This window comes from Salvelinus namaycush, chromosome 2 (assembly GCF_016432855.1).
Source record: "Salvelinus namaycush isolate Seneca chromosome 2, SaNama_1.0, whole genome shotgun sequence".
In the NCBI taxonomy this organism is placed as follows: Eukaryota; Metazoa; Chordata; class Actinopteri; order Salmoniformes; family Salmonidae; genus Salvelinus; species Salvelinus namaycush.
Window position 1 is genome coordinate 72,759,131 of NC_052308.1, and position 60,948 is coordinate 72,820,078.

A 60,948-nucleotide genomic window follows, 5' to 3' on the forward strand; every position below is an offset into this window, starting at 1 on the left:
ATTCCATCTAGGTCATCCGTTCACCCTCTCCCTCTACTGTCGCTGCCTCCCTACCTCCATCCTTCCATCGTGGTCATCCTTCACCCCTCCATCTACCTGTGCCGCTGCTCACCTTACTCTACATCCTTCCATTGGTCATCCTTCACCCCTCCGTCTACCTGTCCGCTGCCTCCTTAACCTCATCATTCCATGGGTCATCCTTCACCCCTCCGTCTACCTGTCCGCTGACCCCTTCCTCCATCCTGTCCATCTGGTATCCTTCACCCCGCCGTCTACCTGTCTCTGCCTCCATTACCTCCATCATTCCATCTGAGTCATCCTTCACCCCTCCGTCTACCTGTCCGCTGCCTCCCTTACCTCATCCTTCCATCTGGTCATCCTCACCCCTCCCTACCTGTCTGCTGCCTCCTTACCTCCATTCCTTCCATCCTGGTCATCTTCACCCCCCGTCTACCTGTCCGCTGCCCCCCTTACCTCCATCATTCCATCTGTCATCCTTCACCCCTCCGTCTACCGTCCCGCTGCCTCCCATGAAATAACTGTAGACCTATTCCCATGTTACCACTGTGCACCTACCATGTAATAACAGTATACCTATTCCCATGTTACCACTGTGCACCTACCATGTAATAACTGTAGACCTATTCCCATGTAATAACTGTAGACCTATTCCCATGTTACCACTGTGCACCTACCATGTAATAACTGTGGTCCTATTCCCATGTTACCACTGTGCACCTGTAACAGTATAACTTTAAACCGTCCCCTCGCCCCGACACGGGCGCGAACCAGGGACCTTCTGCACACATCAACAACGGTCGCCCACGAAGCATCGTTACCCATCGCGCCACAAAGGCCGCGGCCCTTGCAGAGCAAGGGGCAACACTACTAATAGGTTTCAGAGCAAGTGACGTAACTGATTGAAACGCTACTAGCGCGTACCCGCTAACTAGCTAGCCATTTCACATCCGTTACACTCACCCCCCTTTCAACCTCCTCCTTTTCCGCAGCAACCAGTGATCCGGGTCAACAGCATCAATGTAACAGTATAACTTTAAACCGTCCCCTCGCCCCGACACGGGCGCGAACCAGGGACCCTCTGCACACATCAACAACGGTCGCCCACGAAGCATCGTTACCCATCGCTCCACAAAGGCCACGGCCCTTGCAGAGCAAGGGGCAACACTACTAATAGGTTTCAGAGCAAGTGACGTAACTGATTGAAACGCTACTAGCGCGTACCCGCTAACTAGCTAGCCATTTCACATCCGTTACACACCTGCCATGTAATAACTGTAGACCTATTCCCATGTTACCACTGTGCACCTGCCATGTAATAACTGTAGACCTATTCCCATGTTACCACTGTGCACCTACCATGTAATAACTGTAGACCTATTCCCATGTTACCACTGTGCACCTGCAATGTAATAACTGTAGACCTATTCCCATGTTACCACTGTGCACCTGCCATGTAATAACTGTAGACCTATTCCCATGTTACCACTGTGCACCTACAATGTAATAACTGTAGACCTATTCCCATGTTACCACTGTGCACCTACCATGTAATAACTGTGGTCCTATTCCCATGTTACCACTGTGCACCTACCATGTAATAACTGTAGACCTATTCCCATGTTACCACTGTGCACCTGCCATGTAATAACTGTAGACCTATTCCCATGTTACCACTGTGCACCTACCATGTAATAACTGTAGACCTATTCCCATGTTACCACTGTGCACCTACCATGTAATAACTGTAGACCTATTCCCATGTTACCACTGTGCACCTGCCATGTAATAACTGTAGACCTATTCCCATGTTACCACTGTGCACCTACCATGTAATAACTGTAGACCTATTCCCATGTTACCACTGTGCACCTACCATGTAATAACTGTAAACCTATTCCCATGTTACCACTGTGCACCTACCATGTAATAACTGTAGACCTATTCCCATGTTACCACTGTGCACCTACCATGTAATAACTGTAGACCTATTCCCATGTTACCACTGTGCACCTACCATGTAATAACTGTAGACCTATTCCCATGTTACCACTGTTCACCTACCATGTAATAACTGTAGACCTATTCCCATGTTACCACTGTGCACCTACCATGTAATAACTGTAGACCTATTCCCATGTTACCACTGTGCACCTACCATGTAATAACTGTGAATAAGGGGACTGTTGAGGCTCTTGGTTATCCCATGTCACTAATCAGTGATATCTGGGTTATTGCAATAAAATGACTCTAAACTAGGCCTACTGTCAAAGTACCCTATAACATTAGGTAACATTTAAAAAACTTTGACGAATACGTTTCCTGACAATCAATCACACTCACGTGCTCCTTGGTCTTGGAGATCCACGTCTCGAGGAGAAGAGAGAGGCGCGTGCCGTGGAACCTCCCGGTGCTCTTCACCGCGAGGAAGATGTCCGTTAACCTCAACAGGGATGGAGTGACGACAACCCTTCTCTGTTCCAAAGCCCTCAACTTGTCTCTCCTTCTCTGTATCTCAGCTTGTAAGCCACCAACAGTCTGGTTCATAGTAGAGACAGCGGCGGGTTGTCGAGGAAACTTGGCCGGCTTTGGTGGCTCCGTTGCCGGGGAGAGAGGCGCCTCTTGAATCGAGCGCAGTAAATCTCCCCCGAACGGATTGTGAATATAATTGAGTTTGTGGAGATTCCGCGTCCTTAGTTGAAAGTCCACGATTAAAACGATGAAGAACATAAATATAAAAACAGGGAGTGCCCGAAGCATCCTCCTTCTGTGCATGATGAACTGAGATTGTAGGCTATTTCATTTGAAGAGGATAGAAAGTGTCTGTGATTAGGGGATTATTATGTCTCGACCCGTTGAACACATCCTCAACTTCCTTCTGTGATGTATTCTGATCTAATTTAGTGATCATCCTCCAATGACAAGCGCCTTCCGTTGACAAATCGTTCTGACACTGCCCCACGTATTTTATATGTGCTAGAAATTCCTTTTTGTTATGACAATTTTAAGTTTTAAAAAGTTTGCTGTCCACTCATTGTGACCTTAAATATGAAATGATCCACATCGAAGTTGTAAAGTGTATTCTCAAACTAATATGCATTTCTCTGGCAACTTCCCATCAAAACTTTTATAACTGTCTCTCTCACAAACTGTCGACTTTACTATGAACCATTTTCTTTCATGAGTTTGACATTTTTGTCTATCTGAGTCTGTCTGGTCTGGTAGCTACACAACGGTCTTCCTACCTGTCACTTCTCTCTCGAGTTTCAGCGCCAGCGGAAGGGAGGAGATATGTGTCATTCGTTCACTCAGCACTGCAATCACTCCGCCTCTTCCCTTCGGTAAAGGCACCGTGCGTAATTTGAATGACAAATTAACAGTAGAGAGAACAATTAAAAGCCCGTTGGGATTAATTAAAGTTTTTATTTTTTTAATCCAGTTACCAATTTTAACATTGTATTTGTAACAGAAAGTAACATAACGTTTGATGAATAATAACGTTTTAGTGACACTTCCACTAGTCAGTGCACATCTGCCAGAGCCTCCATCCATAGGCTAGGACTCACCATATTAAAGAATTCCCCCCAAAACGACATTGTAAAATAGAAAAGACAATTCCCGACAGCTTTTGAAACTGATGAGACACTACCGGTCAGACAAGCAATAAGGGTGGGCTATTTTTTGAATGAGAACATTCATTGTAAAAACCCATCTAATCTTCCCTCTCTCTCCCTATCTCTCTCACTCTCTTTCTCTCCAGGGAGAGAATCTCTCACCAGAGATGAGTTCTTGCATGTGGCACAAAAGCCCAGACTGTTTACGGGTTAATCCTCAACAGGTTCTGTCCATTTCTGACATGACTAGGAGCTTAACTGTTATTGGCAATGCCCAAATAATTCTCCCGCCGCCTCCCAAATGGCACCCTATTCCCTAGTGCGCTATTTTTGGCCAGGGCCATTGGGCTCTGGGCAAATGTAGTGCACCATGTAGGGGAAAGGATTCTATTTGTGATGGAGCCTTCATCTGTAGATGTGGGGGAAGGAAGCTGCAAGACAACTGCATAGCGTGCAGGGGCTTGATCTGAAGTATGACTAAATGAATAGTCGAGACTGATAAGGACTTGACAGAGGCTAGAGGGGTTCATTTATGCAGAGAGAGAAGCACATAGGCTAGTAGAGGTTAATGAATGTCATCACACCAGAGATGGATTTTATGAATTATCAATCATCATGCATGCCCATTGCCCACATCATGTTCCCCAAGCGTTGCCAATTAGAGCCTTAATTATGGCATGCAGTAGGGCCTAATCACTGTATAGGCCACCGTCAATCAGAAAAGGCCTGTCACAGATCAAGCTCATCCTAATTGCGGTGGGAGAGAAGTGGGGGTTCTCAGAAGTGTTCATAGGGTGGGGAGTTGTGACTTGCCCCAGGCAAAACTCTGGACCTTTGGCTCCAAATCAGATTCCGCTTTAGGCTAATATTCAGTTTTACAGTCTTGTATGCAATATTTTTGCTTGTAGAGTATTCACACAACACTGTCTGTATCCCAGTAAGCACTACTTTAGGCTCGTTCTTGTCTTTGCATACAGTATATAGGCTATCGTTCCCTTTCAGGGACAGCGTTTGATAAAAGAGAGAAAGAGAGGTTGATAAATGAAAGAGAAAGAGGCTGATACAATTAATTCACCAGAGAATCAACAAGAGGGGACAACCGTGCAACCCTCATCCGCACCTTTGTTTTTGTCTTTTCTCAGCCTTCTCTTCTTACCATCCATCCCTCGCTTCACTCCTACTGACCAGCTGCCGTCCTTTCTCTCTCTCTCTCTCTTTCTCCTCCATCCCCTCCCCTCCACCCAATCCCACAGCCACTCGCTCGGTCCCCCAGGTAAACCCTAGACGTCCTGGGCACACCCCAGCTAGGCAAGGCCCAGGATCGGTTTACGGCCTAACTGAAAAGGCCCTTTTAAAACTGCAAGTACATTGCTCTCCACTTTGAACAAAGACCCAGAGAGTCAAGGGAGCCTTTTAGCAGGCTCCCTTGATACAGCTTTGTATCTCGGCCCCAATCTATACAGAGGACCAAGGATGCATCCCAAATGGCACCCTATTACCTATAGGACCCCTGGTAAAAAGTAGTGCACTAAATAGAGAATAGGGTGCCATTTGGGATGCAGACGGACTGTGTTCAAGTGTGGCTTTTTATTGGAGATACATAAAAGAGGTTTATCCTACAAGTCCTTTACCATAGAAATGAATAAAGAACTCTTTATACACTCTTAAAAATTTGGCAAAGATGTCATTTTTATGAATTAGACAATGCACTTACTGCACTGTAGGCTACAGAGTCACATTCACCTCCCATACACTACAAATGGTCGGATACCCATGACGCCAATTTACAGTAATGTGTAAATGTATAAGACTAAGCTATGGATGGGCTCCCATCCTATATAGCCATTTAGGTCAAGCCAGGCAATTCAAAGATCTGCACAAATTAACTGATTAATTACACAACCATTCAAATAACGAAAAGCTTCATTTCTTGTTTAAGTGCAGTGCACCTTCGGGGCTAGTAGGGCCATCAAATACCTCCATCACTCAAGGGAGACATGGTCATCTGACCCTGAATACAGAGCAATGAGGCTGGGCTGAAGTCGAGCGCTAAGCCCCTGTAGCATGGAGGGAACCACTCAGCAGGGGGGTACTTAGAGGGTAGATAGAGTGAAAGAGAGAGCTAAGCGAGAGGGGGGTTAGGTCAAATCTTTAGTACCTGACAATCCACCTCTTCACCTCCAACCCTCCACCTGAACGCACACACACACACACACACACACACACACACACACACACACACACACACACACACACACACACACACACACACACACACACACACACACACACACACACACACACACACACACACACACTATCTTGTCCGTCACATGATCCTCCAACGTTATGTGTGTATGTAGGTGTGTGTATCACATTACATTAAGGTAAGACCACATGCCTGAACAGGTGACCTATATGACTGGGTACCTGAACAGGTGACCTATATGACTGGATACCTGAACAGGTGACCTATATGATTGGATACCTGAACAGGGGACCTATATGACTGGATACCTGAACAGGTGACCTATATGATTGGATACCTGAACAGGTGACCTATATGACTGGATATCTGAACAGGTGACCTATATGGCTGGATAACTGAACAGGTGACCAATATGATTGGATACCTGAACAAGTGACCTATATGACTGGATACCTGAACTATATGACTGGATACCTGAACAGGTGACCTATATGACTGGATACCTGAACAGGTGACCTATATGACTGGATACCTGAACAGGTGACCTATATGACTGGATACCTGAACAGGTGACCTATATGACTGGATACCTGAACAGGTGACCTATATGACTGGATACCTGAACAGGTGACCTATATGACTGGATACCTGAACAGGTGACCTATATGACTGGATACCTGAACAGGTGACCTATATGACTGGGTACCTGAACAAGTGACCTATATGACTGGATACCTGAACAGGTGACCTATATGACTGGGTACCTGAACAGGTGACCTATATGACTGGATACCTGAACAGGTGACCTATATGACTGGGTACCTGAACAGGTGACCTATATGACTGGGTACCTGAACAGGTGACCTATATGACTGGGTACCTGAACAAGTGACCTATATGACTGGGTACCTGAACAGGTGACCTATATGACTGGGTACCTGAACAGGTGACCTATATGACTGGATACCTGAACAAGTGACCTATATGACTGGGTACCTGAACAGGTGACCTATATGACTGGGTACCTGAACAGGTGACCTATATGACTGGGTACCTGAACAGGTGACCTATATGACTGGGTACCTGAACAAGTGACCTATATGACTGGATACCTGAACAAGTGACCTATATGACTGGATACCTGAACTATATGACTGGGTACCTGAACAGGTGACCTATATGACTGGGTACCTGAACAAGTGACCTATGTGACTGGATACCTGAACTATATGACTGGGTACCTGAACAAGTGACCTATATGACTGGGTACCTGAACAGGTGACCTATATGACTGGGTTAGAGTCCAGTGGATTTTCAGTTCAAAGTAGCTGCTCCTTGATAGCTGGGGGTAAAATAAGTTCACATTATTCTAGACACTGGAGCATTCAGATGATTAAGTACAGGCCTTCACCCATGGTCAGACTGCAAATCAATTATATTAAGGCTTGTTTTTCATCCTCTTCACTGCTACCCATCATATATCATCATTAAGAACACCAAGAGATTGTCTATGGACAGTAACACACACACACACACACACACACACACACACACACACACACACACACACACACACACACACACACACACACACACACACACACACACACACACACACACACACACACACACTAATAAGTGACTGGGTGTTGATAACAAGTCTCTTCTCTTACAGTAATCTGAATTGACAGCACTTGGTTCACGTGAATTTAATTATAATCCAAGTTAAATTGCCTAATGGTAATTGACAAGTTAATTTGTAATTCTGTGTCTTTCCGAGATCTTACAGAAGATGGCAGTATAGTACAATAATTTAGAAAAAAAAGAGAGTCAGCGAGAAAGAGAGAGTGTGTGCATGTGTGTGTGCATGTTTGTTTGAGAGAGCGAGAGAGAGAGAAAATGCTTTGCGAGGCACTCTCCGGAACCAAGATACACTAAGGCTCAATACAGTCCTTAATTCTACTGTAAATGAGACACTCACTTACTCACACACACATACAGTACAAGACACATGTTTATCTAGTGTGAGCATGTCTGTTCCTAAACCAATCGAATTGACCGATCCTGCTAGTTGACAGCCTATCCCCTGGGGTGTCTTTGACACGTCCACTTGATGACATGGTTCTTAGATCAATAACCAATAACATGCCAATCACCAATCAACCCTCCGGTTAGAAAAACACTCCACAGTGACTAAAACCACATGAATGGATGGATCTACAATCATCCCTTCATCCTTCCATCCTTCCATCCCTCCGTTCCTGATGAGAAGTGAATTGAAAGAGGAGAGATGTGGAATGACTTGAATAATTTACAGTGCTTGGCCAACTCTGTTCGAGGTTTAGAATTCCCATGTCCACTGGAAGTTCAAAAGGTCATAGCCACAATTACATAATACATGTAGTCTATTGCTCAACCAGCAACAGCTACAAAATGACTAGCCTATTTGGGCAAACAGACTGCTATTTATTGTTTCATTCAACCCCCTTACATAAAAGGGCAGACCAGACAAGCTTTATTTAAAAAAGTGTTTTACAAGAGAGATAAGATCAGTGAATGTATTATCTTTGTAAACAATAAAAGTGAGGCCTGTGCGTGATTGTTTAAGGATCTGGGTGTAGCTGGTGAAGAGGAGTCAGGCGCAGGACAGCAGAGATGAGTAACACAAGAAACCAAATACATGAAGTAATACCAAGCCCACAAACATCGGACCGAACTTACAATAAAACAATCACGCACAAAAACCATGGGGAAAACAGAGGGTTAAATAATGAACATGTAATTGGGGAATTGAAACCAGGTGTGTAAAACAAAGACAAAACAAATGGAAAATGAAAAGTGAATTGGCGATGGCTAGAAGGCCGGTGACGTTGACCGCCGAATGCCGCCCGAACAAGAAGAGGGGCCGACTTCAGCGGAAGTCGTGACAACCGTAGAGTTACAACAGGACAATGCAACTGTACAAAGGTTAACTGAAGAAGCCTACTCTCATTAACTCGTAAACTAAAACTTGACACGGTTTACGTGACTTCACTTATAAAATCTAATCTAATTCTTAGAAAACGTCCTCAGTCACCTTCCCTCACTCTCCTTTTCCTATTGACCACAATTCGTTTCAGCTGTTTTTCCCCTTATCATCCGTTTTCCGTTACCGTTTTTTTTGTTTTGTTAAATGGCTCAACAAGAGTATAAGCGTCTCGGTGAGCAGTTGTTTACGTATAAAGGCCAGGTGTTTCCCGTGGCTGACACGCAGGAATTAACCACGGAATATATCGACAGCTTGGAACACTTTGAGATCAAGGACAGTGATGTTTTCCTTGTCACTTTCCCCAAATAAGGTAAGTAAATGATTGAAAAGTATTACTTTCACACTGACAGTAGCTACAGAGGTATAATAAACATGACTGGTGCTTGAACATCTATGACAAATTGAGTAGGTTGTAATTAAAGCATGAATAAGCCAACGTTCGCAGTAAACACATTAACAACTGACTTTCAGCATTCTGATAGGGAAGATATATGGCGCTTACACAAATGATGATTGGCTGAAAGAAATTGACAATAAGAAGATTGTGGGAGCTGTTTTGATTGACTTCAGTGCAGCTTTTGACATGATCAATCATAGTCGGCTGCTGAAAAACATGTGTTATGGCTTTACATCCCCTGCTTTATAGTGGTTCGAGAGTTACCTGTCTAACAGAACAGAGAGGGTGTTCTTTAATGGAAGCCTCTCCAACATGATCCAGGTAGAGTCGGGCATTCCCCACAAGACATGCCACCAGGGGTCTCTTCACAGTCTCTAAGTCCAGAACAGACTCTGGGAAAGGCACAGTACTATATAGAGCCATGAATACATGAACTACACCTTATGGGACAATGCGGAATGTGAAGAGACACACACAGGCACACACAAGCTAACACGCACTCTACACACAAGTACATTGTGATGTGGATATATTGTGGTATTATAAATGTTGCAGTGTAGATATGTAGTGGTAGAGTAGTGGTGTAATAATGTGTTTGTTGTATTATGTAGTTTTATTTGTTTTAAATTGGGATCTAAATGCCTTAATCTTGTTTGGACCCCTGGAAGAGTAGCTGCTGCCAAGACAGCAGCTAATGGGGATCCTTAATACATACAACAAAAATTATAATAATATAACTATTTGTGGTAGGCTATTTCATCTCAAACATATTGGTTAAAGTTTGCCTTGCTTTGACAACACCCTTTTCTCTCTCTCTCTCTTTCTCTCTCTCTCTCATTCTCGCTCTCTCCTCTCTTTCTCTCGCTCTCTCCTCTCTTTCTCTCTATCTCTCTCTCTCTCTCTCTTAATCTCCCTCCTTCTCTATCTCTCTCTCTCTCTCTCTTTCTTCCTCTCTCATTCTCGCTCTCTCCTCTCTTTCTCTCTATATCTCAATCTCTCCTTCTCTCTCCCCCCTCTCCTTCTCACTCTCTTTCTCTTGCTCTCTTTCTTCCTCTCTCTCAGCTCTATATTGCCCATTGTCTTTAGACCAGCAGGTCTGCTCTCTCACTCTGAAGGATTGAGGAGCCCATATGTTCCTCCAGCATGGCATCTGAGGTTTGAGTTAGGAACAAGAGGTTACCTCTGAGCCACAGGGAATAGCAGGAACACTGTATAATCAAGTGCAGCGCTGGTTCATACAGGGAACCCTTGTATTGGCTTCATACAGGGAACCCTTGTATTGGCTTCATACAGGGAACCCTTGTATTGGCTTCATACAGGGAACCCTTGTATTGGGTTCATACAGGGAACCCTTGTACTGGCTTCAGCGGTGCATCAGCGACGTCGCATCAATCATATTCTACAAACACGTCCTACCTTAATATGGCAGTCTACTTAGCTGATCAGTTTTACTCACTCATGCTCTGCTGCCTCTACTGCTGTTGGGTGCTGGATAGCATTTGCTAGCACCGACCACCACCCCACCACCACCTGTTAGGTTCTGGGTTTCCTTCCTTCCTGTAACCTATCTACTAAATGGTTCAACAAATACGTGGCGTTTCCTGTCTGAACTATGACTACTCTTAAGAGATATATGGCCTATATTTATCTGTGCTATAACCTGTTGTGATTATAATGTACAGTTCTTGCCCTTAGGCCACATAGCTCTTGAGAGTAGCCATGTACCTGTCTAGTTATTGGTCTGATAACCTAATTATAAACTGGTTGATTCCAGCCCTGAATGCTGATTGGCTGACAGCCGTGGTATATCAGACAATATGACAAAACATGTATTTTTATAATAACATTGGTAACCAGTTTATAATAGCAATAGGGCATCTCAGGGGTTTGTGATATATGGCCAATATACCACGGCTAAGTATTGCATTGTGCCTAAGAACAGTCCTTAGCCGTGGTATATTGGCCAGCAGATAGCCTAGTGGTTAGAGCGCTGGGCCAGTCACCGGAAGGTTGCTAGATCAAATCCCCGAGCTGACAAGGTAAAACTCTGTTGTTCTGCCCCTGAACACGGCAGTTAACACTCTGTTCCTAAGCTGTCATTGTAAATAATAATATGTTCTTAAGTTACATAGAAAATAAATATGCCACATTATCTTAACTATAATATACTGTACATGGCTACAGTATATAGCCTAGTTAACTGTGTTACCTGTAAGGTCAGTGTACTATTGGACAAAGGGATGGTACCTTGGACAGCAGCCTTATTGACAGAACCTGGGATTCTTTTCTCCCTCTCTTTATTTTTTTGGGGACAAACTATATTCACCTTCACTGCCACCTTTCTCTCTCACTCTCTTGCTCTCTCTCTCTCCCTCTCCCTCCCCTTCCTCTCCCAGGTACAGTATGGACCCAGCGTATCATCACCCTGATGTTTGAGGATGATTTCCCAGAGGAGGCTAACCAGATCACCTTTGTGAAGATGCCATGGCTGGAGATCCTGGAGAAGGGGAAGACCTACACCCAGAGGCCCTCTCCACGCCTCTTCTGCTCCCATCTACACCAGCATCTTATGCCCAAGGGCCTGCAGAAGAAGAAGGCCAAAGTGAGTGGGGTTAGATGGTTACACATACAGCATTATGCCTTCAGTGAGTGGGTTTAAATGGTAGTGAGTGGGGTTAGATGGTAGTGAGTGGGGTTAGATGGTAGTGAGTGGGGTTAGATGGTAGTGAGTGGGGTTAGATGGTAGTGAGTGGGGTTAGATGGTTACACATACAGCATTATGCCTTCAGTGAATGGGTTTAAATGGTAGTGAGTGGGGTTAGATGGTAGTGAGTGGGGTTAGATGGTAGTGAGTGGGGTTAGATGGCAGTGAGTGGGGTTAGATGGTAGTGAGTGGGGTTAGGTGGTAGTGAGTGGGGTTAGATGGTAGTGAGTGGGGTTAGATGGTAGTGAGTGGTAGTGAGTGGGGTTAGATGGTAGTGAGTGGGGTTAGGTGGTAGTGAGTGGGGTTAGATGGTAGTGAGTGGGGTTAGATGGTAGTGAGTGGTAGTGAGTGGGGTTAGGTGGTAGTGAGTGGGGTTAGGTGGTAGTGAGTGGGGTCAGATGGTAGTGAGTGGGGTTAGATGGTAGTGAGTGCGGTTAGATGGTAGTGAGTGGGGTTAGATGGTAGTGTGTGGGGTTAGATGGTAGTGAGTGACGTTAGACGGTAGTGAGTGGGGTTAGATGGTAGTGAGTGGGGTTAGATGGTAGTGGGTGGGGTTAGATGGCAGTGAGTGGGGTTAGATGGTAGTGAGTGGGGTTAGATGGTAGTGAGTGGGGTTAGATGGCAGTGAGTGGGGTTAGATGGTAGTGAGTGGGGTTAGATGGTAGTGAGTGGGGTTAGATGGTAGTGAGTGACGTTAGACGGTAGTGGGTGGGGGTAGATGGTAGTGGGTGGGGTTAGATGGTAGTGAGTGGGGTTAGATGGCAGTGAGTGGGGTTAGATGGTTACACATACAGTACTATGCCTTCAGTCAGACAGGCACAGCAGTGAGGGGGAAATCTAGAGAAATACACATACTTACAATGTACAAACATCTGCAGGGACGTACTCTCTTAACACACTACACTGTTAACCCTATATCACCCCTATCTCCTTCATACACACTACACACTGTTAATCCTATATCACCCCTATCTCCTTCATACACACTACACACTGTTAACCCTATATCACACCTGTTTCCTCCATACACACTGTTAACTCTATATCACTCCTGTCTCTCCATACACACTGTTAACCCTATATCACCCTGTCTCTCCATATACACTGTTAACCCTATATCACCCTGTCTCTCCATACACACTGTTAACCCTATATCACCCTGTCTCTCCATACACACTGTTAACGCTATATCACCCTGTCTCTCCATACACACTGTTAACCCTATAGCACCCTGTCTCTCCATACACACTGTTAACCCTATATCACCCTGTCTCTCCATTCACACTGTTAACCCTATATCACCCTGTCTCTCCATATACACTGTTAACCCTATATCACCCTGTCTCTCCATACACACTGTTAACCCTATATCACCCTGTCTCTCCATACACACTGTTAACGCTATATCACCCTGTCTCTCCATACACACTGTTAACCCTATAGCACCCTGTCTCTCCATACACACTGTTAACCCTATATCACCCTGTCTCTCCATTCACACTGTTAACCCTATATCACCCTGTCTCTCCATACACACTGTTAACCCTATATCACCCTGTCTCTCCATACACACTGCTAACCCTATATCACCCCTCTCTCTCCATACACACTGTTAACCCTATATCACCCCTGTCTTCTCCATACACACTGTTAACCCTATATCACCCCTGTCTTCTCCATACACACTGTTAACCCTATATCACCCCTCTCTCTCCATACACACTGTTAACCCTATATCACCCCTCTCTCTCCATACACACTGTTGACCCTGTATCACCTCTGTTTCCTCCATACACACTGTTAACTCTATATCACCCCTGTCTTCTCCATACAGACTGTTAACCCTATATTACCCCTGTCTCCTCCATACACACTGTTAACCCTATATCACCCTGTCTTCTCCATACACACTGTTAACCCTGTATCACCTCTGTTTCCTCCATACACACTGTTAACCCTATATCACCCTGTCTCTCCATACACACTGTTAACCCTATATCAACTCTGTTTCCTCCATACACACTGTTAACTCTATATCACTCCTGTCTCTCCATACACACTGTTAACCCTGTCTCTCCATACACAATGTTAACCCTATATCACCCTGTCTCTCCATACACACTGTTAACTCTATATCACCCTGTCTCTCCATACACACTGTTAACCCTGTCTCTCCATACACAATGTTAACCCTATATCACCCTGTCTCTCCATACACACTGTTAACCCTGTCTCTCCATACACAATGTTAACCCTATATCACCCTGTCTCTCCATACACAATGTTAACCCTATATCACCCTGTCTCTCCATACACACTGTTAACCCTGTCTTTCCATACACAATGTTAACCCTATATCACCCTGTCTCTCCATACACACTGTTAACCCTGTCTCTCCATACACACTGTTAACCCTATATCACCCTGTCTCTCCATACACAATGTTAACCTTATATCACCCTGTCTCTCCATACACACTGTTAACCCTATATCACCCCTGTCTCTCCATACACACTGTTAACTCTATATCACTCCTGTCTCTCCATACACAATGTTAACCCTATATCACCCTGTCTCTCCATACACAATGTTAACCCTATATCCCCCTGTCTCTCCATACACACTGTTAACCCTATATCACCCTGTCTCTTCATACACACTGTTAACCCTATATCACCCTGTCTCTCCATACACACTGTTAACCCTATATCACCCTATCTCTCCATACACACTGTTAACCCTATATCGCCCTGTCTCTCCATACACTGTTAACCCTATATCACCCTGTCTCTCCATACACACTGTTAACCCTATATCACCCTGTCTCTCCATACACACTGCTAACCCTATATCACCCCTGTCTTCTCCATACACACTGTTAACCCTATATCACCCCGTCTCTCCATACACACTGCTAACCCTATATCACCCCGGTCTCCTCCATACACACTGTTAACCCTATATCACCCCTGTCTCCTCCATACACACTGTTAACCCTATATCACCCTGTCTCTCCATACACACTGCTAACTCTATATCACCCTCTCTCTCCATACACACTGTTAACTCTATATCACCCCTGTCTCCTCCATACACACTGTTAACCCTATATCACCCTGTCTCTCCATACACACTGTTAACCCTATATCACCCTGTCTCTCCATACACACTACACACTGTTAACCCTATATCACCCCTGTCTCTCCATACACACTGTTAACCCTATATCACCCTGTCTTCTCCATACACACTGTTAACCCTATATCACCCCTGTCTTCTCCATACACACTGTTAACCCTATATCACCCCTCTCTCTCCATACACACTGTTAACCCTATATCACCCCTCTCTCTCCATACACACTGTTAACCCTATATCACCCCTGTCTTCTCCATACACACTGTTAAGCCTATATCACCCCTGTCTCCTCCATACACACTGTTAACCCTAAAGCACCCTGTCTCTCCATACACACTGTTAATCCTATATCACCCCTGTCTCTCCATACACACTGTTAACCCTATATCACTACTGTCTCTCCATACACACTGTTAACCCTATATCACTAATGTCTCTCCATACACACTGTTAACCCTATATCACCCTGTCTCTCCATACACACTGTTAACCCTATATCACCCTGTCTCTCCATACACACTGCTAACCCTATATCACCCTGTCTCTCCATACACACTGCTAACCCTATATCACCCTGTCTCTCCATACACACTGCTAACCCTATATCACTAATGTCTCTCCATACACACTGTTAACCCTATATCACCCTGTCTCTCTATACACACTGTTAACCCTATATCACCCTGTCTCTCCATACACACTGCTAACCCTATATCACCCTGTCTCTCCATACACACTGCTAACCCTATATCACTACTGTCTCTCCATACACACTGTTAACCCTATATCACTACTGTCTCTCCATACACACTGTTAACCCTATATCACTACTGTCTCTCCATACACACTGTTAACCCTATATCACTACTGTCTCTCCATACACACTGTTAACCCTATATCACCCCTGTTTCCTCCATACACACTGTTAACCCTATATCACCCTGTCTCCTCCATACACACTGTTAACCCTATATCACCCCTGTCTCCTCCATACACACTGTTAACCCTATATCACCCCTGTCACCTCCATACACACTTTTAACCCTGTATCACCTCTGTTTCCTCCATACACACTGTTAACCCTATATCACCTCTGTTTCCTCCATACACACTGTTAACTCTATATCACTCCTGTCTCTCCATACACACTGTTAACCCTATATCACCCTGTCTCTCCATACACACTGTTAACCCTATATCACCCTGTCTCTCCATACACACTGTTAACCCTATAGCACCCTGTCTCTCCATACACACTGTTAACCCTATATCACCCTGTCTCTCCATTCACACTGTTAACCCTATATCACCCTGTCTCTCCATACACACTGTTAACCCTATATCACCCTGTCTCTCCATACACACTGTTAACCCTATATCACCCTGTCTCTCCATACACACTGCTAACCCTATATCACCCTGTCTCTCCATACACACTGTTAACCCTATATCACCCTGTCTCTCCATACACACTGTTAACCCTATATCACCCCTGTCACCTCCATACACACTTTTAACCCTGTATCACCTCTGTTTCCTCCATACACACTGTTAACCCTATATCACCTCTGTTTCCTCCATACACACTGTTAACCCTATATCACTCCTGTCTCTCCATACACACTGTTAACCCTATATCACCCTGTCTCTCCATACACACTGTTAACCCTATATCACCCTGTCTCTCCATACACACTGTTAACCCTATAGCACCCTGTCTCTCCATACACACTGCTAACCCTATATCACTACTGTCTCTCCATACACACTGTTAACCCTATATCACCCCTGTCTCTCCATACACACTGTTAACCCTATATCACCCCTGTCTCTCCATACACACTGTTAACCCTATATCACCCCTGTTTCCTCCATACACACTGTGTGGTGGAATCATTGTAATCAAAGGGAGAAACTTTTAGATTTCTTCAAAACAATCAAGCTGTATTATTTAATTAGTGCAGTGATGGAGCTGGTCAGGAGCTGGTCAGTAATCAACCCTGGAGGTGATCACTGAACTCAACCAGCTGGTTTGAGCCACAGCATTTTATAGCAAAGTCCATCCTCCAGTCTACATGACAAACAAAACACATACTCTCTCTCCAACACACACACATTGTCTCTCTCAAACACACATACACACATTCTCTCTCTCTCTCTCACACACACACACTCTCTCTCTCTCTCTCTCTCTCTCTCTCTCTCTCTCTCTCTCTCTCTCTCTCTCTCTCTCTCTCTCTCTCTCTCTCTCTCACACACACGCACGCACACACACACACACACACATTCTCTCTCTCTCTCTCACGCACACGCACACGGACGCACGCACACACACACACACACATACTCTCTCTCACACACACACACATACTCTCTCTCTCACACACACACACACGCACGCGCACGCACACACACACACACATACTCTCTCTCACACACACGCACACGCACGCACACACACACACACATACTCTCTCTCTCCAACACACACACAAACTGTTCAATTTAGTTCCACAAATATCCTACTCTTTTAATAATTTTAATAAAAATGAAATATATTCATTTAATTAAAAGACTCATGCAAATATAATCGGTATAATATACTTCATTATATTAAAATGGAATATTGTAGTAACTTGTGTTTGTGTCTGTTATTATTGTAGACTATAGGTTATTATTCGTTTTTTATGGGGAATTACTGTATTATAAGTAATAATCTGTAGTATTGTGCGTTTATTATGGTGAACTAGGTAGTTGAAGTCATACGGTAAAGGGAGACGGGTTGACGTCAGGGTTTGTATTTACATGGATCCCTAAAACGCTTTCTGATGTAGTCTACTCTCGTAATTAGCTCCCGTATGGAATGGATGACATATCGGAAGCCTAGGCTATTCCTGTAAGACCTGAGCCGCAACCGCTCCCCGTCACATACACAAACAACCAACCGGGAATCACCGGGAATCAGGGAGTGCCTTTTTTGGTTTCTTTTCTTTTACGGAGAAATAGTCTACAGAGGCTCGAGAGGGAGAACATACGAAAACTCCTTACCGATATGGCAGAGGCGAATATCTCGGTAACAGAGAGACAATTCAGGTGCCCTATTTGCCTGGATATCTTAAAGGATCCGGTGTCCATTCCGTGCGGACACACCTACTGCATGGCATGCATGAACTGTTATTGGGACCAAACCGACCTTGGTCACTACAGTTGTCCGCAATGTCGAGAAGAGTTCATACCTCGACCGGTGCTACGGCGGAACACGGTGCTACATGAGGTAGTGGACAAACTCAAACTGAACGAACTGGCTACGGCGCCGGAGTTGTATCTAGGCGGCGTAGGGGACGTTCCGTGCGACTTCTGCCCGGTTCAGAACAAACTGAAAGCGCTCAAGTCATGTCTGGTGTGCTTGGCGTCTTTCTGCGAGCTCCACGTCTTGCCGCACCGCGACGTGGGGACGTTGCGGCGGCATAAACTTGTTGCCGCGGTGGAGAGCTTGGCGGAGAGGCTGTGCGCGCAGCACCGTTTGGGCCTGGAGCAGGGCGGCGACGGGGGCGATGCGGTGGAGTGGAGCGGCGACTGTTTGCTGTGCGAGTCTAACCAAGAGGAACTGCACAGCATCGACGAGCAAAGGGCGCGGAAACAGGTAGTAATCATAATCATAATACATGGGACTTATATAGCGCTTTTCAAGGACCTTTACAATTTTGCAACGCCTACTCATCACTCTGGTGATTAAAACTGATTAAAAACAAAGTTGTTTCCTAAAAACACTTGTTGATCTTTCCACCTAGGAGTACAAACTGTTAGCCTGGTCCCAGACGTGTTTGTGCTCTTGCCAACTCCATTACACATTGCCAAGCCGAACATTGTTGGCATGACAATGAGAGACAACGAGTTGGCACCCTAGTTGAAATGTCTATTGTTGGCACAAAACATGTCTGTACCCTGCAGGCTAACAAGCTACCACTATCCCTAACAACTGAATAGAGGATAAATAGCTATGCAATATGGCAGCCTATGAATATGATTGATTGTGACAGATGACATCCCTCTGCACCAGTTTGATGCAGGTTAGTTACGTCACTGGGAAACACCCCGCTGTGCCCCCTCTGCTGTGGGCAGGCTGTACTATCTGGGGTATCGCTCCCATACCAGGAGAGAAGTAGGCAGGTGCTGTAGGTGTATGTCACTAATGGGGCTATAGTGTTGCTACGCCACTAATGCTGCTCTACTCAGACTGGAGTGCTGCTGACCAAGATTCATTGTCCACTATATAAGTATATGCAATATACACTGAGTGTGCAAACCATTAGGAGCACCTGCTCTTTCCATGACATAGACGGACCAGGTGAATCCAGGTGAAAGGTAGGATCCCTTATTGATGTCACTTCAATCAGTGTAGATGAAGGGGAGGAGACAGGTACAGGTTGAAGAAGGATTTTTAAGCCTTGAGACAATTGACATATGGATTGTGTATGTGTGCCATTCAGAGGGTGAATGGGTAAGACAAAAGATTGAAGTGCCTTTGAACGGGGTGTGGTACTAGGTGCCAGGTGCACCGGTTTGAGTGTGTCAAGAACTGCAACACTGCTGGGTTTTTCACCCTTTCCCGTGTGTGTCAAGAATGGTCCACCGAAAGGACATCCAGCCAACTTGACACAACTGTGGGAAGCATTGGAGTCAACATGGACAAGAATCCCTGTGGAACGCTTTCGACACCAAAAGGGAGTTGAACTCAATATTAGGAAGGTGTCATATGTCAAGGTGAGTAGATCATCTCTCTCTCTCTCTCTCTCTCTCTCTCTCTCTCTCTCTCTCTCTGTCTCGCTGTCACTCTCTCTCTCTCTGTCTCGCTGTCACTCTCTCTCTCTCTCTCTCTCTCTCTGGTTCAGTTGCAGGATTCTCAGATGTCAGTACAGGGGAGAATCAGGAGTAGAGAGAGGGAGCTGGGAGAGTTTCAACAGAGCATAGAGGCCGTCAAGGTGGGGTTCACACACACACACACACACACACACACACACACACACACACACACACACACACACACACACACACACACACACACACACACACACACAGAGAGAGAGACACACACACACACACACACACAGAGTGACACAGAAACATAAAAAAAGAGTGAATAGTAACCAGATTAAAAGGCGTTTAGTGCCGGGGCGACTTTTTTTTTTTTAGTTTATAAATTCAACCATTTAAAAAAAACAAGCACACATAAAACTAGAAAAAGCCGTACATGCACATGAGTAAAATCCTGAAGGATAACACACAATTGTCACGTTCTGACCTTAGTTCCTTTTTTATGTCTTTGTGTTAGGTTGGTCAGGGCGTGAGTTGGGGTGGGTAGTCTATGTTCTTTTTTCTATGTTGTTATATTTCTGTGTTTGGCCTGGTATGGTTCTCAATCAGAGGCAGCTGTCGATCGTTGTCTCTGATTGAGAATCATACTTAGGTAGCCTGTTTTCCCCATTTTGGTGGTTTTATCCTCGTTGTTATTTTGTGTAGTGTTCAGTTTTCAATTAAATTATGACGAACACTTACCACGCTGCATTTTGGTCCTCTTCTCCTTCACCAGACGAGAATCGTTACAACAATAAAGTCTGGGACTTATTTCTATTGTGCCCTATTGTCACCTTGAAACAAGATGGCTAGGCAAGATCCAACACGGTTGCACACAAAAGGGGAGAAACGTTCTACAGATGTAGGATTTTATTTGATCAGTCTGTTGCAGGAGAACTTTCCTGCAATGTAGGACATTTAAAACGTGTAATGTACTTGAGGTTTAAAAAGTCTTGAGGTTTGTAATTTCCACTTTGGAAATTCAGACTTGATTTTCCCTTACGAAACATGTATCTGTGACGTGGTGAGGTTGGACCCAGGTGCAGAGAAGAGACCAGATGAGGAATCAGTGGTTCAGGATAAACATAATACTTTACTGAGAAACGGTAGCCGCAGGATCACAGTACACTTGAAAAAACAACAAACACTTAGTCTGAAAAACGCACCCAGGAAACAACCACACATGGTAACCAATTCAACCTTCAGCAGAGGAAACAACCACACATGGTAACCAATTCAACCTTCAGCAGAGGAAACAACCACACATGGTAACCAATTCAACCTTCAGCAGAGGAAACAACCACACATGGTAACCAATTCAACCTTCAGCAGAGGAAACAACCACACATGGTAACCAATTCAACCTTCAGCAGAGGAAACAACCACACATGGTAACCAATTCAACCTTCAGCAGAGGAAACAACCACACATGGTAACCAATTCAACCTTCAGCAGAGGAAACAACCACACATGGTAACCAATTCAACCTTCAGCAGAGGACCACAGAAAACCTCTTTTAACAGGGACATCATCATGAGGAAATAAGACGCCCGAGTGGCGTTAATGTCTCTTGGTTGCTCTGCCGCCCTCTGGTGACAGGTGGAACCATGACAGTATCAACCCTTACAAAAATGTCCATTAATTATAATTGACATAATAATTGACATTTCATGTTGCTGCAGGATTATTTTCCTGCTGTAGCAAACTGTCAGGTCAAATGAAGGTCCTACATCTTTATTGTCTGGCCATGTTGTTGCCCGCTGTCAAAAGCCAGTCAAGCCAGGCTACCGTTCTGCCCTCTATTCCCCTGGCAGTCAAGCCAGTCAAGCCAGGCTACCGTTCTGCCCTCTATTCCCCTGGCAGTCAAGCCAGTCAAGCCAGGCTACCGTTCTGCCCTCTATTCCCCTGGCAGTCAAGCCAGTCAAGCCAGGCTACCGTTCTGCCCTCTATTCCCCTGGCAGTCAAGCCAGTCAAGCCAGTCAAGCCAGTCAAGCCAGCATTGACAAATAAAAGAACATTTCAGCCGTATGGTTTGAAATCAAATTAAAATAACCAATGAAATCAACATTATTTAAATGTAAATGTTTACTTTCTTGGTGCTTATTACTGAAGAAAATGTTGCTCCTTTACTTTCCTTCATTTGGTGTCCCTTCTCTCCTTACCTAGACATCAGCTGCGTTAGTCCTGGAGGACAGCAATACCCTGTTTGTGGACCTGGCCCTCCGTCTGGAGAGGACCAGGGGGGAGGTGAGGGCCAGGCTGGAAGCCCGGGAGAGAACTGTCCTGGGCAGGGCAGAGAGAGAGCTGGAGACCCTGGAGAAAGAACTGGAGGAGCTGCGGAGGAGAGACCAGGAAATGGGCCAGCTACTGACGGAGGATAATGCTCAGTTCTTACAGGTGGGGGGGGGACTGAAGGAAGAGCAGAAGAAGAGAAGAAACAGTCAGGAATTGATGGGAAAAGGAAGGGATAATTGAGAGAGAGACTGGATGCTGAAATATAAAGGAGAGAGAAATATTAATGAGGAAGAGATGGAGAAAAAGAATAATGCAGTCAAAACAGACGGAGTAAAAGGAAGACAGAAAAACAGCCGAGAGAGAGAGAGAGAGAGAGAGCGAGAGCGAGAGAGCGAGAGAGAGAGAGAGAGAGAGAGAGAGAAAAATGCTCCACTCATCACCCCTCTCGCCTCCATTCCTCCCTCCCTCTCTCTCTCCTCCATCCCTCCCTCCCTCTCTCTCTCCTCCATCCCCAGGCGGCTCCCCTGCTGTGTGTCCTCCCACCCACTGGGCGGCGCCACCGAGCCCCTCTCATCCTTCCCGCAGAAGGCTTCAGTGCAGCCCGTAGAGCTCTGTCCCACCTCAGGGCCCAGATGGAGGAACTCTGTAGAGAGGAAGTGGACAAGATCAGCCGCGCAGGTGGAGGGAGTAAAGACACAAACACACACACACACACACACACACTGGTTTATACTCAAACACACACAACTGCATGCAGCTTTTCACAGCTATGCTCTCAGAGACTCCAATAATGCATCTCAAATGACAATGTGTGATGTCACTATGTGACACACTTTTTTACCTCTCTGTAGTGAACGAGAGCTCCTCTGTCTGTCACATGTCTGGTGGAGAGTGTTTGAAAGGTAAGCCCAGAGAAACAGGACGCAAACGCACACACACACACACACACACACACACACACACACACACACACACACACACACACACACACAAACCCACACACACAAACCCACACACACACACACAGCTCTCTCAGGGTCACCTCTGTGGTGTGTTGCTCATCTAAGACTCAGGCTTTAGGGTGAACATGGGGATGTTAGTTGAATCGTTTCAGTAACTTCTGATATGATTCATTTGGATGGAATGTAACACTGATTCCTCTTTGTCTCATTCTCTACCTCCCTCCCCCTCCTTTCTATTTCTGTCCCTCGCCTCCTTACTCCTTACCCCCTCTCCCTTCTTTCTTCTTCTCTCTCTCTGTAGCAGTGCCTGCATCGTTTCCTCTCTCCCCCCTCTCTCTCCAGCCCTCGGACCAGAGGATGAGAGTATCCTTCCTCAAGTGTAAGTACTGACACACACACATGCACGCACCCACCCACCCACGCACGCACGCACGCACGCACGCATACACACACATACATACACACACACACACACACACACACACACACACACACACACACAGCAGCCTTCCTGAGGTGTAAGTACTACCCACGAGACACCTTGTCAGTCTGACGATGCCACCGGTATACCTTGTCACCGTGGCGATGCTGCCTGGTCGCGTGGTATCCCGAGATGACCTTGTTTTCACACCCTGCCCTGTCCTATGACAACCACGCCATCACTTCACCACACACACACACTGACACTCACACAAACACACACACACTGACATACACACACTGACACGCACACAAACACACACACAAACACAGGTGTTGACATGCCGTTGGCACAAACCCAGAGCTACTCAGAAAGGGGATCTCTCTCTCTTGCTCCCATGCCCTTCTCCCCCCTCCCCCCCCCCACCTTCACAGTTAATGAGGGTGACAGGGTAACCTGAGAATGCACTTGTGTCCCTAATGGCACCCTATTCCCTATATAGTGCACTACTTTAGACTATGGCTCTGGTCAAAAGCATTGCACTACATAGGGAATAGGGTGCCATTTGGGAAGTACTCCATGTCTGTCTGGTGCTTTCTTTACCTTCATGAATAGTATGTGGATATGATATTTCTGTCATTTAGTAGTCTGTTGTTCACACTGAACAACGGGTACATGATGAGACAAGCCCATGGACAGGATGAGATCATGGAGACGGGTGTTAGGTTTAATAATTCACACCGTCTGGGTTAGAATAAAGGCCGCTACGCACTTTACTCAAACGCAGCGACGGAGCGTCGTTTTCTACGTAGTTCTACGTACTTCTGTGCGGCTCAAATTTTGGAACGGACCGTATATGGCGCTCTGTCGCTCTGTTTGCATACGGTGTGTAGGGCCCTTAAGAGTCTGGCAGCCATATACTGTATCTGTCTGGGCTAGACGTCAATCAGAACACTGTCCCTCTGTCCAGGCAACCACGCTATTGCGTAGTAGTGCATTGTTCATTTCTTGTATTTAATTCTAATAGTTCTATTAGATTAAGACTGTCATATTTGCAGACAGACATTCATATGGTCACTGTTCTTTTTACTGCGCCGAAAACTGTTGCGTATTTAGTTCAATAATCTCTGTTAGAAATGGTACCCGGTGGTCATGATAATGCTATTGAGAGTTTATGACACTTCTAAGCTAACAGGTAAATAATTGTAATGGATTGTTCAATCAATCACTCTGGACTCAGGCATCTAATTGATTGATTGGTTGATTGATCTCCTCAATCTCCTGTCCCTGGACCCAGACACGGCCCGCCCCCACCCTGGTCCTTCTGAAGGGTCCCGATGGATTTCTTGCTCGCTTATCTTTAACCCCCTCCTCTCTCTCTTCAGGCTCCTGTCATCTGTCCCTGGATCCAGACACGGCCCACCCCACCCTGTTCCTCTTGGAGGGTCCCCAGGGGGCTCACTGTGGAGAGGAGGCCCAGTCCTACCCCCTCCACCCCTTGCGCTTCGACTCCGTGGCCCAGGTCCTCTGTAGGGAGGGCCAGTTTGCAGGGGCCAGCTACTGGGAGGTGGAGTGGAGGGGAGGAGGGTGGGTGGACATTGGGATGACGTACAAAGGGATCGGACGTAAAGGTAGCTGCTTCTCGGGATAGTTTTTTATGTCAGTTATGTTGAGCAATTTGCAAATGTCAACATTTCACACACAAAGTGTTTGTAATAATCACTTTCTAATCAAGGCTTTGTCTGAAACGGTATCCTATTTGGCTCGGGACAAAATGTGTGCATTATATAGGGACAGCCAAACGTTTTCTAATCTTATTTTCTTTCTTATTTTTCTAATCTAAAGGAGGCGGAAAACCCTGTCTGCTGGGAAGGAACGAGAACTCATGGCGTCTGAGATGCACGCACGCCGGGTACGCCGCGTGGCACGATAACCGGAAGACGACCGTAGCTGCGCCCCTGTGCCCGCGGATCGGCGTGTTTCTGGAACACCAGAAGGGAGCGTTGTCATTCTATAGTGTGGCGTCGGACGCGGTTTCCCTGCTCCACACGTTCAGGTGTCCGTTCTCTCAGCCGCTGTACCCAGCGTTTCGGTTGGACCTGGACGCCACACTGTTGATATGTCCACATGAAACACACAACGGGAACTAACCTCTTCTGTTTCTGGATCTCTTATTTCCACCCAATGGGAACTCTTCCTGCGTACTGCCGAACAAATACCGTTGATTACAAGTAAACACAAATGGTCTTTTCTGCCCCAGAAAGGACCCAACATGAACCCTACCTAATTCTTTACTGCTCCCTAACCTCTCTCTTTCTGAACACCTTCTCTCGACCCAATGGGAACCCATCCTAGAGCCCAAACCTAACTCTGCTGCCCTCTCTTGTTATGGCCAGAACCCTGCTTTAGCTTTACCAGGTACCTCAACTCCTCCACTGTGTTTAAAATGAACCTCCTAAAAGCTACAACCAACAATTGATTGTTTACTCATTGCTGTTGCTCTACATTTCAGTCATTTAGCACACACTTATCCAGGGCAACGTACAGGAGCAATTAGGGTTAAGTGCCTTACTCAAGGGCACATCGACAGATTTTTAACTTCGTCAGCTCGGGGATTCAAACCAGCAACCTTTCAGTTACTGGCCCAACACTCTTAACCGCTCGGCTACCTGCCTCCCTGAAATGTCGACTCAAGATGTCAACTCAGCATAGGTCCACGGTAAGGGATTAATCATTTACATTGACATCAATCAATCATTTTTGAAGTATCGTTGCCAGAAAAACTCTAATCTGCGCTCAACTCCGTGGAGGCGTTGCGTTACTTGGATAGCCTTCCCTAGGCCTATCTCAAGTCACCAAACTAGTGATGCTGAAAAGACAATGTTGTTGTGTAAGGAGAGTCTGAACTGAGCAGCATATTGTATGCATGACCTCTCCATTCAAATATCATTCACAATGTGGCCCTATTGTAAACAGAGACTTCACTTCAGCAGCCATGAAGCCATCTTGATCAATCACCCTATTCTATTGATCACTGTTACTGTTACTTAACAATAACATCATGTGAAAAATAAACTCAGGTCAATCCAACTAAATGCAATGTAGCCGAATGTCGAATGTAGCTATTTCAAAATACTATTAGTTGGAAAGGTTTTGAATGCCATTATATCATCATGAAGGGACATTGAAGGAAATATGTATTTTCTATAAAGTGCATTATTTCATGAGTTATAGGCAGACTAATAGTGGGATAGGCTATGTTGGGTAGCCTATGGTTTCTATGGCCCCATCTCTCTCTACCTCCCCATTCCTTCAATCATTTATTTCTCTGTGACTATTACAATGAATGTGTAGCTTTGTATTCATGTGGGCTGTGTAACTGTTACTGTCTTCAATAAACCAATTATACATTTTCAATCTCAATTTTTCTATCAACGTTCCAATTTTCCCCTTCAAAGCATAAAAAAAGAATAGGACTGCCCCTAGAGGGCGTGGTCTGGGGGAAGTCACATGATATGAGAGATACATAAACAAATGTCACATGACTCGTGGCTGTTTTCCAAGATGGCGACTCCGGTGTATACACCGTTTGTGTTCCTCCTGTTATTATTTCAAAGCGGCGTTTGGGGCTTTCCCGTCCGTCAAACACCCCAAGAAAGTCCGACATGTGGATACAAGGTACGTCTATAGTTCCTATCCCTATTGTGGTGAATAAAAACGCAAATGTAACACTTAAAACTGTATTGGTATAGCAGCTTTGATAAACTTCTTCACTGTTTCCAGGTTTAGCCGATTTCAAACACTTTCATTTTCGTGTAGAGACCACAGTAGCAGAAGTTATATTCCTGGCATAACAGATTTTTACTTCCACATAAAACGTGAAATGGAAGCTACAAATCACATTCGATCTAGCCAGTGTTGCACTAAGTCTGGTCTTGCACTGTTATCATTGGTGGTTTAATTAAATTACAATTACAACGTTACAATTTTTGTAAAGCTAAGTAGCCTCTGATATGCCTCTCCTTCCCATAACATTAGCCCACCAGCTAAAATCCCTAATTATTTTCCCATTGTGTGTACTACACATCCTAGTCATGTCATGCTACCAAGCCTGGGATGTTGAACGTGCATCTGGTGCCCCACACCCACGACGACGTCGGCTGGCTCAAGACCGTGGACCAATACTTTTATGGCGGTCTGTACCCCCCCCATCTATCATGTGGCTCACATCGACACACACAAACACACTCATAAACAGCTATGTCATAGGTCAAGGTGGTAGTTAAAAGTTAAACTGACCCATTGTTAAAACCATAGTTGTGAGGCTTTTATTATATTTTATTATAGGCATACATAACACCTACAATAACCTAGAATCACATGGTTTTACAGTTCAAACCTCATGACTGGGTGGATGTGAACCGCATGATAGATGTTGTATCATGTGTGCATACGTGTTATCACGGGTGTGTGTGGTGTGTGTGTGTGTGTGTGTGTGTGTGTGTGTGTGTGTGTGTGTGTGTCTAACCTGTGTATGTAACCTGCCTGTCGTCGTTCCAGACCGTAATGACATCCAGCACGCGGGGGTGCAGTACATTCTGGACTCTGTGGTGGACCAGCTGCTGAAGAACCCTGACAGACGCTTCATCTACGTAGAGACAGCCTTCTTCTACCGCTGGTGGAAACAACAGACTGATGACATGCAGAACACTGTCAAACAGCTAGTCAATGAGGGTGAGCCCAGAGAGGGGTTATAGAGCCTTTATAAAACATGTCAGGAAGAAGTTATAAAGCTGTAGAGTCCACCTTCTACCGCTGGTGAAGGAGCCAGTCAGACAGCAGGTTAATGAGAGGAGGGATGTAGGTGTTATAAAGATGTAGAGTCCACCTTCTACCGCTGGTGAAGGAGCCAGTCAGACAGCAGGTTAATGAGAGGAGGGATGTAGGTGTTATAAAGATGTAGAGTCCACCTTCTACCGCTGGTGAAGGAGCCAGTCAGACAGCAGGTTAATGAGAGGAGGGATGTAGTTGTTATAAAGATGTAGAGTCCACCTTCTACCGCTGGTGAAGGAGCCAGTCAGACAGCAGGTTAATGAGAGGAGGGATGTAGGTGTTATAAAGATGTAGAGTCCACCTTCTACCGCTGGTGAAGGAGCCAGTCAGACAGCAGGTTAATGAGAGGAGGGATGTAGGTGTTATAAAGATGTAGAGTCCACCTTCTACCGCTGGTGAAGGAGCCAGTCAGACAGCAGGTTAATGAGAGGAGGGATGTAGGTGTTATAAAGATGTAGAGTCCACCTTCTACCGCTGGTGAAGGAGCCAGTCAGACAGCAGGTTAATGAGAGGAGGGATGTAGGTGTTATAAAGATGTAGAGTCCACCTTCTACCGCTGGTGAAGGAGCCAGTCAGACAGCAGGTTAATGAGAGGAGGGATGTAGGTGTTATAAAGATGTAGAGTCCACCTTCTACCGCTGGTGAAGGAGCCAGTCAGACAGCAGGTTAATGAGAGGAGGGATGTAGGTGTTATAAAGATGTAGAGTCCACCTTCTACCGCTGGTGAAGGAGCCAGTCAGACAGCAGGTTAATGAGAGGAGGGATGTAGGTGTTATAAAGATGTAGAGTCCACCTTCTACCGCTGGTGAAGGAGCCAGTCAGACAGCAGGTTAATGAGAGGAGGGATGTAGGTGTTATAAAGATGTAGAGTCCACCTTCTACCGCTGGTGAAGGAGCCAGTCAGACAGCAGGTTAATGAGAGGAGGGATGTAGGTGTTATAAAGATGTAGAGTCCACCTTCTACCGCTGGTGAAGGAGCCAGTCAGACAGCAGGTTAATGAGAGGAGGGATGTAGGTGTTATAAAGATGTAGAGTCCACCTTCTACCGCTGGTGAAGGAGCCAGTCAGACAGCAGGTTAATGAGAGGAGGGATGTAGGTGTTATAAAGATGTAGAGTCCACCTTCTACCGCTGGTGAAGGAGCCAGTCAGACAGCAGGTTAATGAGAGGAGGGATGTAGGTGTTATAAAGATGTAGAGTCCACCTTCTACCGCTGGTGAAGGAGCCAGTCAGACAGCAGGTTAATGAGAGGAGGGATGTAGGTGTTATAAAGATGTAGAGTCCACCTTCTACCGCTGGTGAAGGAGCCAGTCAGACAGCAGGTTAATGAGAGGAGGGATGTAGGTGTTATAAAGATGTAGAGTCCACCTTCTACCGCTGGTGAAGGAGCCAGTCAGACAGCAGGTTAATGAGAGGAGGGATGTAGGTGTTATAAAGATGTAGAGTCCACCTTCTACCGCTGGTGAAGGAGCCAGTCAGACAGCAGGTTAATGAGAGGAGGGATGTAGGTGTTATAAAGATGTAGAGTCCACCTTCTACCGCTGGTGAAGGAGCCAGTCAGACAGCAGGTTAATGAGAGGAGGGATGTAGGTGTTATAAAGATGTAGAGTCCACCTTCTACCGCTGGTGAAGGAGCCAGTCAGACAGCAGGTTAATGAGAGGAGGGATGTAGGTGTTATAAAGATGTAGAGTCCACCTTCTACCGCTGGTGAAGGAGCCAGTCAGACAGCAGGTTAATGAGAGGAGGGATGTAGGTGTTATAAAGATGTAGAGTCCACCTTCTACCGCTGGTGAAGGAGCCAGTCAGACAGCAGGTTAATGAGAGGAGGGATGTAGGTGTTATAAAGATGTAGAGTCCACCTTCTACCGCTGGTGAAGGAGCCAGTCAGACAGCAGGTTAATGAGAGGAGGGATGTAGGTGTTATAAAGATGTAGAGTCCACCTTCTACCGCTGGTGAAGGAGCCAGTCAGACAGCAGGTTAATGAGAGGAGGGATGTAGGTGTTATAAAGATGTAGAGTCCACCTTCTACCGCTGGTGAAGGAGCCAGTCAGACAGCAGGTTAATGAGAGGAGGGATGTAGGTGTTATAAAGATGTAGAGTCCACCTTCTACCGCTGGTGAAGGAGCCAGTCAGACAGCAGGTTAATGAGAGGAGGGATGTAGGTGTTATAAAGATGTAGAGTCCACCTTCTACCGCTGGTGAAGGAGCCAGTCAGACAGCAGGTTAATGAGAGGAGGGATGTAGGATGTTATAAAGATGTAGAGTCCACCTTCTACCGCTGGTGAAGGAGCCAGTCAGACAGCAGGTTAATGAGAGGAGGGATGTAGGTGTTATAAAGATGTAGAGTCCACCTTCTACCGCTGGTGAAGGAGCCAGTCAGACAGCAGGTTAATGAGAGGAGGGATGTAGGTGTTATAAAGATGTAGAGTCCACCTTCTACCGCTGGTGAAGGAGCCAGTCAGACAGCAGGTTAATGAGAGGAGGGATGTAGGTGTTATAAAGATGTAGAGTCCACCTTCTACCGCTGGTGAAGGAGCCAGTCAGACAGCAGGTTAATGAGAGGAGGGATGTAGGTGTTATAAAGATGTAGAGTCCACCTTCTACCGCTGGTGAAGGAGCCAGTCAGACAGCAGGTTAATGAGAGGAGGGATGTAGGTGTTATAAAGATGTAGAGTCCACCTTCTACCGCTGGTGAAGGAGCCAGTCAGACAGCAGGTTAATGAGAGGAGGGATGTAGGTGTTATAAAGATGTAGAGTCCACCTTCTACCGCTGGTGAAGGAGCCAGTCAGACAGCAGGTTAATGAGAGGAGGGATGTAGGTGTTATAAAGATGTAGAGTCCACCTTCTACCGCTGGTGAAGGAGCCAGTCAGACAGCAGGTTAATGAGAGGAGGGATGTAGGTGTTATAAAGATGTAGAGTCCACCTTCTACCGCTGGTGAAGGAGCCAGTCAGACAGCAGGTTAATGAGAGGAGGGATGTAGGTGTTATAAAGATGTAGAGTCCACCTTCTACCGCTGGTGAAGGAGCCAGTCAGACAGCAGGTTAATGAGAGGAGGGATGTAGGTGTTATAAAGATGTAGAGTCCACCTTCTACCGCTGGTGAAGGAGCCAGTCAGACAGCAGGTTAATGAGAGGAGGGATGTAGGTGTTATAAAGATGTAGAGTCCACCTTCTACCGCTGGTGAAGGAGCCAGTCAGACAGCAGGTTAATGAGAGGAGGGATGTAGGTGTTATAAAGATGTAGAGTCCACCTTCTACCGCTGGTGAAGGAGCCAGTCAGACAGCAGGTTAATGAGAGGAGGGATGTAGGTGTTATAAAGATGTAGAGTCCACCTTCTACCGCTGGTGAAGGAGCCAGTCAGACAGCAGGTTAATGAGAGGAGGGATGTAGGTGTTATAAAGATGTAGAGTCCACCTTCTACCGCTGGTGAAGGAGCCAGTCAGACAGCAGGTTAATGAGAGGAGGGATGTAGGTGTTATAAAGATGTAGAGTCCACCTTCTACCGCTGGTGAAGGAGCCAGTCAGACAGCAGGTTAATGAGAGGAGGGATGTAGGTGTTATAAAGATGTAGAGTCCACCTTCTACCGCTGGTGAAGGAGCCAGTCAGACAGCAGGTTAATGAGAGGAGGGATGTAGGTGTTATAAAGATGTAGAGTCCACCTTCTACCGCTGGTGAAGGAGCCAGTCAGACAGCAGGTTAATGAGAGGAGGGATGTAGGTGTTATAAAGATGTAGAGTCCACCTTCTACCGCTGGTGAAGGAGCCAGTCAGACAGCAGGTTAATGAGAGGAGGGATGTAGGTGTTATAAAGATGTAGAGTCCACCTTCTACCGCTGGTGAAGGAGCCAGTCAGACAGCAGGTTAATGAGAGGAGGGATGTAGGTGTTATAAAGATGTAGAGTCCACCTTCTACCGCTGGTGAAGGAGCCAGTCAGACAGCAGGTTAATGAGAGGAGGGATGTAGGTGTTATAAAGATGTAGAGTCCACCTTCTACCGCTGGTGAAGGAGCCAGTCAGACAGCAGGTTAATGAGAGGAGGGATGTAGGTGTTATAAAGATGTAGAGTCCACCTTCTACCGCTGGTGAAGGAGCCAGTCAGACAGCAGGTTAATGAGAGGAGGGATGTAGGTGTTATAAAGATGTAGAGTCCACCTTCTACCGCTGGTGAAGGAGCCAGTCAGACAGCAGGTTAATGAGAGGAGGGATGTAGGTGTTATAAAGATGTAGAGTCCACCTTCTACCGCTGGTGAAGGAGCCAGTCAGACAGCAGGTTAATGAGAGGAGGGATGTAGGTGTTATAAAGATGTAGAGTCCACCTTCTACCGCTGGTGAAGGAGCCAGTCAGACAGCAGGTTAATGAGAGGAGGGATGTAGGTGTTATAAAGATGTAGAGTCCACCTTCTACCTGCTGGTGAAGGAGCCAGTCAGACAGCAGGTTAATGAGAGGAGGGATGTAGGTGTTATAAAGATGTAGAGTCCACCTTCTACCGCTGGTGAAGGAGCCAGTCAGACAGCAGGTTAATGAGAGGAGGGATGTAGGTGTTATAAAGATGTAGAGTCCACCTTCTACCGCTGGTGAAGGAGCCAGTCAGACAGCAGGTTAATGAGAGGAGGGATGTAGGTGTTATAAAGATGTAGAGTCCACCTTCTACCGCTGGTGAAGGAGCCAGTCAGACAGCAGGTTAATGAGAGGAGGGATGTAGGTGTGATAAAGCATCTCTCTCACCTGAGTGTGACTGCTATTGGTGGTGTTATTGAACAGATGTAAATTGCTATTCAGAGGTTATAAACAGTTATAACCCCTTTAACCTGTGATTAAGTCATATTACGTTAAATAAATCTTTATTGCTGTTTTCATCACTTTTGTCCCCCTCCGTCCTCTCAGGGCGGTTGGAGTTTGTGAACGGGGGCTGGTGTATGAGTGACGAGGCCACCACCCACTACAGTGCAGTCATAGACCAGATGACTATGGGCCTGCGGTTCCTCAACGATACGTTCGGACACTGCGGTCGCCCCCGCGTCGCCTGGCACATCGACCCCTTCGGACACGCCCGCGAGCACGCCTCCATGTTCGCACAGGTACGGGTCGTATTCATTAGTGCACACAGTAATGTTTCTTATTACTGGTTGGTCCCTCCCTGTTTTGGCCAGTTTGGTTCCTACTGAATACAACCCACAATCTCCTGTCTTTTTTCCTACCTCACAATATCCTGTCTGTCAGACTTTCTCTGTCTATTCTTGCCCAGGTAAATCTCTTCCACTCCAATTCCATCATGTCTTAATCCATTGTCTGAATAGATCTAGTACAACCATCCAAGACTCTCGTCTGTTGAAAGGTTGTCAGTGTCAGAAGGTTCTTGTGGGCTCCCAAGTTGGGAATAGAAGTGGGGCAAAACAAATGTAGTCAAAGTTTTCCATGTCAGAAATAACACGATACGAGTCTCCCTCATCTTTCCATTCAGTTCAAAGGTCAGAGGGACGATTAGCATCCTTACTGTGTTTATTGTATTGAATGGGTGGCAGGTAGCCTAGCGGTTAGTGTTGAGCCTTGGCCCAGTAACCTAAAGGTTGCTGGTTTGAATACCCGAGCCGAGAAGGTAAAACATTTAGAAGGCACCAAACTCAAATTTTCTCCAGGCGGCACCATACTACCATGGATGACCCTGTAAAACAACACATTTCACTGCACCTACCCGGTGTGTGGGACAAGAAACCATGTTGTTGTGTGTGTTGTATTGACTGATGGTTCTCTGTTCTAGATGGGTTATGACGGCTTCTTCTTTGGTCGTCTGGACTACCAGGATCGTAGCAGGAGGATGGTAGCCAGGGAACAGGAGATGTTGTGGAGGGCCAGCGAGAGCCTCACCCCCCCTATGGCTGACCTCTTCACTGGTACTGACCTTTGACCTTCAACCTCTAGCAATATAGCAACAGCTTCACGTAGTCGTTCCATTAGATATTTTCTGTCATATTGCTCACAACCTATTCAGTTTTTGCAATAGACCTGGGATATCCCATATTTCTTCATCAATATTACTCTTTCCCTTTCGGCACTAACATCTGTCCTCTCTCCCCCCTCAAGTGTAGTCTATAGTCTAACACCCGTCTCCCCGGTCAATGTTTAGATGGGATACAGCTTGTGTCAAATTGACGTCAAAAGTGTAAGTTCCCCTAACCTGCTACGAAAAGTCAATTTTGACGAAAGCTGTATCCCTTCTAGACAAAACCCCTCTCCCTTCATCAATACTGATCTCACCTTCAACCCCTGACCCCTAGCCACCGCTGTAGCCTAACCCAGCTCCCTCTCCCATAGGTATCTTCCCTAACAGGTACGACCCTCCCGACGGCTTCTGTTGAGACCAGTCATGTGATCAATCCTGACCTCCCACCTATGAACCCTGACCCCTAGCACCCCAGTAGCCTAACCCAGCCCCCTCTCCTCCAGGTATCCTCCCTAACGGGTACAACCCTCCGGAGGGATTCTGTTGGGACCAGTCATGTGACGATCCACCAATCAGAGACGACCCTGATCTGGAGGACTATAATGTTGACGATGTGGTGACCAGGTTCCTCCGCATCGCACAGGCACAGGTTAGAGATGACACACATATACAGGTCGTTCACACACACACAGGTTAGTCATAATAATAACACACTCTCTCTCTTCTCCCCTGCACCAGGCATTGGTGTATAAAACCAACCACATCATAATGACTATGGGGTCAGACTTCCAGTATGAGAACGCCAACCTGTGGTATAAGAACCTGGACAAGCTCATTCGCTACGTCAACCAGAAGCAGAGTAACGGCTCTGAAGTCAACGTTCTCTACTCTACACCCTCCTGTTACCTACAGGAGCTACACAGGGCTAACCTCACATGGTACTATACCACTATATTAACTATATGATGCTGTTAGAATACTATACTAAACTATGTTTAGCTAGTCAGAGTAACGGCTCTGAAGTCAACGTTCTCTACTCTACACCCTCCTGTTACCTACAGGAGCTACACAGGGCTAACCTCACATGGTACTATACCACTATATTAACTATATGATGCTGTTAGAATACTATACTAAACTATGTTTAGCTAGTCAGAGTAATGGCTCTGAAGTCAATGTTCTCTACTCCCTCCTGTTACCTTAAATTATGTACAGGTCATTTAAATGTTCTCTCTCTCTCCACCACCCCTGACCCCCCCCCCCCCCGACCCCCCCGCCAGGCCTCTAAAAGGGGATGATTTCTTCCCCTATGCTGACTCAGCTCATGACTTCTGGACAGGATATTTCACCAGCCGTCCAGCCCTGAAACGCTATGAGAGGATCAGCAACAGCTACCTGCAGGTACACTACTCAAACCTCAGACAATGGCTTTGTCTGAAAGCCTCAAAACCGTGATGTGTCATGGATAAGTTGTGACTGACTGACTGATCTACAAGTCATATTGAGCAGTTATTGATGATGTAAGGTGATTTGTAGATTAGTCAGTCTCGACGTGCCTTTAAAGTTGGCTGTATGTCGAACGCGGCCATTGATTCCTCCTCATTGGAGGAGGAGGTCGAAGGGGAGGGACTTGGAGCCTCTTCTCCAATGAGCTTTCCAGAGGGAGGTGAGGAATCATGGATTTGACAGCTTGTACACTTTTCATACAAAGCCACCAGACATTCACTCAGGGATGACAGTTGAGTAGTCCCACACTGAGGCCATGTCTGGAGACTTGGTTAATGCATCATTCCTCTCCTCTGGTTTCACAGACGTGTAATCAGCTGGAGGTCCTTGGTGGTCCCATCTCAAGGAAAGGTCCCTTTGGAGCTGGAGACAGTGACACCCTGAGTAAGTGCCTAGTGTACACACTTTCATCACATTCAAGTGCACTACTTCATCATCACTACATGAGTTGACTAAGCCTAGTGGCAGTCAGACACTGTTTCAATGTCCATACTAGCCTCCTTATTAATACTGGCATCCTTCTTATTAATACTGGCCTCCTTCTTATTAATACTGGCCTCCTTATTAATACTGGCCTCCTTCTTATTAATACTGGCCTCCTTATTAATACTGGCATCCTTCTTATTAATACTGGCCTCCTTATTAATACTAGCACCCTTCTTATTAATGCTAGCCTCCTTCTTATTAATGCTAGCCTCCTTCTTATTAATACTAGCCTCCTTCTTATTAATACTGGCCTCCTTCTTATTAATACTGGCCTCCTTCTTATTAATACTAGCCTCATTCTTATTAATACTAGCCTCCTTCTTATTAATACTGGCATCCTTCTTATTAATACTGGCCTCCTTATTAATACTAGCACCCTTCTTATTAATGCTAGCCTCCTTCTTATTAATGCTAGCCTCCTTCTTATTAATACTAGCCTCCTTCTTATTAATACTGGCCTCCTTCTTATTAATACTGGCCTCCTTCTTATTAATACTGGCCTCCTTCTTATTAATACTGGCCTCCTTCTTATTAATACTGGCCTCCTTCTTATTAATACTAGCCTCCTTCTTATTAATACTAGCCTCCTTCTTATTAATACTAGCCTCCTTCTTATTAATACTGGCCTCCTTCTTATTAATACTGGCCTCCTTCTTATTAATACTGGCCTCCTTCTTATTAATACTGGCCTCCTTCTTATTAATACTGGCCTCCTTCTTATTAATACTGGCCTCCTTCTTATTAATACTGGCCTCCTTCTTATTAATACTGGCCTCCTTCTTATTAATACTGGCCTCCTTATTAATACTGGCCTCCTTATTAATACTAGCCTCCTTCTTATTAATGCTAGCCTCCTTCTTATTAATACTAGCCTCCTTATTAATACTGGCCTCCTTCTTATTAATACTGGCCTCCTTCTTATTAATACTGGCCTCCTTATTAATACTGGCCTCCTTCTTATTAATACTAGCCTCCTTCTTATTAATACTGGCCTCCTTCTTATTAATACTGGCCTCCTTCTTATTAATACTGGCCTCCTTCTTATTAATACTGGCCTCCTTCTTATTAATACTAGCCTCCTTATTAATACTAGCCTCCTTATTAATACTGGCATCCTTCTTATTAATACTGGCCTCCTTATTAATACTGGCCTCCTTCTTATTAATACTAGCCTCCTTATTAATACTAGCCTCCTTCTTATTAATACTGGCATCCTTCTTATTAATACTAGCCTCTTTCTTATTAATACTAGCCTCTTTCTTATTAATACTAGCATCCTTCTTATTAATAAGCTTGAAGCGGATTAGAGGACGGCAAGGTTGACAGGGAGTGTTCTGTGTTGTGATTGGTAGAAAAGGCCATGGCAGTGGCTCAGCATCACGACGCTGTATCCGGGACTGAAAAGCAACACGTTGCTAACGACTATGCTAGGAGACTGGCCAACGGCTGGGCACACTGCCAGGTACCTACCGTGTGTGTGTGTGTGTTCTTTCTATTGATCCATACAGTCTCTCTTATTAGATTAACTGTGTATGATTGACTCTCCATCTGTCTCTCCCCAGTGTGTGGAGGACTATAGGACACAGACTAAATAAAGAATATTACTGTACAGTGTGTAACCTCTCTCATCCCCTCTGTCCCAGGTGTTGGTCAGTAACACTCTATCCTCTCTGAGTGGATCATCTGCTCCTCGTGTTTACTGTGAACACCTCAACATCAGTGTGTGTCCCCTCACAGAGACCAGCAAGAAGGTAACACGCACACGGGTACACTCACAATCCTCTTTGGTTCCGTGAAGTTAAATTCCGTTTTCCATGTTTCTCTGTCAGTTCTCAGTGAACGTGTACAACCCTCTAGCTCGTCCAGTCAGTTGGCCAGTCAGACTGCCAGTCAACGGGACAGCCTACAGTATCTCAGATCCTAAGGGCAAGGCTGTGGACAGTCAGGTTGGTCTGTCTGTTCTGATAATGGTTGTCATATGTAGTTGTTCAATAACCTTTGTTATGACAGTTATGTAATTGTGTGTGTATTTGCGTTTTGTGTACGACTTGTGTGTTTGTCCGTTCCGTAACCCCCCCCCCCCCCCCCCCCCCCACTCTATCCCCACCCCCTCAGGTGGTCCCAGTGTCCCAGGCCACAGCGGCGGTGCGAAGGGGCAGGGGGTACGCTGTCAACGAGCTGTTGTTCCAGGTTCAGGCCCCTCCCCTGGGCTACAGCACCTACTCTGTCTCCCTGCTTCAGAACGGGCCTCCATCTCCACAGTCCTCTCCACTGCCCAGGGCTCCCAAGGCTGTACAGAACAAGGTCTGGGTCTTATGCCTGTACACAAACTTACTTTCTACTATGAAAGCAAATATTTGATGTATTGATATCATGTCATCAATGGAGACGAATATTCCAAAATGTATAATGTCTCCATTAATGAAGACATATCAATGTATAAACTCAGTTGGAAAAGGGTTGTTTTTAGGTTTGGAAAAGTATTGTATCTAGGTTTTTAGGTTTGGATGTCACCTGTTCTGTCAATTTGACGTGTCTCCTCTAGTTTCTCAGGGTGACCTTTGACCCAGAGACGGGTCTCCTCAGCAGCCTCAGTAACCTGGAGACACAACAGACTGTCAAACTGTCACAGAACTTCTACTGGTCCGTACTACTTACTCTCTACCTCTCCATTTCTCTCTACCCTTCCCTCTCTCTACCTCTCCATTTCTCTCTACCACTCCTTCCTATTCTCTATACCCTTCCCTAATTATTTCTCCCTCAGTCTCTCTCCCCATCCTTCCCTTCTTCTTTACTCTCACTGTGTGCTAGCATTGTTACATTGAGGGATTTTCTGTCATCTTTGCTCTGTGTGTGTTTCTCCAGGTACAACGCCAGCGATGGTAACAACTCAGAGAGTATTCAGATGTCAGGGGCCTACATCTTCAGACCGAACACCTCTACCCCCTTCATCATCAGCAAGACGGCTAAGATAGAAACACTACAGGTACCTACTACATCATACTTCATGTAGTGTATTTACTTGCATGTGTTTCAATAATTCAATATGCAGAAGACCCACTAAACATTCAAGAGATTCATTCCAGTCATCTCAATTTCTTGTCTCCGCCTTAACCCCCTCCTCCTGTCTTATGCCCCCCTCCTCCCCATCAGAATTCCGTGGTGCAGGAGGTGAGACAGTGGTTCAGTCCCTGGGTCTCTCAGGTGGTCCGTCTCTACACAGACAGCAGGGCTCTAGAACTGGAGTGGACTGTAGGCCCGGTGCCTATAGGGTGAGGAAGGGGCTCAGAGCCACATGGGGCCTGGTCACAGATAATACACTGGAAGGAGAATGGCGTGTTATTGAGACAGCCTGTGCATGTCTGGCAGTAGGAGTGAGTCTTTAACAGACTAGAAAGTATTCCTGTACCATAGATCATAGTGTATCATGTTCTCTCCACCCCCCCCCCCCCTTCTCTCTTTCTGTCCCCCCCTTCTCTCTCCACCCCCCCCCCCCCCCCCATTCTCTCTCTGCCCCCCCCCCCCCCCCCCTTCTCTCTTTCTGCCCCCCCTCAGTGATGACCTGGGTAAAGAGGTGATAAGTCGTCTAGACAGCAGCATCAACTCCTCTGGTGTCTTCTACACAGACTCTAATGGCAGAGAGGTGCTGCAGAGACGGTGAGGAACCTGTGTGTGTGTTTACCAAATCTATGCATCAGTATGTGTTGATGGAGTACTGTATTCCAGTAGTATGTGTTCAGACACATACAGTATACACCCTAATGCGTTGTATATCTGTCTCTGACAGGAAAGACTACCGCCCCACGTGGAACCTGAGGCAGTCTGAGCCAATTGCTGGCAACTACTATCCAATCAACTCTAGAGCTTACATTAAGGTGTGTTTAATTGGTCATACACCCATGTCTGCCACTCCCTCTTCCTTCTCATGATCATGCACTTTCCTTTCCTCTTTTCCTCTTCCCACTTAGTTTATTTTTCTGCGGTAGCCTTCTGGTTCAAAACGCTTGACTCTCCCTCCTGTTCTCTTCACTCTGTTTTACAAATTCATGTGATATTATCTGACAATAGTAAATCGTGACTTACTGTCATGAGAATTATTAATCCCAATGATAATAACAATCAATAGCTTTGACCAATCCCCGAGGTTTGTAAGACCATGGGTTTAATAATAATTAGGCAAAGACTCAGCTTATGCAAAAGGTTAGTACAGTTTATTCACGAGAACGTTCTCCCGTCCACAATACAAAGACATCCATTTTATAGCAGCACACAAACAGCAGATATCATACACACATACATACACACCAACAGTAGGTATCCTACGCACATACTAAATCAATACCCAGCCGACAAAGATTAGGGACCGTGAAAAGCACTCCCTGTCCTCTCCCAAATCTCTGTGGCCCATAGCCAAGGTCGGCACCGAAGCTTGCTCAGACAGTCTGTGTTTAAGATACTATAGAAACATATTGTACAGATATATTGTTTTACCCTAATTCTGACTAAAACAACACACATAATTACAATAAATGTTACTGATTAAAACTACACACATTAATAATAATTTTATGATTCTAATCAATTTCATACAATTATATGGTTTCAGGGTGGAATATTCTAATCATTCATTTATAAATTCCATCAACACTTACACTGTGTGTGTGCAGGATGACAAGGACCAGCTGACTGTAGTGACGGACCGTTCTCAGGGAGGCGGCAGCATTCAGGATGGATCACTGGAGATCATGGTAACATACACACACACTCTCATTTTTCATGTGTTAGCTTTTTGGCATCAAAGACATCTGTTGTGTTTCACACATCTCACCTCTTTCCTCCGGCTCCACACCTTGTCTATCTTTGTGCCTCACATTTATCACTGTCACATCTGACAGCTCCACCGTAGGTTGCTGTACGATGACGTCCGGGGTGTAGGTGAGCCCCTCAATGAGACGTCTGACATTTACCCAGAAGGCCTGGTGGTTCGTGGTCGCCTCCTCCTCTCCCTCAGCCCCCCTGCCACGGCCGCTGACACACACCGCCCCCTAGCACAGGAAGTGGTACTGCAGCCTCTCATCACGTTCACCGACGGAGAGCTGCACCCTAGTACCAGGCTGGAGGTGAGAGATGGGCTCTATCTCAAATGATTCTTTCTTCAAGTTCTCCTTGCCTCTTTATCAACTGTATTGGAGAAGGTCCCGCCCCTCAGGCCTTCTTCTCCAATGGATTTTGAGAAAGAGGTGAGGAATCTAGGAAAGGAGGAGGCTGATTGAGGAACAGTTATCAGCCCTGCAGATGAAATACGTGTCACTTTGGACTATTGAAATTAACCCTGTTTAACTATTTCCCCCCCTTAGTTCTCTGGCCTACAGGCAGTGCTGCCCCCTGCTGTTCACCTGTTGACAGTGTCTCAGTGGGACCAGGACTCAGTGCTGCTCAGACTGGAGCATCAGTACCAAGCCTCAGAGAGCAAGGAGCATTCCCAGCCTGTTACTGTTAATCTGCAGGTTAGTGATATGTAACACTGTATATACACACACACCATACAGAGACTGTGGTTCTAAGGCTGGAGCACCAGCAGCAAGCCCAGGAGAGCAAGGAGCATTCAGTCTCACTGTCAGGTTAGTGGTGAACACACGCACAGTGCTGCTCAGACTGGAGCATCAGTATCGGGCTAGGGAGAGCAAGATGAACTGTCAACCTACAGGTTCAGAACTCACACACGTATGCATATGACCCATAAACAAAGTGAAACCTTTTACTAATACCATACATTCCTGTCTCAATGTTATGTAACAACTGTTATTCACAAGTTAATTCATTTCAAACCACTTTGAAAACAATGTAGATATTGAAGTTACTGGCAGATGGTCCAGTCACTCACACACTGCTCTCTCTGTAGAAGCTGTTCTCCACTCTGGACGTGCTGGGCGTGTCCGAGATGAACCTGTCAGCCAATCAGTGGAAGGATGAGATGACGCGTCTGGACTGGAAGGCGGAGTCAGGTACACATCACACAGGTCTAACAAACTCCTTCAACTCTGCTTCCTCAGCCCTCTAGGACGAGTGAAGACCGCTGACCTGCTTTATTGTAGCGATTCCATTGTGAAACTGGGCTTGTTGCTCTGTTCATTGCATTGTGAAACTGGGCTTGTTGCTCTGTTCATTGCATTGTGAAACTGGGCTTGTTGCTCTGTTCATTGCATTGTGAAACTGGGCTTGTTGCTCTGTTCATTCCATTGTGAAACTGGGCTTGTTGCTCTGTTCATTGCATTGTGAAACTGGGCTTGTTGCTCTGTTCATTGCATTGTGAAACTGGGCTTGTTGCTCTGTTCATTGCATTGTGAAACTGGGCTTGTTGCTCTGTTCATTGCATTGTGAAACTGGGCTTGTTGCTCTGTTCATTGCATTGTGAAACTGGGCTTGTTGCTCTGTTCATTGCATTGTGAAACTGGGCTTGTTGCTCTGTTCATTGCATTGTGAAACTGGGCTTGTTGCTCTGTTCATTGCATTGTGAAACTGGGCTTGTTGCTCTGTTCATTGCATTGTGAAACTGGGCTTGTTGCTCTGTTCATTGCATTGTGAAACTGGGCTTGTTGCTCTGTTCATTGCATTGTGAAACTGGGCTTGTTGCTCTGTTCATTGCATTGTGAAACTGGGCTTGTTGCTCTGTTCATTGCATTGTGAAACTGGGCTTGTTGCTCTGTTCATTGCATTGTGAAACTGGGCTTGTTGCTCTGTTCATTGCATTGTGAAACTGGGCTTGTTGCTCTGTTCATTCCATTGTGAAACTGGGCTTGTTGCTCTGTTCATTGCATTGTGAAACTGGGCTTGTTGCTCTGTTCATTGCATTGTGAAACTGGGCTTGTTGCTCTGTTCATTGCATTGTGAAACTGGGCTTGTTGCTCTGTTCATTGCATTGTGAAACTGGGCTTGTTGCTCTGTTCATTGCATTGTGAAACTGGGCTTGTTGCTCTGTTCATTGCATTGTGAAACTGGGCTTGTTGCTCTGTTCATTGCATTGTGAAACTGGGCTTGTTGCTCTGTTCATTGCATTGTGAAACTAGGCTTGTTGCTCTGTTCATTGCATTGTGAAACTGGGCTTGTTGCTCTGTTCATTGCATTGTGAAACTGGGCTTGTTGCTCTGTTCATTGCATTGTGAAACTGGGCTTGTTGCTCTGTTCATTGCATTGTGAAACTGGGCTTGTTGCTCTGTTCATTGCATTGTGAAACTGGGCTTGTTGCTCTGTTCATTGCATTGTGAAACTGGGCTTGTTGCTCTGTTCATTGCATTGTGAAACTGGGCTTGTTGCTCTGTTCATTGCATTGTGAAACTGGGCTTGTTGCTCTGTTCATTGCATTGTGAAACTGGGCTTGTTGCTCTGTTCATTGCATTGTGAAACTGGGCTTGTTGCTCTGTTCATTGCATTGTGAAACTGGGCTTGTTGCTCTGTTCATTGCATTGTGAAACTGGGCTTGTTGCTCTGTTCATTGCATTGTGAAACTGGGCTTGTTGCTCTGTTCATTGCATTGTGAAACTGGGCTTGTTGCTCTGTTCATTGCATTGTGAAACTGGGCTTGTTGCTCTGTTCATTGCATTGTGAAACTGGGCTTGTTGCTCTGTTCATTGCATTGTGAAACTGGGCTTGTTGCTCTGTTCATTGCATTGTGAAACTGGGCTTGTTGCTCTGTTCATTGCATTGTGAAACTGGGCTTGTTGCTCTGTTCATTGCATTGTGAAACTGGGCTTGTTGCTCTGTTCATTGCATTGTGAAACTGGGCTTGTTGCTCTGTTCATTGCATTGTGAAACTGGGCTTGTTGCTCTGTTCATTGCATTGTGAAACTGGGCTTGTTGCTCTGTTCATTGCATTGTGAAACTGGGCTTGTTGCTCTGTTCATTGCATTGTGAAACTGGGCTTGTTGCTCTGTTCATTGCATTGTGAAACTGGGCTTGTTGCTCTGTTCATTGCATTGTGAAACTGGGCTTGTTGCTCTGTTCATTGCATTGTGAAACTGGGCTTGTTGCTCTGTTCATTGCATTGTGAAACTGGGCTTGTTGCTCTGTTCATTGCATTGTGAAACTGGGCTTGTTGCTCTGTTCATTGCATTGTGAAACTGGGCTTGTTGCTCTGTTCATTGCATTGTGAAACTGGGCTTGTTGCTCTGTTCATTGCATTGTGAAACTGGGCTTGTTGCTCTGTTCATTGCATTGTGAAACTGGGCTTGTTGCTCTGTTCATTGCATTGTGAAACTGGGCTTGTTGCTCTGTTCATTGCATTGTGAAACTGGGCTTGTTGCTCTGTTCATTGCATTGTGAAACTGGGCTTGTTGCTCTGTTCATTGCATTGTGAAACTGGGCTTGTTGCTCTGTTCATTGCACAGAACTTGATGCCTGTTGTCTCCGTTTGCCTCAGGTGAGATGCCCCTGCCGAAGAGAGGGGGAGACCCCTCTGTGTGGGAGGTGAACCTCAAGCCCATGGAGATACGCACCTTCCTGCTCCGTGTCAGGCAGAGATAGTCAATCACCAACCTCCATTCCAGAACTAGCCAATGACCAATCAGCACTGCAGTAGCAATCAACCAATCCCTGTGGCTTAACAATTATGAACTCACTGCCTTGATTGGATGTAAATAATTTGGGGTGTGAGTACATGAAGATGATGAACAGGATTATCATGTTTCTTGTCATAATTCAGTTGACAGGAGTGGGTTTTAAAAACCTTCTATAAAAGAGCTTGAAGCATAAGAACAATCCCTTTATTGTAATATTAGTGCCAAAACCACAACCTTCCATTTCAAAGACATTTTCCAGAACTACTTATTGTTGATATGTTAGTGACCAACTATTCACACACACCTGTTACCAATATATATTTTCTACAATGCTGAGTGAATATTCTGTGCCATAAGTGATTTTTATTCATCTCGAATGCGCCTTTCGTAATTGAATGCCTTTTTAAAAATGAGTGGTTTAGGCTGCATTTACACAGGCAGCCCAATTATGGGCAAAAGATCCAATCTGATTGGTCATAAGACCAATTAGTGGCAAAAGATCAGAATTGAACTGCTTGTGTAAACACAGCTTTTGTGTTAAATCATAGTGATCAATGTGCAGCTGATATTAAACCCAGTGTGTATTCACTCACCCATTCCTCCACATGATTACAATGGAAGTCAAAGCACATAGGAAATTATACAAGTTGTTATAAAAATGAACCATCAGTAAAAGCTATTTTTCACCAGAACAAATGAATTCTCCACACTTGCATTAGACTGTCACAACAGTCATAAATAAAACATAACTGATGCTTCACTTCAGTATGAAGCCAATATGTGGATTTCCAATACAGGGCTAACTAGACATCCCATAATGTTGTGGAATGAAGTTGCCCATAGATGCTGATCTTGGGTCAGTTTTGCATTCTCCCCACTAATGGTAATGTAGAGGATTGGGGGAGGGAGAGCTGATCCTAGATTTGTACCAAGGGGCAAACTTCACCCCGGAGTCATAACCGGAGTTCAACGTTAGTTATGTCTGGGGCCTGGAGTTTCACCTGGTTGCTTAGCCATGATTGTGTCCAGTATACCTTACAGTGGACAGATTCTGCTGAGCTGGACATGAGGATACCAAGTGGGAGGGAAGAAAAGAGAGGAGGAAGGACTCGCTCCACCATCACTCCATCTTGTCAGTCTGTTGCGGGTCATGGGAGTAACAGCATTTTTCACCGTGTGTGCATTTCCCCTGGAGAGAGGGAAAGGGAGAGAAGGGGGCAAAACGTATATGCATTGTTATGCAAATCATACGTAAGACATCAATGAGGGGCTGTGTGTCCTATGGAAAATAATGAATGACATAGAAGATGTTCCACTAGCGGAGTGGAACTGACCTTCCATGGCATTGCATCATTTCCCAGAGTTGATCATCTCTTTTACACCATGGCTGGAATGTAACATATTCACCACTAGAAATGTGTTCAACATCCACTGAAGTAGCCAGCAAGTTAACTAGATTGCTTGGTTACCAAGGCAACTACTGTAGCTAACAGACCTGCTAGTTTAGCTAACCCAACCATCAGTCTTAGCTGGCTATTATGAAAATCAAATTAAAACAATACCAATACTTTTCCCAATTAGACTTACTTTAAAAAGCAGCTCAAACAAAATATGTATTGCCCTTAAATTCTACCGTGTGGATATACCGTGTGTTATAGGAACTATTGCAAGCTCTAGAATGCCCTTCAAGCCAATAACCAGTATTTAACAATGCCCGTTTAGAAGGTTTATTATTGTGTGGAAAATGTATCCGTAATAATAGCTGAAGTGTTATGATTCATAATTAATGAGCCACTGTCTGTTGCTGGGGAGATAGAACACCTTGTTCTCTGGTAGTGTACGGTTACTATGCCGACAGTGTTATTATGAAAAGAACAGAGTGTGCTCACACCCTTCAGAACATTTCACCAAAGAGAAAGCTCCTGTGAAACATTACTGTGGCTGCCTCTACACAGGCAGCCACAGTCTGATAGTTTTCTACTAATAGCCTTTTTGACAAATCAAATCAGATCTTTTCACATCAGATCTTTTTTTTAGAGCTGGTCTGATTGGTCAAAATACCAATTAGTGTAAAAAGATCAGCATTGGGCTGCCTGTGTAAACGCAGCCTTACAATTCTACTATGTCTATATGGTTATTGTGGGGTGTTTCCCTGTACCTTTCTGAACCTTTTGCAAGGAAAGCTCTTGTGACTTCCTGAATCTTGTGTAATGCAATGCCTAGCGTTACAGGGTGTGGTGAGGGAAACAGTGCTCCCATACCTTCCTGAACCTCTTGCAGGGGAAGCTCTTAAGCTGGGTGGCGTCTGTGATCTGGTTCTTCCTCTTGTTTTGACCCTGTTTCCTCCTGTCCTCCAGGTCGGATGAGATACCTCCACCACTAGGAGAGAAAGACACCAAATTGAGACAGGATATTTTTGCAGAATTCTCCGTATACAACGGAAAACACCAAATAATGCATGCAGAGCAGATACCCACTAATTATCAAAACCCAGAAAAGAGACGTTAAATTCTACAACCACCTAAAAGGAAGTGATTCCCAAACCTTCCATAACAAAGTAATCACCTACAGAGAGATGAACCTGGAGAAGAGTCCCCTAAGCAAGCTGGTCCTCTGTTCACAAAAACAAACAGACCTCAGAGCCCCAGGACAGCAGCACAATTAGACCCAACAAAATCATGAGAAAACAAAAAGATAATTCTTTCCAATGCGTCAAGTAATTAACAAAAAAATAACAAACTAGAATGCTATTTGGCCCTAAACAGAGAGTACACAGTGGCAGAATATCTGACCACTGACTGACCCAAACTTAAGGAAAGCTTTGACTATGTACAGACTCAGTGAGCATACCCTTGCTATTGAGAAAGGCCGCCGTATGGCTTTCAAGAGAAGACAGGCTATGTGCTCACTGCCCACACAATGAGGTGGAAACTGAGCTGCACTTCCTAACCTCCTGCCAAATGTATGACCATATTAGAGACACACATTTCCCTCAGATTACACAGACCCACAAAATCCAATTTTGATAAACTCCCATATCTATTGGGTGAAATACCACAGTGTGCCATCAGAGCAGCAAGATTTGTGACCTCAAGAAAAGGGCAACCAGTGAAGAACAAACACCATTGTAAATACAACCCATATTTACTTATTTTCACTTTGGTACTTTAACTATTTGCACATCATTACAACACTGTTTCGACATATGACATCTGAAATGTCTTTATTCCTTTGGAACTTGTGTAATATTTACTGTTCATTTTCTATTGTTTATTTCACTTTTGTTTATCTATTTCACTTCCTTTGGCAATGTAAATATATGTTGAAAGACAGAGAAAAGAGAGAATATCGGGAAGAACACAGTAAGAGGCAGGTGGAGACCGCAAGAAACAATGGGGAGAGGTTTAAACCAATACTGTATAAATATTTATTTAGCTAACTTCATGTTGAGATCATCATTAATAAGTGTCTGAGGGTCCGTACCCAGCCTTGGCGCGGGCCTTGGGCCCCCAGCTGGCCTGAGGTTTAGAGTTAGAGGTCAAGGACGGGGGTAGTATTAATTAGCGTATCCTACCCAGCATTGGCACAGGCCTTGGGCCCCCAGCTGGCCTGAGGTTTAGAGTTAGAGGTCAAGGACGGGGATAGTATTAATTAGCGTATCCTACCCAGCATTGGCACGGGCCTTGGGCCCCCAGCTGGCCTGAGGTTTAGAGTTAGAGGTCAAGGACGGGGTTAGTATTAATTAGCGTATCCTACCCAGCATTGGCGCGGGCCTTGGGCCCCCAGAAAGGTTCAGGGTTCTCCTGGAAGCGGGTGAGGTGACGACGGCGGGACTGGGGATTGGCATCCTCCCTCACATCAAAACATGCTTGTAGACTAGAGAGAGAGAGAGATGGGGGAGAGAGAAGGAGACATGGGGGAGAGAGAAGGAGACATGGGGGAGAGAGAGGAGACATGGGGGAGGGGGTGAGAGAGAGAGAGATAGAGGAGAGAGATGGGGGAGGGGGGGAGAGAGAGAGAGATGGGGGAGGGGGGGGAGAGAGAGAGAGATAGAGGAGAGAGATGGGGGAGGGGGGGAGAGAGAGAGATGGGGGAGGGGGGGAGAGAGAGAGAGATGGGGGAGGGGGGGAGAGAGAGAGATGGGGGAGGGGGGGAGAGAGAGAGAGATGGGGGAGGGGGGGAGAGAGAGAGAGATGGGGGAGGGGGGGAGAGAGAGAGAGATGGGGGAGGGGGGGAGAGAGAGAGAGATGGGGGAGGGGGGGAGAGAGAGAGAGATGGGGGAGGGGGGGAGAGAGAGAGAGATGGGGGAGGGGGGGAGAGAGAGAGAGATGGGGGAGGGGGGGAGAGAGAGAGAGATGGGGGAGGGGGGGAGAGAGAGAGAGATGGGGGAGGGGGGGAGAGAGAGAGAGATGGGGGAGGGGGGGAGAGAGAGAGAGATGGGGGAGGGGGGGAGAGAGAGAGAGATGGGGGAGGGGGGGAGAGAGAGAGAGATGGGGGAGGGGGGAGAGAGAGATGGGGGAGGGGGGAGAGAGAGATGGGGGAGGGGGGGGAGAGAGATGGGGGAGGGGGAGAGAGAGAGAGAGAGAGAGAGATGGGGGAGGGGGGGAGAGAGAGACAGGAGAGAGGGAAAGAGAGACAGGAGAGAGAGGGAAGGAGAGAGAGACAGGAGAGAGAGGGAAGGAGAGAGAGACAGGAGAGAGAGGGAAGGAGAGAGAGACAGGAGAGAGGGAAGGAGAGAGAGACAGGAGAGAGGGAAGGAGAGAGAGGAGAGAGACGGGGGAGGGGGAGAGAGAGGAAAGAGAGAGAGAGAGATAGGGGAGAGAGGCAAGACATGATGGCTTGTTTTCAATACACCTACCTTTCCCTAATATTCATCACTACATTATACCATCTCTATGTTAAACTCTACTGGCATCTTCATCTCCCAGGCAGTTGGTTCAGTCCCAGACTTACATGGGTTCAGTATTGAGGATGTGGTGAGCAGGGCTGCTCTCTGACAGTCTATCTCTCTTCACTGGATTAGACTGTTCCTGCAGGATACAAGATAACCACCACATACAGTCAAATCTACACCTGGATTGGGACTTGGACTTTCAGTTTCATCCCATATTGAAATGGTTCCCATGGTGCATTGTGTCTTACCCAGCATCGCATGACGTCCCAGAGGACCCTGGGAGGAGCGTCCGTCTTTAGAGCATTCTTACAGGCATGAGACAAAGACACCCTGTGGCCCGCATGAAGCAGAGCCGACCTAGAGAGAGAAAGAGAGGGTGAGTTCAAGAATAGAGGGGGGGGGGGGGGGTGAGTTGTATTTGATGTAATCAGACAAGACAGTCATATGAGAGGGAGAGCAGGTCTGACCTGAATTGGAGCAGAGGGGGAGTGCTGCAGTGTACTGTGCTGCTCAGGTTGTCCAACGTGTAGTATAGAGGCACATCCTCCAGCTCCTGAACACACACAGACAACAGTTCAAGTTTGGACATTACACCTGGCTCATCTTAGGCAGACCTCAGATCAGCTGACCCTTTCTCCCAATCCTACCATTAAGAGTGACAACCCCAACCTAACCTCAGATCAGCTGACCCTTTCTCCCAATCCTACCATTAAGAGTGACAACCCCAACCTAACCTCAGATCAGCTGACCCCTTCTCCCAATCCTACCATTAAGAGTGACAACCCCAACCTAACCTCAGATCAGCTGACCCTTTCTCCCAATCCTACCATTAAGAGTGACAACCCCAACCTAACCTCAGATCAGCTGACCCTTTCTCCCAATCCTACCATTAAGAGTGACAACCCCAACCTAACCTCAGATCAGCTGACCCTTTCTCCCAATCCTACCATTAAGAGTGACAACCCCAACCTAACCTCAGATCAGCTGACCCTTTCTCCCAATCCTACCATTAAGAGTGACAACCCCAACCTAACCTCAGATCAGCTGACCCTTTCTCCCAATCCTACCATTAAGAGTGACAACCCCAACCTAACCTCAGATCAGCTGACCCTTTCTCCCAATCCTACCATTAAGAGTGACAACCCCAACCTAACCTCAGATCAGCTGACCCTTTCTCCCAATCCTACCATTAAGAGCGACAACCCCAACCTAACCTAAGATCAGCCGACCCTTTCTCCCAATCCTACCATTAAGAGTGACAACCCCAACCTAACCTCAGATCAGCTGACCCTTTCTCCCAATCCTACCATTAAGAGTGACAACCCCAACCTAACCTCAGATCAGCTGACCCTTTCTCCCAATCCTACCATTAAGAGTGACAACCCCAACCTAACCTCAGATCAGCCGACCCTTTCTCCCAATCCTACCATTAAGAGTGACAACCCCAACCTAACCTCAGATCAGCCGACCCTTTCTCCCAATCCTACCATTAAGAGTGACAACCCCAACCTAACCTCAGATCAGCCGACCCTTTCTCCCAATCCTACCATTAAGAGTGAGAACCCCAACCTAACCTAAGATCAGCCGACCCTTTCTCCCAATCCTACCATTAAGAGTGACAACCCCAACCTAACCTAAGATCAGCCGACCCTTTCTCCCAATCCTACCATTAAGAGTGACAACCCCAACCTAACCTCAGATCAGCTGACCCTTTCTCCCAATCCTACCATTAAGAGTGAGAACCCCAACCTAACCTCAGATCAGCCGACCCTTTCTCCCAATCCTACCATTAAGAGTGACAACCCCAACCTAACCTCAGATCAGCTGACCCTTTCTCCCAATCCTACCATTAAGAGTGACAACCCCAACCTAACCTCGGATCAGCATCAATGGAAGAATCTCAACTGCATACTCCTCACCTCTGACCTTCTCCTCACCTCTGACCTTCTCCTCACCTCTGACCTTCTCCTCACCTCTGACCTTCTCCTCACCTCTGACCTTCTCCTCACCTCTGACCTTCTCCTCACCTCTGACCTTCTCCTCCAATGGGTTTTGAGGAGGAGAGCAGCATGCAGTTGAGAAAAGGCCCCCCATGTCTTATCCCACGTAATAATAGAAAGTGTATTTCAGACTGCTTCTTGTAGACCTTTGACCCCTAACCTCTCACCTCTGTGACCATGCTGAGCATGCCCTCTATGCGACGGGCGGTTCCAAAGCGGGACGGGTTCCCAGACACGGCAGATAGAACCTTCTGAACGAAGCTCACGTCATGGAGGGCCTCACCCCAGATAGGACCACCCAGCTACAGAGGATGAGGGAGAGACGTGTCGGAGAGAATGCGTGAGAAAGTAAGAGACCGTGTGTTTGAGAGTGTGTGTGTGTGTGTCCTCACCTGGTGTCTGTGTCCACAGTGTTCACACTCTGCTCCGACCGGCGGTCCAGTGGATGCAGAGTACTTTATACTGAAACACACACACAGAGAGAGCGAAACATTAACACACACACACAGAGAGAGAGCGAAACATTAACACACACACAGAGAGAGAGAAACATTAACACACACAGAGAGAGAGAGAGAAACATTAACACACACACAGAGAGAGCGAAACATTAACACACACAGAGAGAGAGAGAGAAACATTAACACACACACAGAGAGAGCGAAACATTAACACACACAGAGAGAGAGAGAAACATTAACACAAAAGTTCCCCAACTCGACAGGAATAACCCATATAGAGAAATAGTGTCTTACTGTTTTCCCTGAGTCGTCCTCTTGCCCAGTCGTTGTAAGTGGAACGACCCACAGCCTACACAGTTATACACCAACGCTTGTTTACTGAAACACAACATCAAATCAATCAACACGTCATGACCGGCGTAACGGCATCATATCTTCAGAATAACAACTTTAAAGTCCGTTATGAAGACTTTATGTCTAGATAAAGTATTGTTACAGTGTGTGTGTGTGTGTCCATACCTTGCTGAGTTTTTGACCATGGCCTGTCCAGTGTGTACCCTGACAAACACTCGTATGTAGAAGTCCACACTGACACAGAGCAGAGGGTGGATATACCGCTGGTACACATTAGCTCTCTGGTCCAGACTATGCAGGATGATACGCAGAGCCTGGGGGAGGAGGGAGAAGAGGGAGGGAGAGTTATGAGACAAGCTACACAGCTAAACTCTCAAACTGATATTCTAAATGTATTCACACAACTTTCCTAAATGTTCCTTCTACTACACACGTATTCTACCAACAAGGTTGTTCTTGCATCCAGTTTCAGTTGAAAATACACGCTGCTGGAATACAGTTCAGCCCAGCGTTCCTCACCATCTCATGACAGTACTTGGCTTTGATGGAGACAGAGCCGTATTTGCTGTAGCAGGTCTCCCCACTGTTACCAGCCATCACAGCCATGTCAGTACACGTCACACACAACAGACCTGGGGGAGAGAGAGAGACGGCTTTAGGAAAACCACACTGGAAAACACACTCAATGTATCTGTCGCTGACACATAAACATGTTAAGTTCAGCAGAGAGGTTAACTGACGGACATCTACGGACCTCCTTCACCGACGGCCTGGACGGCGGCATCCAGGAAAGGGGCGGGGCTTCCGTAGGGGTCCAGGTCTATGACATCATAGCGGTCCTTCTTCCCCCGCATCTCATACATCAGCATGCTGGAGGAACGAGACAGGGAGGGATTAACATGATGGAGGAACGAGACGGGGCGGGATTAACATGCTGGATGAACGAGACGGGGCGGGATTAACATGCTGGATGAACGAGACGGGGCGGGATTAACATGCTGGAGGAACGAGACGGGGAGGGATTAACATGATGGATGAACGAGACGGGGCGGGATAAACATGCTGGAGGAACGAGACGGGGCGGGATAAACATGCTGGAGGAACGAGACGGGGCAGGATTAACATGCTGGAGGAACGAGACGGGGAGGGATTAACATGCTGGATGAACGAGACGGGGCGGGATTAACATGCTGGATGAACGAGACGGGGCGGGATTAACATGCTGGATGAACGAGACGGGGCGGGATTAACATGCTGGAGGAACGAGACGGGGCGGGATTAACATGCTGGAGGAACGAGACGGGGCGGGATTAACATGCTGGAGGAACGAGACGGGGCGGGATTAACATGCTGGAGGAACGAGACGGGGCGGGATTAACATGCTGGAGGAACGAGACGGGGCGGGATTAACATGCTGGAGGAACGAGACGGGGCGGGATTAACATGCTGGAGGAACGAGACGGGGCGGGATTAACATGCTGGAGGAACGAGACGGGGCGGGATTAACATGCTGGAGGAACGAGACGGGGCGGGATTAACATGCTGGAGGAACGAGACGGGGCGGGATTAACATGCTGGAGGAACGAGACGGGGCGGGATTAACATGCTGGAGGAACGAGACGGGGCGGGATTAACATGCTGGAGGAACGAGACGGGGAGGGATTAACATGCTGGAGGAACGAGACGGGGAGGGATTAACATGATGGGGGGGCAGAGGGAAGGAGAAATAGGTGGATTGAAAGAGGTAAAGAGGGAGAGAGATTGAATAATAGGGAGAAAGAAGAAAAGATAAATGGAGAGTGATAGTTTGACTCCGAGAAGACTGTCTGAGTGAGCAAGCACATAAAGAAAAAAGAAAATAAGAGAAGAAAAGAATGAGAGAGAGAGAGAGAGAGAGAGAGAGACCAACCTGGCGTCTCTCTGGCTGGCCTGCAGTAGGTGTGTGACCCCATTGTGCTGGGCATTGCGGGCGATGAGGGCAGCAGCCTTGGCTGAGAAGTCGTTAGCCGTGACGCTAGATAGACCAGGCACCTCCAGAGCAAACCTCACAGAGCGTAGGCCAGACGCTGCCAGACCCTCCAACACACGCAGACCATTCTGGATGGAGGAGAACGGTAGGGTTAGAATACCAACACAAACACACTGGCAGACCATTCTGGATGGAGGAGAATGGTAGGGTTAGAATACCAACACACTGGCAGACCATTGTGGATGGAGGAGAATGGTAGGGTTAGAATACCAACACACTGGCAGACCATTGTGGAGAGAGGAGAATGGTAGGGTTAGAATACCAACACACTGGCAGACCATTGTGGAGAGAGGAGAATGGTAGGGTTAGAATACCAACACACTGGCAGACCATTGTGGAGAGAGGAGAATGGTAGGGTTAGAATACCAACACACTGGCAGACCATTGTGGAGAGAGGAGAATGGTAGGGTTAGAATACCAACACACTGGCAGACCATTGTGGAGAGAGGAGAATGGTAGGGTTAGAATACCAACACACTGGCAGACCATTGTGGAGAGAGGAGAATGGTAGGGTTAGAACATGGATGCAAGCATACATACATACACACACACACACACACACATCTACATGCTTTTTCATACCTGACAGCGCTCCCCCACTGAAGCAGTTACGACTGGCTCCTCTCCTCCTTTCTCCCCTGTCTGCATCTCTGTCTCCTCGTCAGCTAGACTGACCACCACCCTCTTCTTCTCCCCTGTCTGCATGTCTGTCTCTTTCTCCTCGTCAGCTAGATTGACCACCACCCTCTTCTTCTCCCCTGGCACTACCACCTTCACCCCCCTCCGGGACATCTGCTCCCGGGCAAACTCTGTAACCACCGCACACCTGGAGAGAAGGGGGGCAAGACGGAGACATGAAGCAGGTATACCTGTGATGAACAACCAGCTAGCTACCATAGCCTGAGCCATATTTATTGTACCTTCATTTAACTAGGCAAGTCAATTAAGAACAAATTCTTAATTAATGACGGCCTACATGTAAAGCCCCCCCGGTCAAACCCTCCTCTAACCCGGACGATGTTGGGCCAATTGTGCACCGCCCTATGGGACTCCCGATCACAGCTGGTTGTGATACAGCCCGGGATCGAACCCAGGTCTGTAGTGGCACCTACTAGCACTGTGATGCAGTACCTTAGACCGCTGCGCCACTAATTTATTTGATCTGAACAAAATTATAAACGCTACATGTAAAGTGTTCCATGTTTCATGAGCTGAAATAAAAGATCCCAGAAATGTTCCATACGCACAAAAAGCTTACTTCTCAAATTGAGCACAAATTTGTTTATATCCCTGTACCATCCTTTGCAAAGATAATCCATCCACCTGACAGGTGGCATATCAAGAAGCTCATTAAACAACATGATCATTACACAGGCGCACCTTGTGCTGGGGACAATAAAAGGCCACTAAAATGTGCAGTTTTGTCACACAGTAATGCCACAGACATCTCATGTTGAGGGAGTGTGCAATTGACATGCTGACTACAGGAATGTCCACCAGAGCTGTTGCCAGAGAATTGACTGTTCATTTCTCTACCAGAAGCTGCCTCCAACGTCATTTTAGAGAACTTGACAGTACATCCAACCGGCCTCACAACCGCAGACCACGTGTAGCCAGCCCAGGACCTCCACATCCAGCTTCTTCACCTGAGGGGTTGTCTGAGACCAGCCACCATGTCAGCTGATGAAACACCTGAAGAATTTCTGCACCAACTGTCAGAAACCCTTTCAGGGAAGCTGATCTGAGTGCTCGTCGTGCTCACCAGGGACTTCACCTGACTGCAGTTCAGCATCGTAACTGACTTCAGTGGGCACCTTCAATGGCCCCTGGCACGCTGGAGAAGTGTGCTCTTCATGGATGAATCCTGGTTTTAACTGTACCGGGCAGATGGCAGTATGGTGTCGTGTGGGCTTGCAGTTTGCTGATGTTAACGTTTTAAACAGAGTGTCCCATGGTGGTGGTGGGGTTATGGTATGGGCAGGCATAAGGTACAGACATCGAACACAATTGCATTTTATTGTTGGCAATTTGGATGCACAGAGATACCGTGATGAGATCCTGAGGTCGATTGTCGTGCCATTTATCTGCCGTCATCACCTCATGTTTCAGCATGATAATGCACGGCCCCATGTCACAAGGATCTGTACACAATTCCTGGAAGCTGAAAATGTCCCAGTTCTTCCATGGCCTGCATAGTCATCAGACATGTCAGCCTTTGAGCATGTTTGGGATGCTCTGGATCGATGTATACGACAACGTGTTCCAGTTCCCACCAATATCCAGAAACTTCACACAGCCGTAGAAGAGGAGTGGGACAACATTCCACAGGCCACAATCAACAGCCTGATCCACTCTATGTGGAGGAGATGTGTCACGCTGCATGAGGCAAATGGTGGTCACACCAGATACTGACTGGTTTTCTGATCCACGCCCCTACTTTTTTTTAAGTATCTGTGACCAATATCTGTATTTCCAGTCATGTGAAATCCATAGACTGGGGCCTAATTCATTTATTTCAATTGACTGATTTCCTTCTATGAACTGTAACTCAGTAAAATCTTTGAAATTGTTGCATGTTGCGTTTATATTTTTGTTCAGTGTAAATACATGGCTCTGACCATTGCTATACTTTCTTCACAGATTCTGCTCTACATAAGCCATGTTAAATGCAGTTCCTTCAACTGAAGGTTTACAGACCCATAGGAAAACATCCAAATTGCAATGTATGCATATATCCCATAATATGTCCAGGGATAAGGTACATGTTGAAAACGCAGCCTTGAGCTGAACGTTGGGCCAGCTAAGGGATAAAGGACCAGTAGGGATGTGTGAACGTTGGGCCAGCTAAGGGATAAAGGACCAGTAGGGGTGTGTGAACGTTGGGCCAGCTAAGGGATAAAGGACCAGTAGGGGTGTGTGAACGTTGGGCCAGCTAAGGGATAAAGGACCAGTAGGGGTGTGTGAACGTTGGGCCAGCTAAGGGATAAAGGACCAGTAGGGGTGTGTGAACGTTGGGCCAGCTAAGGGATAAAGGACCAGTAGGGGTGTGTGAACGTTGGGCCAGCTAAGGGATAAAGGACCAGTAGGGGTGTGTGAACGTTGGGCCAGCTAAGGGATAAAGGACCAGTAGGGGTGTGTGAACGTTGGGCCAGCTAAGGGATAAAGGACCAGTAGGGGTGTGTGAACGTTGGGCCAGCTAAGGGATAAAGGACCAGTAGGGGTGTGTGAACGTTGGGCCAGCTAAGGGATAAAGGACCAGTAGGGATGTGTGAACGTTGGGCCAGCTAAGGGATAAAGGACCAGTAGGGGTGTGTGAACGTTGGGCCAGCTAAGGGATAAAGGACCAGTAGGGGTGTGTGAACGTTGGGCCAGCTAAGGGATAAAGGACCAGTAGGGATGTGTGAACGTTGGGCCAGCTAAGGGATAAAGGACCAGTAGGGGGGTGTGAACGTTGGGCCAGCTAAGGGATAAAGGACCAGTAGGGGTGTGTGAACGTTGGGCCAGCTAAGGGATAAAGGACCAGTAGGGGTGTATGAACGTTGGGCCAGCTAAGGGATAAAGGACCAGTAGGGGTGTATGAACGTTGGGCCAGCTAAGGGATAAAGGACCAGTAGGGGTGTATGAACGTTGGGCCAGCTAAGGGAAAAAGGACCAGTAGGGGTGTATGAACGTTGAGCCAGCTAAGGGATAAAGGACCAGTAGGGTTGTATGAACGTTGGGCCAGCTAAGGGATAAAGGACCAGTAGGGGTGTATGAACGTTGGGCCAGCTAAGGGATAAAGGACCAGTAGGGGTGTATGAACGTTGGGCCAGCTAAGGGATAAAGGACCAGTAGGGGTGTATGAACGTTGGGCCAGCTAAGGGATAAAGGACCAGTAGGGGTGTATGAACGTTGGGCCAGCTAAGGGATAAAGGACCAGTAGGGGTGTATGAACGTTGGGCCAGCTAAGGGATAAAGGACCAGTAGGGGTGTATGAACGTTGGGCCAGCTAAGGGATAAAGGACCAGTAGGGGTGTATGAACGTTGGGCCAGCTAAGGGATAAAGGACCAGTAGGGGTGTGTTCAGAAGTGCACACCAAAGCAAACTGTATGAGAGTTTCTATTGGACAAATTCAGGTAGGTCCCTCTGTTCCGTTTACTTCCTAGTGAATACGCCCCATCAGACAAACTCACGTCAGATCTCTGTTGAACTCCTGCACAGGGTTGTAAAACACCTCGTTGGCACTGGGAAACAATATGGCCGCTTTGCCCTCCCTGACAACTGTCTCCCCTGGCAACAACCCCGTTGTCGGGGGCATCTCCTGGTCAGGTGTTGAGGCAGCTGGAGTTGGGTTCAAGCCCTCCATTGGGGCTCCAGAAGTAGGGGGCTGAGGCTTGGTGTCTACCCCAGACAGGGTGGTGTTAACTTGTGGATCCTGAGGGGCCCTGAGGGGCTCCATGGTTCTCAGTCCCCTGTAGGCAACACTGCCAACTGTCCTTAGAATCCTCTGGTGGGTGAAGGGTACAGTTAAGAGGGGGAGTAGCCGAGCGGTAATGATCAGCATAGGGCACTTCTCAGTCCTGGAAGAAATGACAACAATGTGTTATAATGGTCAGTTGTCACAGACAGCCATTGATCATGACCACCAGTTCCATTACATTACACATAAGAGTCATCAGACGAAGGCGTCTACTGTCCGGGGGAGTTTTGTTAAGAGACCAGATGCTCGTCTGAAAATTAACATGCATTGCTTGCAGTGTACAGTTAGTGTAAATTTTGCATTTGTTTAATTATTTTGATGTCATATGAAAGTCATGGGTTTTACGTTTCTAGAACCATATTGCAATTGAGAATCGATTCACGTTTAGATGGAGTACTTGGCTGTCAGGGCCAGTAAATTATACCTCTGAAAATAACATAGGTCTCCTTAAGGAGTCAAGTTAGAGTACAAGTTGGAACCCTGACCTGTCCACCGGACGTGCTACCTGTCCCAGACCTGCTGTTTTCAACTCTCTAGAGACCGCAGGAGCGGTAGAGATACTCTTAATGATCGGCTATGAAAAGCCAACTGACATTTACTCCTGATTATTATTTGACCATGCTGGTCATTTATGAACATTTGAACATCTTGGCCATGTTCTGTTATAATCTCCACCCGGCACAGCCAGAAGAGGACTGGTCACCCCTCATAGCCTGGTTCTTCTCTAGGTTTCTTCCTAGGTTTTGGCCTTTCTAGGGAGTTTTTCCTAGCCACAGTGCTTCTACACCTGCATTGCTTGCTGTTTGGGGTTTTAGGCTGGGTTTCTGTACAGCACTTCTAGATAATAGCTGATGTACGAAGGGCTATATAAAATAAACTTGATTTGATATTGGGCGAGGTTACAGTGCTGTTGGAAAAACAGATATTGGTTAGACTTAGGGCTCTTCCTCCACAGTTTAAACTAGAGCATGAACTGACAACACACACAGAAAATGAGCTGTTGGACAAAGACTGTTAGCTAAACCATGGCTTGAAGCAAAGATGATCTATTACGTTAATGATGCCAGAGCTGAAGTCAGAGCAGCTTGTTAAGGTAGCAAGCTAGCTAAATAAACCAGGGCGCACCCCCTTCAAAGTAGTCAGAGCTTGTTTTGTCAGAGAGAAAAAAAGACACCAGCAATCTAACTAACATTGAACATTCACACCGTAAAAGTTATGTTAAAACACTTGCAACTTTGACATGCTGACACCGGCTAAGTTCACAATGCTAGCTAACTGACTGCATTGAAATGAGCCGAAGCGCTTACAGGCTAGCTACCGGTACTTAGCTATCAAGTAAGATAAAAACGATTACCTTCTCTGCGGCGCACTTTCCCAAGTTGACAACTTAAAATGTAGCTGTATTTGATGATTTTAGATATTTACTGTATGACAACGGTAATAACTCACTAGCTATTTGTTGCAAAACTCAAGTTAACACATGGACGCAGACATGCATGGACCACAACTACAGAAGCTGCGCAGAACCAAACAGAAAAAGGTAAAAACGCGTTTCGAATTCTTCTTCTTCGCTGAGGTTTAACTGCGGTTAGTATCCAATACATGTTGCATTACCGCCACCTACTAGACTGGATTACAACTTGCTTATACTTTGCTTGAAAAAAATATATACACAAATACCCTACCATTTAACACTACAATCACTAAAAAATAAAAAATAATTAAAATATCACCACCCTACTCCACTTTCTAAATCTATTTAGTCCTACCTCAGGCCAACAACCTGAAAGGATGGGACAACACCACTTAACACACACTGTAACTCTTCTGATGTCACGTCTCGC

General features: G+C 46.3%; 2 protein-coding genes across 2 annotated transcripts; one reads left to right on the forward strand and one right to left on the reverse strand.

Moving 5' to 3' along the window:
- Positions 1 to 27,133: 27,133 nt before the first annotated feature.
- LOC120018105 (lysosomal alpha-mannosidase-like) lies at positions 27,134 to 45,585 on the forward strand. The gene is made up of 23 exons (XM_038961097.1): positions 27,134 to 27,258; positions 27,673 to 27,775; positions 28,141 to 28,314; positions 33,303 to 33,496; positions 34,177 to 34,309; positions 34,863 to 35,008; positions 35,098 to 35,297; positions 35,640 to 35,760; positions 36,171 to 36,249; positions 37,704 to 37,813; positions 37,995 to 38,102; positions 38,181 to 38,297; positions 38,467 to 38,655; positions 38,897 to 38,994; positions 39,217 to 39,337; positions 39,505 to 39,623; positions 39,907 to 40,008; positions 40,139 to 40,226; positions 41,019 to 41,099; positions 41,247 to 41,471; positions 41,709 to 41,858; positions 42,254 to 42,356; positions 44,768 to 45,585. Exons 1-23 carry the CDS (start codon positions 27,145 to 27,147, stop codon positions 44,869 to 44,871), a joined length of 2,979 nt encoding a protein of 992 aa, XP_038817025.1. The 5' UTR covers positions 27,134 to 27,144; the 3' UTR covers positions 44,872 to 45,585.
- LOC120018124 (tRNA (guanine(26)-N(2))-dimethyltransferase-like) lies at positions 45,089 to 60,601 on the reverse strand. The gene is made up of 16 exons (XM_038961129.1): positions 60,459 to 60,601; positions 58,818 to 59,204; positions 55,227 to 55,470; positions 54,525 to 54,712; positions 53,370 to 53,485; positions 53,135 to 53,247; positions 52,781 to 52,929; positions 52,556 to 52,639; positions 52,193 to 52,262; positions 51,968 to 52,102; positions 50,268 to 50,353; positions 50,049 to 50,157; positions 49,860 to 49,936; positions 48,663 to 48,782; positions 47,168 to 47,285; positions 45,089 to 46,095 (listed from the first exon to the last, which is right to left on the reverse strand). Exons 2-16 carry the CDS (start codon positions 59,186 to 59,188, stop codon positions 46,027 to 46,029), a joined length of 2,049 nt encoding a protein of 682 aa, XP_038817057.1. The 5' UTR covers positions 59,189 to 59,204; positions 60,459 to 60,601; the 3' UTR covers positions 45,089 to 46,026.
- Between the last annotated feature and the right edge of the window lie 347 nt (positions 60,602 to 60,948).

Coding starts and splice junctions, on each gene's coding strand:
- LOC120018105 (XM_038961097.1), top strand. CDS start 27,145: ATGGCGACTCCGGTGTATACACCGTTTGTGTTCCTCCTGTTATTATTT. Junction 37,814..37,994: donor ACGGCTGGGCACACTGCCAG/GTACCTACCGTG, acceptor CCTCTGTCCCAG/GTGTTGGTCAGTAACACTCT. Junction 40,009..40,138: donor AGAGAGGTGCTGCAGAGACG/GTGAGGAACCTG, acceptor TGTCTCTGACAG/GAAAGACTACCGCCCCACGT.
- LOC120018124 (XM_038961129.1), bottom strand. CDS start 59,188: ATGCTGATCATTACCGCTCGGCTACTCCCCCTCTTAACTGTACCCTTC. Junction 55,471..58,817: donor GAGTTCAACAGAGATCTGAC/GTGAGTTTGTCT, acceptor CCTTCTCTCCAG/GTGTGCGGTGGTTACAGAGT. Junction 53,486..54,524: donor GCCAGCCAGAGAGACGCCAG/GTTGGTCTCTCT, acceptor TCGTTCCTCCAG/CATGCTGATGTATGAGATGC.